Source organism: Setaria viridis, chromosome 9 (genome assembly GCF_005286985.2).
Source record: "Setaria viridis chromosome 9, Setaria_viridis_v4.0, whole genome shotgun sequence".
NCBI lineage: Eukaryota > Viridiplantae > Streptophyta > Magnoliopsida > Poales > Poaceae > Setaria > Setaria viridis.
Genome location: NC_048271.2, coordinates 18,357,071 through 18,427,923, shown reverse-complemented (window position 1 = coordinate 18,427,923; position 70,853 = coordinate 18,357,071). Strand labels below are relative to the sequence as shown.

General features: G+C 44.0%; 6 protein-coding genes and 1 pseudogene across 8 annotated transcripts; 3 read left to right on the top strand and 4 right to left on the bottom strand.

The window, feature by feature from the left end:
- Positions 1-6,950: 6,950 nt before the first annotated feature.
- LOC140221128 (uncharacterized) lies at positions 6,951-8,859 on the bottom strand. Its single transcript, XM_072290450.1, has 3 exons — positions 8,848-8,859; positions 7,507-8,655; positions 6,951-6,965 (listed from the first exon to the last, which is right to left on the bottom strand). The coding sequence occupies exons 1-3, from the start codon at positions 8,857-8,859 to the stop codon at positions 6,951-6,953; spliced, it is 1,176 nt and encodes a 391-aa protein (XP_072146551.1).
- Positions 8,860-17,421: 8,562 nt separating this feature from the next.
- Positions 17,422-21,333, top strand: LOC117837151 (uncharacterized). The gene is made up of 8 exons (XM_034716736.2): positions 17,422-17,699; positions 17,829-17,997; positions 19,032-19,128; positions 20,038-20,084; positions 20,216-20,272; positions 20,588-20,779; positions 20,872-20,904; positions 20,991-21,333. The coding sequence occupies exons 2-8, from the start codon at positions 17,848-17,850 to the stop codon at positions 21,093-21,095; spliced, it is 681 nt and encodes a 226-aa protein (XP_034572627.1). The 5' UTR covers positions 17,422-17,699; positions 17,829-17,847; the 3' UTR covers positions 21,096-21,333.
- A 9,057-nt stretch (positions 21,334-30,390) lies between these two features.
- LOC117840113 (uncharacterized) lies at positions 30,391-35,559 on the top strand. The gene is made up of 14 exons (XM_034720572.2): positions 30,391-30,887; positions 30,989-31,066; positions 31,186-31,241; positions 31,707-31,826; positions 31,962-32,032; positions 32,281-32,374; positions 32,450-32,659; positions 33,087-33,338; positions 33,475-33,583; positions 34,560-34,627; positions 34,727-34,796; positions 34,872-34,946; positions 35,031-35,122; positions 35,208-35,559. Exons 1-14 carry the CDS (start codon positions 30,534-30,536, stop codon positions 35,290-35,292), a joined length of 1,734 nt encoding a protein of 577 aa, XP_034576463.1. The 5' UTR covers positions 30,391-30,533; the 3' UTR covers positions 35,293-35,559.
- A 2,248-nt stretch (positions 35,560-37,807) lies between these two features.
- LOC117836515 (probable inorganic phosphate transporter 1-3) lies at positions 37,808-41,153 on the top strand. 3 transcript variants are annotated; one of them, XM_034715964.2, is made up of 2 exons: positions 37,808-38,580; positions 39,195-41,153. In XM_034715964.2, exon 2 carries the CDS (start codon positions 39,267-39,269, stop codon positions 40,845-40,847), a length of 1,581 nt encoding a protein of 526 aa, XP_034571855.1. In that variant the 5' UTR covers positions 37,808-38,580; positions 39,195-39,266; the 3' UTR covers positions 40,848-41,153. The 3 variants fall into 3 exon arrangements, with proteins under 3 accessions (XP_034571855.1, XP_034571854.1, XP_034571853.1); XM_034715963.2 differs by having other exon boundaries at positions 37,813-38,580; positions 39,072-41,153; XM_034715962.2 differs by having other exon boundaries at positions 37,813-38,580; positions 38,861-41,153.
- A 2,416-nt stretch (positions 41,154-43,569) lies between these two features.
- LOC140221127 (uncharacterized) lies at positions 43,570-45,913 on the bottom strand (annotated as a pseudogene).
- On the bottom strand, positions 45,908-47,059 carry LOC117840072 (uncharacterized). The gene has a single exon (XM_072290783.1). The coding sequence runs from the start codon at positions 46,806-46,808 to the stop codon at positions 46,227-46,229; it is 582 nt and encodes a 193-aa protein (XP_072146884.1). The 5' UTR covers positions 46,809-47,059; the 3' UTR covers positions 45,908-46,226.
- A 2,587-nt stretch (positions 47,060-49,646) lies between these two features.
- On the bottom strand, positions 49,647-51,577 carry LOC117840071 (probable inorganic phosphate transporter 1-8). The gene has a single exon (XM_034720523.2). It carries the CDS (start codon positions 51,433-51,435, stop codon positions 49,810-49,812), a length of 1,626 nt encoding a protein of 541 aa, XP_034576414.1. The 5' UTR covers positions 51,436-51,577; the 3' UTR covers positions 49,647-49,809.
- Positions 51,578-70,853: the final 19,276 nt, after the last annotated feature.

The window sequence follows — 70,853 nt, the reverse complement described above, 5'->3', positions numbered from 1 at the left end:
AATCTAAACAACTTGTAAAAGAAACACAATCTATTAAAACCATTAAACCCAATTCAATTAGCAGGACTACTACTTCCTCCATCCCAAAATAAATATATCTTTAATTAAAGGTGTTTGATACTTGAACCTTTACATTTCCTATAAACAATTAATAAATATCAATCACCTTGAGAAAAAACAACCAATAAAACTAGCGCATGGCACCTAGAAGGGGCAATGAAATGAATGGATTACCTAGTAAACGACGTGCACGGATACATATGCACTTAATTAGATGATCTGAAATTTAAATGTACATTTTTTGATAAATTTTGAATCCTAAAAGTACTCTTATTTTAGGATGGAGTGGTACGTCTTAAAATAAATACATTTAATTACCTTTTTTTTCTTCCCAAGGTGCATGCACATTTAATTACCTTTTTTTCCTTTCCAAGGTGCATACACATTTAACCACTTGATATTTTCCTTCCCAAAGAATGGTTTATTAATGTGTATGTGAAAAGTAACAACAATAATTAAAGGTGCATAGGTCATTTCTCATGATTACTCGCTCTGTCCCGAATTAAATCAATCTCTCTAGAAAAAAAATTTGTCCCAAATTAAACCAATTTCTACATCTAGCCTCCTCTTTTACTACTTGAATTCACACGCACCAGTTAACATGCATCATTAAGGTAAAACAGCACTTAATTTGCTATCCGATCAACCAACACTGCCGGAAAAACTGAGCATTGGTCCTAGCCCTTAATACCGGTTGTGAAAAAATCTATGATGTCAACTAGAGAGGGGGTGGATAGTCGAACCTAAATTTTTTTCACAACTTCGAACAAGTTTATCAGCGACTTCCGAACTTTCCGGAGATTGTTCTAGAAATTCCGCAACTTACAGAATTTTTGGAGAAATAAGATTTCTAACTACGACCTTATGCAAGCTTTGCTCAAATGTAAATCGCAGAATATAGATTAATTAACAGGATATTCTAAGATTTTGACACAGATAGAATAGCTGGAAACTTGCTAGAAAAGTAGAACGAGCACAAACCCTAGAAATATGTTCTATGCTTCAATATGAACAAAATTAATAACAACAAGCACAAGAGACATAAGGTTTTGTTTACCGGAATTCAGCTTCACACCTTGAAGCCTACGTCTACGTTGAGAACCCACGAAGGGTGGGTTTTCACACCTAAGCCACTTTCCTCACTCTAGGGATCACAAAGATCAAGCTAGAGTCACTTACTCAATCATCGGGGTAATACAAACTTACCGTAGGCAGCCACAAGTTTGGATGCTCCACGGGCAACGCCTAGCCGGCTAGGAGCTTGAAGCTCCAAGAGTAACAAACACAAAATCACGGCTTAACAAAGAACAAGGTGCTCAAGTGATGGGAAATCAGCTTACTAGCACTTTCTCTCGCTCTCCCTTGAATCCCTCCTTAAATCCCCCACCAAATCTTCACCTAAAGGCTAAGAGGGGAGTAAAGAGGGGCTTTGAATATTTCTGAACAGCTTAGGTCAATGTTAGGTCGAGAGGGAGACTGTGGGAGGAGGTGAGGGGGTATTGATACCCCTTCACCCTGAAATTAGTCGTTGGGGGTTCAATTCCAGAGTTTTTCGAAACTTTTTCTGGAAACTTCGGAACCCACGGATTCTTCCGAAACAACTTTCGAAAATATCTAGACCTCCAAAATTTTCCGAAATACTTTCTGAAAACTCTGTAAACTGCGGAATATTCTAGAGGAATCTCTGGAGAAATCTGGAGCTCTCAAGTTAGCACCATTTTGAGTATCCCCCATGTGATGTGAAGGTGCAAAGGTGTCTCTCATATGTCTCTTAGGTCATCTTGATCACCTTTTTCAACGTAAAGACCAAAGATTACGCATCCCTCTTAATAGTGCAGTATTCCTATACTCAAATTCAAACCAAAAATAAATTTAGCCTGTATGCCCTTTATCTATCATTTCCTTTTTGAGGGGTCAATCACAAGTGCTCCACATCCATCATTCCTTTTAAATCTGCTTATGCACTTCAAAGTTCATTAGACACTTAAGCTTGCGTCATTAATCCACCAAAACCCACTTAGGGGGTCAAGATACTCTTCAAGTTGGTTTTTGACCCAGTACTAATATGAGCATTAGTACCAGGTCTAACGGATAGTTCCCCAGGAGTCCCTCGCGATCCCCTTTTGTACCGGTTGGGGGCTTCATCCGGTATTAAAGGTCACCCATTAGTACTGGGTGGAGCCTCCACCCGGTACTAAAGGCCCTAAGGCACATTAGTACCGGGTGAAGCCTCCACCCGGTACGAATAGGTGACCTTTAGTCCTGGGTAGAGCTCCCACCCGGTACTAAAGGAGCTCCCATCCACCTTATCCATCCTCCCTCCCCCCCCCCCCCCCGCTACCCGCTCCCGTCTCTCTCCACCTTCCCCCTATCTTCCTCTATCTCTCTCTCCTCTCTCTCTCTCTCTCTTAACACCCCTTTCCTCTCCTGCCATCGGCACCTCCCTCCCCTCCCCCCCCTCTGCTCGCCCCTCACCGGCAATGAGGAGCAGCGGCGGGGCGAGGTGAGGCGGCGGCAAGCGACAACGGGCGGGGTGAGATGAGGCGGCGACGGGAGGGCGGCGGCAACAGGGTCGGAGGGAGGGGGGCGGCAGGGCGGGGGCCGGGGAGGGTAGGGGTGGCGGGGCGGGGGCTGGGGAGGGCGGGGGCTGCGGGGGCCAGCGACGGGATTTCATTTTTTTATTTTTTTTAATACCCCTTTAGTACCGGTTATTTGATCCGGTACTAAAGGCCCCCCCTTTAGTACCGAAGTAGCAATACCGGTTGCACAACTGCTACTAAAGGGGGGTTAGGAATCAGTACTAAAGGGATTTTCCCCAGTAGTGCAATGGTCATTCTAGTTGTTAGATAGGGTAATTAAAGACAACCGTTTGATGAAGAGAGACTAGGTCTTTTCTCCTTCCAAGGCTATTCCCAATGCAGGGTTTCATTACATGGTTTTCAAAACTGTCATATCATCTACGGAGTATGTATATTTGAGTTCATGAATGAAACAAGATCTCTCAATATAGAGTTTTATTTCAAGGCACTCGGCAAAGTCTACTCGTTTGCCGAGTGTTTTTTCGCCAAATACTCGGCAAAAATCCATGGTTCGCCGAGTGCCTGCCCCGTGACACTCGGCGAAGAAGCCCCACCCGCCATTTTTAATTTATCATTTGCCGAGTGCATTTTTGCCAGACACTCGGCAAAAATCCATTGTTTGCCGAGTGCCGCGGGGCAGGCACTCGGCGAAGAAGCCCGGCCCACCATTTTTTATGACCCCTTTGCCGAGAGTTTTTCCCGAAGCACTCGGCAAAATGACCCTGTTTGCCGAGTGCCTACCCTGTGGCACTCGGCAAACAAGCACTCCCGCCAAAATGTATGACCCCTTTGCCGAGTGTTTGAAGAATACACTCGGCAAACCCGTCTACTAGTACCAGAAATGGCCTCTTTGCCGAGTGTTAACACTCGGCAAAGTATCCTAATACCCACTACAAAATAGAAATGTTAGGTATAAAGGACCCCTCTCAAAAAACAACCACAGAAGCACAGGCATATTAATTGCAGCACAAGCATATAAATTGCACCACAGGATTCACAAGCACACAAATAGCATTCATAAGTTCTCGTCTAAAGAAGTAATTCACAAGTTTTGCATCACAAACACAGAAATGACAAGTCACTGAGGAGGATGAGGAGGACGTGCAGGTGGCCACTGCCCCCAGGAAGATTCTGCATTGGACGCCGCCGATTGATTCTGCACAAATTTAGGTAAAGAGATTTCATAGTCTAAACAAGTAATTCTAGTGGAAGTTTAAGTCTAGATTAATTGTAAGGTTGAGATTGACTCACAGGAGTAGCTGCAGGAGGTGGTGGAGGTGGAGGGAAGAGGTTCGGTGGCATAGGTGGTGGAGTTTGACCTAAACTGTGGAAAACACTCTGCATGTATTGGAACATCTGCTCCGTCCTCTGCCTTTCAAGCTGCCGATCCGCCTCGATCCTCGCCTCTAGTTCCTCTCGGCGCTTTCGTTCTACCTCCACCTGGTCCTACAATATTTCATCCCAACCACTTATTGTCAAGCAAAAGGTAAGTACAAAATGAATGAAAAATTTAAGAAACAGAAATAACCTGCAGAGCCTGCATCTGTAGCTGTGCAGCGGTAGGCCGTGGCCGTATCGCGGGGCTCGAGTCCGTGCTCCTTGCTCGGATCTGGGAGAGAGTGGGAGTACTGGCAGTGTCGATCACGCTATATCCAATCCAATACCTGCCATGCTTCTTCCCTCCTTCTACCCTCATCACTATTTCAGCATCGATATCCTGAGAGCTCGGATCGAACTCTGGCCCGTGAACCTCCCTCGCCATGGCTGTGTACGCGGTGACGCGGCTGTGGATGCTGGGATGGCTGTACGCCTCGGGCGGGTCCTCCGGGTTGAAGTCGATGTCTGCCGTGGCCTTGCCCTTTTTGGACATAACCCATGCCTTGAACCGGGAGCACTCCTGACCATCATGTGATGAAGTCTGCGGAAAAAATGTAAAATGATTACAAAATATGCAGTATTATGTCTAAGAAAACAGAAATGAATTCACGTACCCATTTTTCCTTGTACTCATCAAGGCTCAGGCTGCCTTGATGGTGTGATGCATATGGCATCTGTAGACGCCGCTCCCGGCAGGAATTGTGGTTCTCCAACCACCCAGGCTGCAACCACACGTCCACCATTTGTTCCCAGCACCGGGTAAAGGATCGGCACCACCACGGAGGCACCTATATGAAGTGTGTGACATATAAATAACGGAATTAAGCGTAATTAATCTCTCAAATAGTAAATATAGTCTTTATGTACGTACCGCCATGAATTCTTCCTTGGTCAGGTTCATTGTCCTGGCCTCTTCTTTTTTGATCCTCATCCTTTTGTATTCAGCATAAAAGTCGATGATGGCCTGAACGCGCGCCTTGTAGTGCATGTCCTTAACGAGCTTCTTAGCGGCTTGTTCAATCACGGAGGCCGCCCTAGCCTCGAAGCCCTCCTGGCATCTATAAAAGTCCTACGTATAGACGGCAAGCATACAATTATTATATCAAGAATGTATTAAGCAATGTAGTGCTGCGAAGACTTACCCACAGCTCGGCCTTCACCCGCTCCGCCTTGTTCGCAAACTGCCTGTGGTCACGATCACCGACGTCGGCGGCAGCGACGTAGTGGTCCCACGTGTAGGCCGGCTCCTCCTGTCCGGCGAAAACCACTAGACCGGGGAAGTGTAGCCTACACAAAAGACCGACGATGCCGTTGACCTTGCGGTTGTGGGCACCCCCACTGAGCTTAGTCCAACTCCTGCACAAGTGATTAATATAAATTATTATTTTCTAGTGTAAGTTTGAACACTTCAAAAGTACAGAAAATATGTGAAGGAACTTACTTTGCCCCAGCGGGTTGAATCAGTGGGCGTAAATGAACAGGGATGGGTCGCCTCGGGAGGGACGAGGGACCTCGCAACCAGATCTTGGACTGCTCCTCCCCTGCCTCCTCCCCCTCCTCCCTCTCCTGCTCCTGCTCCTCCTGTACCTCCGCCTCGTCACTAGAGGCGTGCGCGGAGGGTACCTCCTCCTCCGACGACGACGACGAAGGCACAAGCGACGGGGCCCTCACCCCTTTACCCTTTCCTCGACCCCTGCCCCGACCCCTGCCTCTAGCCAAGACCTGTGCCCCCACCGATTCCTCCACGTGTGCGTCACCCCTGCCTCCACCCCTCCCTCGACGCCTTCCTCGACCTCTCGATGCGTCTAACCGTGTACCTGACCCGGAAGCTGCAGCTTTTAATTTTTCGTAAAGCGCTGCGATCTTCCTCGTACCGCCCACCATTGTTTAATCACCTGCATTTGCCAAGAGTAAACCAATCAGCACATATATAAATAAAACATAATTTCAAAAATAACATGGTATGACAAATAATAAATAAATTATTACGATCCATACATGTCTTAGAAATAATCGTCATGATCGGGATTAGCTGGATCATAAGTCTCATCGTCACTGTCACGCGTGTCAAACAAATCATTCCCGTGCTCCGAAGTTTCAGCGTCATCATCAATGTCCTGTCCTAACTGTAACCGCTGAAGTCTACTTCCATTCCGAAAGTGTCGGTTAAATCAATCTCAAAAATCCCTTCGAGCCCATCTTCTTGGAAAAAATCTCCGTCATATGTGTTGGGGTTAATGTTGTAATCTTCATTATTTGGTACAGGTAGTTTACCGTGTGGCGATACCTTGTACACAACATCCCAACCCTTCAGACGGTCGTCAGTTTGGCACGGGTATGACAAATAATAAACTTGCGTGGCCTGTTGAGCCACAATATAGACATCGTCTCCTTGTAAGACGGATGATTGCCGAATTTCGACTAACCCAAGATTAGGTGCCCGTCTCACGACTGATGGATCAAACCAATGGCATTTGAATATGACTGGATTAAGAACTTTGCAACCATGAAAAGTTAGTTCGTATATTTCTTCAATTCTTCCGTAGTACTCGACACCATCAGAGCCTAGCGTAAAAAGTCCCGTATTTGTCGTTCTTCGATTGGGCCGACTCTTCTCATGGCTTGTTGTGTGAAAACGATAACCATTTACGTCATAACCGGTAAAAGATCTGACCCTGTAGGCACAGCCATCGGCAACCTGTCTCACCTCAACATTCATAGACGAATCGGTTTGAGCCTGCAAGTTGAAGTAGGGTGGTTCGTTATATTATTCGCATGTACGGCCAACTTGGAACGTGGATCTACGTACGAGCGAAATTGGATTGTACCTTATGTTTGAACCAAGAAATAAAATCGGGCATTCCATTACCCGCACCCTTTTGAAGAAGGGTCTCGGCTTCGTGCGGGGTAGGTTCCTTTGAATTACGCCAGAATTTACGATGAAATTCCCTATACCAACGAGAAACATGAGAGTTGATCCCAGAATAGTGATTAATTGAGAACAAACTAGTTTGTTGACAACTTACAGTATGTACGGCTCCACCTCGGCAAGGTTGGTCAATACATACAGCATGATAGTGCGTCACTCTTTATGTTTCAATTTCTTCTGTGTCGCACCACTTGCACTTCCAAGTTGTCCTCGAAAAAGGCTAAGGCTCGATTCAACTTCTGAGTCATTATAACGAGCGGGTGGATTGTGCACGCTAGGAAGGTTGTCAGCATAGTATTTGGTTGTGAAGTTTGACACCTCCTCCAGAATGTATGCCTCTGCAATGGATGCTTCAATTTTGCATTTATTTTTACATTTAGTTCGAAGGACCTTTTGACATCTCTCAATTGAATAGCACCAACGATCCTGCACAGGCCCCCCCATTCGTGCTTCATACGGGAGGTGCAAAATCATATGCTGCATCGGATTGAAGAAGCCAGGAGGAAAGATCTTCTCCAACTTACAGAGCAACACAGGCGCCATTCTTTCCATTTCTGCAACCACGGTCCGAGATAATTCCTTAGCACAAAGCTGACGGAAGAAATTGCTCAACTCCGCTAGCACTTGCCAGACATGATCAGGGACATAGCCTCGAACCATCACCGGGAGTAGGCGCTCAAGCCATACGTGGTAATCATGACTTTTGAGCCCGTTGATTCGCATAGTAGCTAGGTTCACTCCCCTCTTCAAATTCGCTGCATACCCATCAGGGAACATTAACGTTTGGAACCATTCTAATACCTCCCTCTTTTGGGCCCTCGTCAGGACAAAATCGGCCTTAGGCTTTCTCCACGACTTGCCGGCTCTAGGAGGCGTCATGTCTAGCTTTGGTCTGTTGCATAACCTTGCTTGATCCACTCTAGCCTTAACATTATCCTTTGTCTTGTCAGGAATGTCCATGATTGTACCAAAAATTGCCTCGGCGATGTTCTTTTCAGTGTGCATAACATCAATGTTATGTGGGAGCAGAAGATCGTCAAAATAGGGGAGATTCCACAAGCAAGACTTCTGAGTCCAAGCATGTTGCTCGCCATATCCCACAAACCCACCTTCATGATTATTGACCTCAAGAGCGTCTATCTGAGCACGAACCAAGGCTAAGGTCAACATCTGCGGTGGGGGCTCATTAACTACGACATCTTTCGTAAAGTTTCTAATATCTGTTCTGAAAGGATGGTCAGGAGGAAGGAATTGTCGATGTTTGTCGAATGAAGAATACTTGCCACCCTTCGTCAACCAAATGAACTTCACTGAAGCCTTGCATACTGGGCAGGGGAACTTCCCGTGAACACACCAACCACAGAAAATACCATATGCCGGCAAGTCATGCAGGGAGTAGTGGTACCAAATATGCATCTTGAAGTTTGTCCGTGTAGCCCGGTCGTATGTCCATACCCCTTCCTCCCATGCACGGACCAAATCATCTATCAGAGGCTCCATGTACACACTCATATTATTCCCTGGGTGTTCTGGAATTATCAACGATAAAAATATGTTTTGTCGCTGAAAGATGACACCAGGGGGGAGATTCAGGGGGATAACAAACATAGGCCAACATGTGTACAGGGCAGCCGCCATTCCATATGGATTGAACCTATCTGTTGCGAGCGCAACACGTACATACGGAAATAGATGTGTAGGATGACTCACCTTGCTATCGTTCAAAGTGACGACTCGAGGACGGTAACGTAGCCTCTCCTGCAAAAAAAAACATACAACTGTCAACTAAAATTTTCGGCAGCACCTCCCCTGCACGTGGAGGTTTCCATAACCTGCATCAAATGAAACGGCACGATGGCCGACAACCACATGTACAGAAGAAGGAATGGCACGATGGCTCACTTCCACAAACATTCTTATAGCTTAAATTCCCAAGCCAACCATCATTTTCTAATTTCAACAACTAAAGCCCTACAATTTCCTAATTTCAACAACTAAAGCCCTACAATTTCCTAATTTCAACAACTAAAGCCCTACAATTTCCTAATTTCAACAACTAAAGCCCTACAATTTCCTAATTTCAACAACTAAAGCCCTACAATTTCCTAATTTCAACAACTAAAGCCCTACAATTTCTCATTTCTAATATCTAATTTCTAATTTTAACCTACTTTCTAATTCAGATTTCCTAAATTCAAAAAGAAAAATTCATTACCGGGCCGGGACGCAGGGGCAGGGGGCGCCGGGGCCGGAACGGGGGCGGCCGGTGGGCCGGGGCCGCCAGGCAGGGGGCGGCTGGGGCGGTCGGTGGGCCGGGGCCGCCGGGGCAAGGGGCGCCGGGCCCGGGCAAGGGGCGCCGGGGGCGGCCGGTGGGCCGGGGCCGCCGGGCAAGGGGCGGCCGGTGTGCCGGGGCCGCCGGCCAAGGGGCGCCGGGGGCGGGGCGTGGCCGGCCGGCGAGGCAAGAGGGCGCGCCGGTGGTGAGGAGCCGGGGCCGGGGCGTCGGCGGGCGGTCGGGCGGCGCCGGTGGCGGGGAGCCGGGGCCGGGGCGTCGGCGGGCGGTCGGGCGGCGCGCCGGGCCCGGAGCGCAGGCGCCGGGGGAGACGGGCGGTAGGGGGCGCGGGCGGTAGGGGGCGCGGGCGGGGACGTGGCGGGTGGGGCGGTTGCCGCCGGGGGGGGCAGTGGCGGTGGCCGCCGGGGGGGGGGCAGTGGCGGTGGGCGCCGGCGGGGCGGTGGCGGTGGGCGCCGGCGGGGCGGTGGCGGCCGGCGGGGCGGGACACAGGCGGGCGGGGTGGGACACAGGCGGGCGCGGAAATGATTCGACGAAACGCTAAGTGTGGACATAACTTCGAATCTTTGCCGAGTGCCTGCGATCTGGCACTCGGCAAAGGGCCGAAACCGAATCTTTGCCGAGTGCCCACGATCTGGCACTCGGCAAAGGTCCGAAACCGCGCAAGGCAAGGCTTTGCCGAGTGCCAGATCGGGGGCACTCGGCAAAGCCTTAGTGTTTGCCGAGTGCTCAGATCTACGGCACTCGGCAAAGTTAAGTCGGGATTTTTTATTTGAAGCGAGGCCGAAGGGAGTGGGCCCGTGCAACTAGTTTGCCGAGTGTTTTCTGGGTGCACTCGGCAAACGTTACATGAAATAACGTATTTCAGTGACCTTTTTCTAATATACTTGTTCAAAATCGTGTCAAAATCACTCAAAAATTGTTAAATTAGTTTTCTACCGATATTATTCCATTACTTCATGCAGTTATAGCTCAAATTCCATTTATATCTAATAAAAATCTATAATTGCATTTAATCAATAAAAAATATCAAACGCATCCGAAAAATTTCCAAATTTTGACATGAACCAATCTGTGTTGTATGTTGCCTATACAAAAAGATTTGAAGGCACTCCTTAATTCAAGTGTCACTTGGACACCAAATCTTATTGGCTCCTTTCTAACTTCTATGAATCCTTCCACGAGATTAGTCGGTTTCTAAGCATCATATGTCAGAAATTGGGCGAAACGTTCCCAATTTTTTACCACAGCCTACACACATAATATAATGACATCTTGACAAATCTTGTGATTTTCATATTTCGTTTGGTTTTTTTACAATTTAACAACCATTGAACCACAGGTTCGTGGTCCTGTTTTTTAAAAATAATGTTCAAAATTTCTTTTCATTTTCTGGTTGAGACCTCAATCCGGTCTCCATAATATGAATATGATTTTTTCACTGATTTCAATCCATTATTTCAAGTACTTGCAGTTAAAATTTGACTTCAATCAAAAAATTCCTATTAATGCAAACAAAGCATTAAAAATCCCAAACAGACCCGAAAATAGACCAACTTTTAATATGTAGAACCAAATGTCCTACGTGGGGAGTAGAAAAAGTGTGGAAGCTATTGGAGGGAATTTTTTTTTTTGCCGAGTGCCGACAAAAACACTCGGCGAAGTGTTGGGTTTGCCGAGTGTCTCTGGGACGGCACTCGGCAATGTGTTCAGTTTGCCGAGTGTCCGGACGAGGCACTCGGCGACCTTTTGAGTGTGCCGAGTGTGTGCGGTTGGCACTCGGCGAATCACACTTTGCCGAGTGTCGAACGGCAAGCACTCGGCAAAGGTCTAACGGCCGGCCCAACCTGGTAACGGACGACGCACGTGCGACGCACGCGCTGTTGATTTACCGAGTGTGTCTTCTTTGCCGAGTGTCGAGGAGTTGTTTGCCGAGTGCCTGTTTTTTGGCACTCGGCAAACCTCCTTTTTGCCGAGTGCTATATGTTCGCCGAGTGCCTCATTGTATACACTCGGCAAAGACGGTGTTTGCCGAGTGCCCGAAAAAATGCACTCGGCACACGTTTTACACTTGGCGAATTTACTGTTTCCGGTAGTGATTTAATTATTGGACACATCAGCAATTCACTGAACAATGAGAGGAGAGAAAGGAAGAGTGTCATCACCGTGAAATGCCCAAGGCCCCGTTGCCAAGTCAATGTAAACCGGATGAAACGCGCACTGAGAGCATCATCGTTTCATCGCCGGATCCCGTCGGAATTCACCTGCAGATGCAGCACCGCTGCTGGCGCCAACGCAGCGGGGCTCGTCGTCCTCGGAATCTCTAGCAACAGCAGGTTTGTGGCCTGGATCTAGAGAAAGCAGCGGCCCAAGTCATTCCCCACATGGAAATCTATCCGCAAATCCATGGTAAGTTTTCCGAATTGATTTTGTATGAGTAGGAACTCTGTTGACTATGCGATCTGAACTCTGTTGACTATATGTGATCTGAACTCTGTTCGTGGTGATGGATTGGCGTGCCGTTCAAACTTGTTTTCGTATACAACTTCAATTTCTCCTGGTGCTGTACGGTGCATATGCATTCAGTGTTGATTGATTGTTGAACTAAGCCACTGCATTGTGCATTCAGTGTTGTAGACCATTACTAATTTGTGCTTTGTGCATCGATCAAGTAGCCACATAGTGATCTGCAAAGAATGGTGCATCTGTATATAGTGCTGGACGTTTTTGATGTATTGGGTCATATTAGTTTGTTACCTGTTCAGTGAATCGAGTAGAAACTACTCATGTGCTGCTGGATATCAGTTTTGCATGAAACTGCTCATGTGCTGCAGCTAGATAATTCACTGCTCGCTGTCTCATGGCCAAGGTCAAGTTTTCGGACTACAATATATTCACTGCAATTCAGTAGCTACTTGCAAAATAATTAGTAGCTACTTGACAGTAGCTACCTGGTCACCTAGCAGCTGCAGCTTCAATTGTTCAGTTAGCTTCAGTTCAATTTTTTAGCTCAGTTTTTTAAGGCTTACAATATTTTGATGGTCTGTTATCAGTGGATAAGTGGCAGGAAATAGGAAGGACTTGGTGGATCACATTTGGAACAAGCTCGGCCGCAATCGAAATATATATACAGTTTGAGATATACTATATGTAATCATTTTCATATATACGAATATTTAATATAGTATGAATGTTGACGTTAAACGACACATTTTTGTGGAAAGCAATGTTTATTTACCTAAATAAATTTTTAATACGAGAGATGGCCACATATAACCATGTTTGTTTAGTAACATCACTATGTTCTACTATACAAAAGGCTATATAGTTTCAATGGCATATTTGATCACAACACAATGCGAATCTTAAGTTGCACTATGTCTATGAAACTGTACAGTAAAATTATGCACGAAGAGTGACAGGTTCGTTCTATTGAAAAATTGATGTGGCAGTCTCGATTACAGGCTCGTGAAACTAACCTTAGTATTCGACGGGATTACCGAATGCTATAGCTCGACCAACAACAACAACAGTGATACTATAAGAGAAATAGATGCGGGAGCTCGGTAAATTTGCGATAGCGAGATATTTCATCTACATGTTGTCACAAGTCTACATACACACACCTTTGGTGAGATTTCGCCAAAGTTGTGTCGTCTGACTTCGGGTGAAAAAAAGGCGAAATATGCACCCATATTTGGGGTGTTTGGATAGTAGGTGCTAAACTTTAGCAGTGTCACATCGGATGTTCGAATACTAATGAGAAGGACTAAACATGAGTTAATTACAAAACTAATTGCAGAACCCCTATGCTAATTCGCGAGACGAATCTATTAAGCCTAATTAATCCATCATTAGCAAATGGTTACTGTAGCACCACATTGTCAAATCATGGACTAATTAGGCTTAATAGATTCGTCTTGCGAATTAGACTCCATCTGTGTAATTAGTTTTGTAATTAGTCTATGTTTAATACTCCTAATTAGCATCCAAACATCCGATGTGATAGGTGCTAAACTTTAGCACGGGGTATCCAAACACCCCCTTACAAAGGGGTGGGAGAAGTGCCAGATTTCACTAATGTTGCCGGAATGCGGCACCCGGGGACGGTGCAGTCTACGGTGCCGTGAGTACGGCAAAATGATGTGCTCCAACAAAACAGTTAAGGGGGTGTTTGGATAGCAGGGGCTAAAGTTTAGCCCTATCACATCGGATGTTCGGATGCTAATTAGGAGGATTAAACATGAGCTAACTATAAAACTAATGGCAGAACCCCTAGGCTAAATCGCAAGACGAATCTATTAAGCCTAATTAATCCATCATTAGCGAATGATTATTGTAGCATCACATTGTCAAATCATGGACTAATTAGGCTTAATAGATTCGTCTCGCGATTTAGCCTAGAGGTTGTGTAATTAATTTTATAATTAGCTTATGTTTAATACTCATAATTAGTGTTCAAATATCCAATTACAATCAAAATAATTAGGACGGCGTGCCATGCGCGCGGTGCTGTGGATTGGACGTGCACACCTGTACTATGCACAAGTACATGTACGGGCGGCGCTGCACCTTGGAAATTGTTTGCCCCCGGGCACGCGGGCTGCGGTTCACTGTTCACCGCACGCACGTACCCAGTGTTAACTGTTGACGCGTCCTAGATTTTGTAGGCCAGCAGGTTCATGATGAAAGCCTATCTATGAAAATGATTTGTGTTTCTAATGTCTTGTTTAGTTCCTAAATTAGGAGTGGCAAAGTTTGCATTTTGCTATAAATGCGCAATTGTAGCATTTTGTTTGTATTTGTGAATTATTGTCCAAACATTGACTAATTAGGCTCAAAAGATTCGTCTCGCAAAGTACAACAAAACTGTACAATTAATTTTTAATTTCGTCTACATTTAGTACCCCATGCATGTACCGCAAGTTTGATGTGATGGGGAATCTTCTTTTTGCATAGTGCTAAAGTTGGGATTTTGGGGGAACTAAACAGGCCCTACGTAAGAGGAGCATAAGCGCTCGTTTGGTGCCACTCGGCTCCGGCTCCAGCTCCAGCACTGTGTGTGTGGTAGGAGTGTCAGAGGGCTGGAGCCGGTGGAGCCAAAATTTGTGGCTCCACCGGCTCCTTACCGGTCTGTGAGGGGGAGGAGGAGAGAGAAAACCGGTTCCCGTGAACAGTGTAGCTATAGTACATGAATAGTGACGTGTCAGGTGGAGCCGGAGCCAGAGCCAGAGCCGGTAGGAGCTCCACCAAACTGACCCTAAGAGCAATCCCAACCCAAGCTCCACATCATCTAAAAACTGGTACTAGACACTACTCTTCCAATGCAAACACCACTATTCCATACTTGAATTTAATACTACTCATCTCTCATTATATCTTGGATGGTGTGTAGAAATTAGGTTTCATGCAAGACTTGGGGGTTGTTCATTTGTGCTACTTTGCAGCGGCTGAAGCTGCAGCTGCAAGCCCAAGTAGCTGAGCTGCTGCTTACTAGCTTCAGCTGCAAAACAGCCACAGCTTGCAGTGGCTTAAAAGAAGCACAACCGAACAGGCCTTTGGTTTGCTTCTCTTCATTTACTCCCTTGCTACTACATCTTTTATTCTAGGTGGCAGCTCATTTAATTATATGAACACCATCCTAGTCATTAGGTTGGGACTGCCCAGTACACAACAGCTCGGTGAAAAAAAAGATACAGTTTGTGCCTTGCGTGTGTTAGCCAATTAAACAATGCGTGTTTGTGAATCTCCAGGTCAAAGAGATCGAGGAAGAGAGAATAACTAGTCAAGACTTCCCATTAAGCCATTCGTAATGGGCATTTCGTATTTGTGTTTCCAAAAATACCACATAAGCAAGATGGCATGTAATTTATAGTTGAAATAGCTGCACACAATGCAAAGATTTATTGGTTGTCGTTTTCAAAGTTACATGCAAGACCTAAAGTATATTGGAAACAATGCATACATGGTTTCATGGTGATGAGACTCATTTCACCTCTCTCTTCATCAATTCATTGTAACATCATCAAACACGCTGATGTGTCATTGCGTTTAATGAGAATGAAATGTTATAATAAATATTCAATGTTGTTATGAATCTTCAGCAGACTAATCCCTGAACAATTAACGTACATCTTTTCCAGTTCTTTCTTTTTGATCTACATCTTTCTTTGCTTGAAGCTGAAGCTAATAATGGAGGATTTGCCGGAAGAGTGCAGCGGGAAAAAAAACAAATCCGTGTCATTTGTAGCTATGATTAGCTTTAGAGCATACGATGATTGGGCGAATAGATTATCTCAGTTCGGTCTCATTCTAACACGTAATCACGCCGACCCATACCGGTTGACAGGGAGCTAGGATAGGTCTATCAGTACACAGTGCCAAACTGTCCACCTACCTCTGGTGATCTGCATGCTGATAGGAAACCTAGCTATAGCTACCTTCTCCATCAGCTGTGTATTTCTTTGGCATGTTTCTTTGGGTCACAACTCACAAGCACGAACAACTCGATAACGCTAATGCACGCATGATGTCGATCGACGTGTCAGTGTATCTACCTGCGCCAGTGGCTTTTGCTTCAGAGAGGATGCATATATTCTCCGTCCACTTTGGGATCACATCAAAAGAAAACAAAAAGAGGGTTGGAGAAGGATCACTGGTCGTCGTGGCTGACGCAATAATGAATCGAGCCTGTGTGCATGGGCTCTGTGTTACTGTAGAAGAAAGCGCCATGCTCGTTAAGCATGATTTTGCTCGCTGTTCAAATTCAAGGTGTGTTTGTGTGTGTTTTGCTGACCTAAGCTATAAGCTAGCCACGCGCACATCGTTTGAACTACAAGTTTGTTTTTAAGCAAGAAAAGGTGCAACAGTTACCGTACTAACAAAAAAAATCTACTAATTTGATTATATGAGGGCCATTCTCAACTGTAGTTATTTCATTATTCATAGATGACGGGCCACGTTGATGATAAGAAATTGGAGTATAACTTTGTACCGTGTGTAGTGTGTTATACTTGTCATAATGCCATGCCTCACCAGCATCGTTGTCTTTGTTATTATACCGTGCATATGAACCATTTCAATGCTTCGTGCTCCCTTCATTTTTATTTATAAGGCACACACGCTTATCAATTTAAACTTTACTATCTTTGACCAATAATTTGACTATTAATTTTTTATTTTTAAATATAAACTTTATACGGTTGGATTTTTAATCAAATATACTCTACCATGATTATAATTTTATAACCATAAATAATATAATATAAGATAAATATTATTTGAAAAATCACGCCAAATCGTACCATACCTCGTAAACGGGAGTATATCCAATTGAGAAACCATCTCATTCACTATCCCTCCAAAGCCTTTATTACTCTTAGTTCATTCTCTAGCCCTTCCTCTATGATTAGTCACATCAACTTCTAAACTCCTTCTTTTTATAAAATGAGACATCTACTGAGTCGTCACTCGTAGATATATCATCACTCTTAAATTCATTCCACTTTCTAATGGATTAGACATATGTTAGTATAATTAATTAAACAACCTCTGAAGCTTATCTTTTGTGTACAATTGGATCAGCAAGCCATCTTTTTGCTCTTATTGTGTAGTACTGCACAACATATTTCAGCGCCCAAGAACCCAAGCGCTGCAAACCGGTTCCTGATTTACAGTACGACAGAGGCTCCCACAAGAACTGCTGGGCCAACTTAGCTACCAAGATCCAAATACATATGTAACTGGTACAACTTCTACTTTGAATTGTTCTTTTCTTTCTTCTTTCTGCAACATGTCTATCCAGAAGCTTATATTAACCATACCAGCCACGTCATTTTTATTTACTCCCACCATAAACACTACCTGCAACTACACCGTCTTTCCGCCATATCCACAATCCGTCACTACTATCGGTCTAGCAAGTTCCAAGACAATCCTTTTAATCTCAGCACCATCGAACCCTTCTAGAACAATAACCTCCACTAATGAACTATTTCTTGTTCTTCTCTATTTAATTTACCCGTGATTGTAAACTTTTACATTTTAAGCATATGATAACTTTTTTATTTTCAAGCATATGATTGTTAGGAGGCACGCCCAACAAATAGCCAAATGCATTCTTCAAAACATTTTCTTAAAATAGCAGATCATTATGTTTTACTCAAAAGTTAGATTCTCTTTTTACCGTAATAAATTCATTTACATATCAAAATTATTTGAAAACATCTTAAAAAATAGAGAGTGACATCCGGATGTCACCCCCAGCCTATACTGGAGCTCAATTCCGCCCTCCCAACCCCCTCGTATATTAGCATATGGTTTCCTCCGTCCCATAGGCCGCAGCCGCCTTTGCTCTCGTCTGCCTCCGCCCTCATCCGCGCCTTCCTCTCGCCTCCGAGGCGGCTGGGCCTGCTCGGCAGCTCTTCGTTCCTCTCGTCTCCTCACCACCGCCCTCGTCGGGCCGCCGGTAATCGACGCACAGCTGCAGTAGGATCGATCCATCAACCCATCGATTCCTCTGCTTTCTTGCGCTCCCTTTGTCCTCTCCGTGTTGCTACTTTTGGCAAATTTTGATTTATCCACGGTTTCTTCACAGAGCATTTCCCTTGGCGCCGATGGAGCAGCCGGAGATTAGCTTTTGCTCGCCGGAGATGGAGCAGACGGGGCTGTTTTGGTTGCCGGTGGAGGAAGCGGAGCAGGGACTGGACGGCCTCCTCGGCGATCTGCAGCTCAGCCTCGCGAGCAGCACCGCCTGCGGACTCCAGGTAACGAGGATCGCCGCGGCGATTTCACTTTCCCAATGCTCGCCACGGTCACCAGCTGAATCTGGATGAAAAAGGTTGGATTTTTATGTTGTTGCTGGATGAATGCAACCAAACATCTCTCCTTCCCGTATCAAAGGCGCCCCCTTTCTACAAATTTCTGTCTGCATTCGTGCTTCTTGGGTCACCTGTGGTTGGAAAAGCTCGCGTTTTTGTTAAACTGAAGTGGTGCACGGGCGGCCACCGCCACACCGTCTGGTGAAGCCGGCGAGGGCGCTTGTGTGTTGCAAGGGTGGGTTCTGGGATGCGGTGAGGCCGACGAGGGCGAGGCCGGGGTTCAGGGCGGCGACGTGCGCCGCCGGAGCCATCAGGTGGCAGCGCGCGCGGGTGTGAGCGTTGCTTGTGCGGCCAGCGCGCGACGCGGCGACCCTGTCTTGCGCGGGGACAAACTCGAGGTTATCCTGCTTAATTTATTTCTTCTTGGCCTTTTTCTGCGTTTAATTTTCAGCTTGTCTCCCCAATCTGGTTTCTCTACGGCCACGGGGAACGAGTGAATTTTGTTTCTCGAATTGGAAGAGTGGAAATTAGTTTTAGTAAATCAACTTTTGGGAGAAAATTGTAGTTTTTTTTAACTTGCCGAATGACAGATCTCTGATTTTTCTTTCCCGAATCATAGGAATCTCCCAGATTCCTTTTTGTTTAAGACAACTTCTCTTCCACTGGGTTCCACCATTTATTGAACTACTAGTTGGGCAGAAATTTAACAGAGTTTGACTTCTTGGTAGGTCAACCTCCAATTCTTGAGAGCAGCTATCATCTCCAGATTACCGGCACATGTTCCACTGTTTATTTGCAAATGCGCATTCTACAGCCTATAAAGAGTTAAAACTGGAGATCCCACAGTGAAATTTCCTGGATAGTGTCGTCCTCATCGTTTGTTAAAGAAACAGATTCATGAGCCTCTAATCAATATGGTGTCAAATGCTGTCAAGCAAATGAACAGGGCAATCAATATTGATGTTATGTTTTTTTAACAGATGGAGAATTATCGAGCACGAGATGATGATGCCGTGTTGATCCTAAAACTTCTGGAAGAACCCAGAGATGAGGCAGACCTGGATGAATGGTTATCAGGTACACTGTTTAGTTATTACTGTCAATTCCCACTGTTTCTTACACATTTTTAGATTACGGAAGAATATTCCAACCTCAACACTCACAAGTGAGTGCCTGCAACCGTTAGGGAACATAAACAAAACGCGCTACTTAGACCACCTTATGCTTCCAAAGCGATGATTACAAGACTTTGAAAATGACAGACAAAACATGAAAAGACCCTAAGCCTTGATTGTGTTGCTGAATTTCCATCCGAAATTACTGAAAAGTTCCATGACGGGGACCTCCAATGTGCGGCCTCCCTTCTTTAGATTTAACCTCTCTTCCTCTTTAAAGAGCAGCGACCAACACGCGACCAACACCTGATCCAGTACGTCCCCTGAAGCTCTTAAATACTATATCATTTCTACTCAACCAAATAGCCCAAACAAGAGCCGCTGCACCTATTAAAACCTGATTTAACAAGGGCCGTTGCACCTATTAAAACCTGATTTCTAAGCTTCAAAGGAAACCTTTTAGGCCAAGAACCAAAAAGATCTGTTGTACAGGATGATGGTGAATGCCAAAAGAGATGTACACGGTATTCCAATGGAAATGTGCCAGATGACACTCAAAAAATAGATATTGGATAGTCTCTTCGGAGTCACAGAAACAACATTTAGTACACCCCTGCCACTTTCTTTTAGCAAGGTTATCTTTTGTTAACACAACCCCTTTTTTAAATACCATTAAAAACACTTTAATCTTAAGAGGAACTTTTAATTATCAAGCTATACACTTCGATGGTATGCCTTCACTTTGCATTAGGTCTGTATACAGAGAGCTCACTGTAAAGGTTCTGCTTTATTCAAATTCCAACAAAACTGTTTCTTGAAACAGTTATACTATTTATGGCTTGGAATAACATTTATAGAGACTCTATTGCAGGTGGTTTACATGAATCTCCTTTACAGGACACAGTTAGCCATCATCAGGTATGATTATGGAATTTATCAAATAGATATTGATGTGTTTCACCAATCACTAAATCTTGGTACAAGTAGACTTTTAACCTGATAAAAACATGGATGGGACAAGGTATTGACAATCAGTTTCCTCATGACAGATGGAATGTAGGAGAAGTGGTCGAAGAGGAACGCGCAAGAGAAGGACATCTCCATGGGTACGCACAAGTTAATTTGCCAAGAGAATCCCTTTAATTCAACTAACAAAATAAGAAACGATTAGAAGATAAAAAAAACTTTGCTTCTGTGTACTGTTTCTTGAGGAAATTTATTGTTCTTCAAGATCAGAGAGAAAATAGACTAGTATAATTATTTCAGGAAGGAAACCAACTATTTATTTTTGTTCTAATAGCGTGTTTTACACATTTATTCTAATGTTTTCTATTGCACCCTCTTTGAGGTCAGATTCTTTTTTTAGTCTATCATCTATCAGGCTGAAAAAATTTCCATGACTATCTTTGGTTGTTTGACAGGACACGTTGTTCTTCGGAGGAATACCTTTAAGAAGGGCCGGGAAATACATAACTAGAAAAAACAATAGCCATTGGACAGCTAAAGAAGTGAAGTTACTGGTACATGGTGTATCTAAATTTGGTGTAGGACGATGGAGCAAGCTGAAGAAGAAGTATTTCAAGACATCAGTTAGGACAGCAGTCAACCTTAAGGTGCAGTAGATTAGTGATACATTGCACCATATAGTAAATTCATTCACATGCTACTGGCTAATATCATACTCTTGTATTGTTTCATGGTTCAGGATAAGTGGCGAAATCTGTTGAGAGCATACCAGGTCAGGGTTTCATCTAATAAATAGGTAATCTTCTATCTTAAATTTCTAATACTAACCGCTAATTACATTTCTTTAACTCAATTCAGAAAAACATACAAAAATATACACTGCTGGACCTGGAGCCACCATTGGTTGAACAAATCAGGAAGCTAGCTGTGAAACATCCGTATCCGAAACGAAGGCACAGTTAAGAACAACAGCTCTGTCATTGTATAGTTCCTGGCATGGAGTTAGCGGCATCTAAAAGGGAAGGTAACAGTAGAAACTAGATTAGTAATTAAATGGAGGGAGGGTTTTTTAAGTAAACAGGCTCAATCTTTACTTTTGCCAAGTCTAAGGACCAAAATACCTCTCTGTAAAATTGTCCAGCTGTCCTAGACAAATTGCTTGACATTAGTTTTTTCGGAGGCCTAAGATCCATTTCAGTTCTTCCTTGCTCCTTGGTGCTTAAACACAGCAGGTGCACTGATCTGTGATCCTGTCAATCTCTGAATTTACACTTCTGTGAAAAAGTTTACATGCTCTTTATCTGGTTGCCATGACTTTCCATAGTCCATTACATGGTGCTGGAAAATCCAGTTGAGTTCCCAGCTCAACTTTTGGTTTGGTTAGGGTTGACAAAAAGCAAGAAAGTTACTGCTTCCAAAGAACTACTGGTTGCTGGAGTAGCACTGTTGGCCATGTCAGTAATAGATAGAAGTTTGCTGACCATATTTTTTCTAAGTTTCGGTTTGAATGCTGTTTGCTGTAAAAAAAATAGGAATCAAATGGTGTGCAAGGTTCTATTCACGAAATTTTGGAAGAACTAGCAGAAATGCTCGTGCGTTACTATGGGTCCTTACTTGCTCTCACGTTATTATTCGCTTCTTCCTAATATGTTGGCTTCGCTTCACAATATGTTGGTGCATTGTCCCTAGTAGTCATCTCTTTGCAAGTATAGTAGTAGAAGATATTTATGGATGGTTTGATGCCATCTGATTATTACGTGGGACCCACACATGGAAATAAAAAAAATTCACCACTTAACCTCCGCTCTATCCATTCATTCGATTTCAGCTGTACTCATCGTCATCCAGCCAGTCGCTACCTCATCGTCCATTGGCGCCACCTGCATCTTGCCCCATCCTTGCTGCCGCTCAAGCGCTGCGCATCTTGCCGCCCTTGCTGTTGCCTAGGCAAGTGCTCATCCTCCCCGTGTCTAGCCTCATTCACACTTCGAGCGCTAGGCCACAGTGCCTCTGGCCACCACGAGCAGGAGTGTGTTCTCCTCTTCTTGTTTCCATCCACCTCCCTTCTATAATCCACTCCAAATCGTTCCAATCAAGTGCAAAATCGAGCCCCAAATTGCTAGACGTGGATGCCTTAGTTCCGGATCTGAAGGGGATGGACATCATTGAGAGGGGAGTGTGAGGTCCTGGCATCCGTCCCTATTTTGCGTTGCTTGCCAACTGCCGCTGCCCCACCTCCCCCCCCCCCCCGGCGCCATGCCCTCGCTGGCACATGGCTCTACTTAGTTGACTGCAAGGAGGCACTCGGCTCCTTATTTCCTTTCCCCTTCCTCCTCTCTCCTTCACCCTTAGGTCTAGGTGGCAGGTAGGGCGTGCAGCCTGAGGGAGCAGCTGCTCGCCAGGGTGAGCGACAGTAGTGCATGGTGAGCGTGGGGAGGGTTGGCCACGCGAGCGACAAAGCGGTGGCGCGCGTCCCGCGCTGCCGCCAGCAAGCCCGCTGTGTGGGCGGGATAAAAGAACAGGAGCAAAGGCTGGACCTCGGGTCAATTGCAGTAAAGTTTGGGGACCTTTTTGCAATATTGTCAAAACATATTCCAAGGACTGCGGGTTGGTTACGAAAAAGTTAAGGGACTTTTTGCAAAACAACCACGACGGTTGGAAAAAACACCCGCACTTTAATATTAGGTGGAGATTAACCAACCACTATGAAAATAAAATGCTTCATGGTAATTTTCACAGTTGCAGATTGGCACCTTAGAAATTAAAGTACAGTAAAATCCATCTTTTGAAAGATATCCTGAATCGTCCACCAATTTTACAATTTGGAGAGCAATCCTACAGCAGGGCATGAATCTTGAAAGGATGAACTTTGTTTTCCTTCCTTTTTAGTTTTTTTATTCTACTTGATACCTTTTGGAAGGGTTGCAATCATTTTGTATTTTATATAGTACTCCGTATACAACACTGCCTTCTTCTCCAAGAGTTATCCTGCAACAGAAGTAATTTGAACTCTGAAGTGTTCTCTCTGTGCTGCATTGTTTTTACAGTTTAGGTCCACGTGTGCACTGTGCACGAAAGTTATACTCTGATAAAGTTTGTCCAGCCTCTGCCCCTTGTGCCTCAAATGTTCATGTTGATGCTACTTTTCACGCTCATTTTGCATGGATGTTGCTCAGTCCTCTCCTCAAGAGATTTGAAATCTCAAGTTTCTCCATGAAGCAGCACATGAAACAGAAAATTCTGAATGCTGAACTGTGTGACAGACAAATGCAGCTTTTTGCGCTGGTTCGTCCTGAACAATTGAATATGAACATATCAAGCACGAGTGGTCCACTGTCGTTTACAAATTCCGTGCACATTTGATAACTGGAGATGCTCTGAAGTCTGAACATATGGATTCAGGCTTACAAGGTCAAACAAAAATCTGAACAGAACAATACCACCGCGCAAAACAGGTATTTTTGGATCCACGCCAACAGCAGGTCAGCAGCTCTGCCCTCCGTTGATTTGCGTAATAGCGCAGGCAGTACACCACTGAGCAATCTGAAACCTGGGAGCTATCCTGACAACAACATACCTGAAGACTCTGGATTCTGGAACATTGAACAACTTCGGCCTGAAACAATCCTGACACCGCTGCTGAACTCCCATCAACTGAACACACGAGTTACCGCTGTCCACTGCACCATTGATGAAGTAGCAACACGGGGCGTTTGGTTCCCTTTGCTTATTTTTAAGCAAGTGTCACATCAATGTTTAGATACTAATTAGAAGTATTAAACGTAGGCTATTTACAAAACCCATTACATAAGTGGAGGCTAAACAGCGAGACGAACCTATTAAGCCTAATTAATCCATCATTAGAAAATGTTTACTGTAGCAACACATTGTCAAATCATGGACTAATTAGGCTTAATAGATTCGTCTCGCCGTTTAGCCTCCACTTATGTAATCGGTTTTGTAAATAGTCTACGTTTAATACTCCTAATTAGTATCTAAACATTCGATGTGACGGGTGCTTTAAAAATAAGCAAAAGAACCAATCCAGGCCTGATTTCAGGTTCGCACACAGAGGAAGCAATCTTGAACAGTACACACTTCGGCAGGTACAGCTCTGGCTCTGGCCAGTACGGATACAACCCTGATCGATCTGATGGAGGGGCGCGCGTGATCGATCTGATGGAGGGGCGCGCGCGCGCACGGACGCGAGCGCGGGCATTCTCGCAGATGCAAAAATGGCCAATTCCACCCAGGCAAGTGCTGCAATTCGGCGTCAAGACCCCGGAGCCTCAGTAGCAGGTAAGGAATTCTTCAGGACCCCTCTTCCTCACTGCCAGTGCACGGCGACTCGGCGAGCAAGGAGGTAGGGGACGGCGAGACGCCCGGAGGCGCGGGCTCGGCAAGTCCCAGAAACCAGCGCGGCGGCGAGGAGGGTGGGCATGCCTCGCCTTCGGACCTGCGCCGCAGCCATTGCCGGGCATAGTACCGTTGGCACTTTGCTGCTGCCGCCTCGTCCCTCCTCGCTAGTTGAGATCGGTCGATCGATCGATCTCGATCGGGGGCGGCTTGGTTGCCGTCGCCGCCGCGGCCGTCGCCCTCCGCCCCACCCCCACGATGGTACCGTCGTCAATGCCTAGCGCCCACCGTCGGCCGCCCTTTCTTGGATGACCCTTTTCTCCTGTGGGCCGCAGCAGGCCGCAGTGTTCGAGTCGGACTGGGCCTCTTCCGGTCCGTCAGCCTAGTATTTTGTTGGGCTCTTTGGTTACTTCCGAGTTTGGGCTGGGGGTCCATTTGCAGGCGTTCTGTCTGAGAGCCGCTGCTGAGTGTGAGAGTAAGGGGACAGCCTGATTCACTATTGGGCCAGGCCGAAAGCATTCCAGGCTTGGGCTTTTTCCTGGAGCCGCCTGGATTCACCGTGTCGTCTACTGCCATTGATTTTCGTATCTATCTTCCCTGGGAAAACCAGCTTAGGCCTTGTTTAGTTGGTGAAATTGGGAGGTGCCAAATTACTGTGCTGGCACTGTAGCACACTGTAGCGTTTCGTTTGTATTTGTGAATTATTGTCCAAACATTGACTAATTAGGCTCAAAAGATTCGTCTCGCAAAGTACAACAAAACTGTGCAATTAATTTTTAATTTCATCTACATTTAGTACTCCATGCATGTATCGCAAGTTTGATGTGATGGGGAATCTTCTTTTTGCATAGTGCCAAAGTTGGGAGTTGGGGGTGAACTAAACATGGCCTTAACAATGTTCACGGTTCGTGCAAGCTGAGATGACACGAGCGGTTAAGGAAGCAAAGTTGGCATACGGGCGTAGTTACTTAGATTTAGTTGGGTCACATGTCCCCCGCGTGACAGATTGCGCGAAAGAAAATCGGAATGAAATATGAAATCAATTTCCCCAAATCGTGAAACGTCTTTTGATATCCGTTTGAACTTCAAGATTTTAATTGTACTACCTCAAAAAAATTTAAAAAACAATGCTCACTCAACATTTCACACGTAGTACTAACTCAACGTTTTCACATGTGATGTTAAAAGTAGATTTTGAAAATGTTGAACTATGTATTGGAGTATTGCACAGTTGAACAGAGTATTCAAAATGTTGAATGCATGGATACAAACATAAAATAGTAAAAAAAATTCTACTAATAAATGTTGAACAGCGTATGGGGGCTTGATTGTCTGGGTCTTCATGGTCTCTATTGCCATTCTGCTTAAAAACATGTAGATGGGATTCAGTATATTGTGCTTAGATAGGTTGATCGAAGATGATCGTGCTCATCCTCTCGAAAAGAAACGACAGACAGACATGCTAAATCCTTCGGTCGTTGAGCCATCTCATCTCTCCAACAGTCGAACTGCCTGCATTGGACTGCGACGCCCAGGCATGGTCATGATCAAGCAACACATGCGTTGCTCTCGCTTGCCTTTGCTTTGCTCAACATGTCGCCCAGCTCAGAGAGAGAGATGAGCTGATCCCCCGTCAACAAACTGTTGGCCAGATTCGATCCAAAGAATTACGGACACGGATCCCGCGGGCGCCTAGGCCCATCCCGTCTCGGACTCGCTTGCTTGTCCTCTCGTGGGCTCGATCCGGCCCGAGCCGAACTTCCCTTCCTATTCAATCATCTCCCACCAGAAGGGGCCCACACGTCGTGGTCCACGGGGCCGGATCCACCACGCGACGCGACGACCCAGGTGTACAAACACGCGTGCTCGTAGGAGGATTTTTTTTATTTTAACCTTTTTTTAATCTAAAATTTTATAAATAACCCCTCCTGATAAAATAGCTATTTTGGTCACGCAAAAACTCTATGACATGACTAATAATTGAGTCACACACCACATGCAATGACATGACCAATATACCATTATAGTATAAATAAAAATTGAGTATAGTATGGAGCTGGGTTGGCTAAAAGCACAGGGCGTGACCAGCTCTTTGAGCTGCTAGCTGCCTGCGTGCTCCTAAGTGCATAAAAATACATATCACTTTGCCTATTTGATTCCTCCATTTTAATTAGCTAATGGCTTTCTAAATTCGCTAAACTTGACAAGTATGTTCTATAGAGTGCATACGTTCCATTTTAAGTGTTTGCACTCCAAAACATGGTGTGGAAATTTAGAAATACGTTCCAATAAGCTAAAATAAGCCGTAGCCGGCTGTTCAGCCGGTTTTTTTTACTTCTCTCTGTAAACTGTTCAAACAGTAAAAAAAAGTCGGATATGGCTTATTTGTAGCCCAGCCGAACACAGCTTACTTGTGAATCGTAATTAAGTAAATTGTGATTTGGTAGTGTGAACTATGTGTGTATTTGAACGGTTGTTGCTGGTTCGTACTGGGAAACAAAATTGATGTGGTCGAACTGGACCGAACCAAGCCAAACTAGCTTTTTTGCTCGTTTCGTTAACAAGCCGCATCGAGTTGAGCCGTTGAAGAGTATCTTGGCCCCCTTAAGTAGGTTTTAGTGAATTAATGACACAAGCTTAAGTATCTAATAAAGTTTCAAGTGCCTAAGCAGGTTTAAAAGGATTATTGGACATGGAGCACTTATGATTGATCCCTCAAAAGGAAATGAATAGATAAACGGCATACTTTGAAGACTAAATTTATTTTCGGTTTGAACTTGAGTTTAGTAATGCCGCACTATTAAGAGGGATGCGTAATCTCTGGTCTTTACGTTGGAAAAAGATGCTCAAGATGACCTAACAAACCTATGAGAGGTACCTTTGCATCTGCATATCACATGGGGATACTTAGATTGGTGCTAACTTGAGAGTCCCGAATTTTTCCAAAAAATCTTCCGGAATATTCCGGAGTTTGCAGAGTTTCCGTACCGGAGGTCCGGAAAACATAGATTGGTGCTAACTTGAGAGTTCCGGATTTTTCCAAAAAATCTTCCAGAATATTCCGGAGTTTGCAGAGTTTCCGTAGGAGTTCCAGAGGTCCGGAAAACATAGATTGATCCTAACTTGAGAGTTTCGGATTTTTCCCAAAAATCTTCCAGAATATTCCGAAGTTTGCACAGTTTCTGTAGGAGTTCTGGAGGTCCAGAGTTTTCCAGAAGAATCTGAAGGTTCCAGAAGTTTCTGAAAAAAGTTCCGGAACTTAACCCCCAATGGCTAGTTTCGGGATGAAGGGGTATAAATACCCCCTCCCACAGTCTCTCTCTCAACCTCACACTGACCTGAGCTGTTTAGAAACATTCAAAGCCCCTCTTTACTCCCCTCTTGGCCTTTAGTTGAATATTTGGTGGGGGATTTAAGGAGGGATTCAAGGGAGAGCAAGGGAGAATGCTAGTGAGCTGATTTCCAATCTCTTGAGCACCTTGTTCTTTGTCAAGCCAATGGTTCCGCATTTATTACTCTTAGAGCTTCAAGCTCCTAGCCAGCTAGGCATTGCCCGTGGAGCATCCAAGGAGTGTGGCTACCCACCGGAAGTTTGTATTACCCCGATGATTGAGTATGTGACTCTAGCTTGATATTTGTGGTCGCTACAGGGAGGAAAGTGGCTTAGTAGTGAAAAACCCACCCTTTGTGGGTCCTTAATGGAGACGTAGGCTTCAAGGTGTGAAGCTGAACTCCGGGAAATAAATCCTTATGTCTCTTGTGCTTGTTGTTCTTAAATTTGTTCATTTTCAAGCATATAACATATTTCTAGAGTTTGTACTCGATCTACATTTCTAGCAAGTTTCCAGCTGTTCTATCTTGTGCCAAAGGCCTAAAATAACCTGTTGCTTAACCTATATTTGGCGATTTATATTTCGGCAAGTATTTCATAAGTTTGCACTTTAAATCTTCTAATCTTCGGAAAATCCTTGGAAAATCTGAAGATTTCTCCGAACATTCTGTAAGTTGCGATTCCGGAAGTCGCTGATAAAATTATTCAAAGTTTTAAATATTTTCAGGCTCTATTCGACATCCGAGATCCTTTCAGCTGAGTCTGCTCGTTAACCAACCGCATGTCCAGACGCATGCCGCACATACACGTATGTCAAGCAAACATCGTCCAAGCTCTCGCTATCTATCTCAGGTGACAGCTACAACTTAGGCAGCAGATTGGATTCCTTGAGCCCGAGTGCGTGAGAGGTTTACAACGGGGTGCTTGTAAGCGTGCATGGTTGTGTTGTGTTGTGTGTGTGTGTCCGTGGCGGCTATCCCGTTCATCAACCCCTGTTGCAGGGGAAAGGGCGTGCGACATGCACCCCTTCACGCACAAGAGTTGGCATGCAACCGCTCGATCAACGGCCGCTGCCATGCGGTTGGAGCTGCGCTTCCCGACCTTCCACCAAGAGGTCGAGTAGCCTTCTCTGGCTGGTGCTTGTACCAGGACCCATGTGGCCCACTTCCTAGACGTGGGCTGGTGTTGTGGCGGGCAAGACTGTACCGCCCAACCCTTGACGCGGACGCGTCGATGGGCAGGTGCGCTAGGGTCACGCTCCTAGTGCGTCGTACCGGTCATGATGGCTCCCTTCCTCGAGGTCACGTGGGATCGGTCCTTTGGGTGAGGCGTCAGAGGGAGGTCCACCTAGGAAGGTCGGAGGGGTGCCACATGTCCCATCCATCCCTGAGGTCAGAGAGCGGGCTGTCAGGAGTCGCTCCCCTGGGGTACTTATGGCACAGGTACCCATCACAATGACATGTGGGTCCTACCTCCATTATTTATGGAAGATGTAGGTTAAATTCTTGCGTGAGCACTAAGATATCAAGACCCCTTCTGGAAATCTTCGTAATTACGTGTGTTAGTTTCTCTGAATAGCAGTTCTCTGAATCACCAGCTATAAAAATATTAACTCGAAATAATATCAAAGCAATAATTTACTATGACATGATGATGATGCTATCGTCATGAGGTTTCCGCAATAAAGCCACCAATAACTCATATGTTCCACCCACATTATATCCACGCTAGCTCCATATTGTATATGGATGATAACAACCAACACAACTTAATTGGAGGGTATGTGCCAATCTTATTTCTTATCTTCTTTTGTTTTCACGAAGTAAGCTCATGATTAAAATCTTCAGTATCGATAAACTCCTTCCTAAGACCCCTCAATTTTAGTCAGAACTAGAGTTCATCTGTAGGGACAATCAATAACACCTAGCCTATTCTGAAAATTAGATTCTTCATTTTCTACACCATATTTTAAAGTGAAAACATGCACACTATATGTTTTACTTGCCAAGTTTAATTGCCAAGTTTAAGTTTGAAGAATTTAAAAGATCATTAACTAGTTAAAACAGAGAATCGAGCCAGCAACCTAGCTGTTGCTTTTCACGCCAGAATGCATGGCGTGACTCCTTTGTGAGTCACGCCAAGGTGGCGCCACCTCACTTGGACATGTCCGCGTCACGTGGAAATCAATTTTGTGTTACACCAACATGGCATTTTAGTTACACCATTGTATGTGGCGCGACCCAAACATTAGTCACGACATAGAGCTTGGCGTGATAAAAGGTTACTTCTGGACACGTAGATCGGGAGGGGCTAGTTATAAAATTTTAGATTAAAGGGTTAAAATTAAAAAAAAATTCCCGTAGTAGGGGTGTACGAAGCCAGCACGGCTTCGACTCGCACACCGAACGGCGCCACGCCGGTCGCCCAGCTACGCGTACGCGCGCAGCGACCCCCCAGAAGAGGAGCCCATCCCTGACACGGTGGGCCCGTGACGCTTCATGGACCCACGTGCCAGCCTCAAGCAAACATAAACCCGTCCTCCTCGCCCCGTTCGTGCCCATCTCCATCTCTGGCACACCTGACACACACACCTCCTCGCGTCGCGTCCACCGCTGGCTTAACGGCCTGCCTGACCACTCCTCCTCCTCCCCGCCGCCGCTTCCGCCTCCACGCCTACCCGCTACTGATCGCGTGTCCACCCCGCCTCCGTCCCCATGCTGCCGCGCTCGCCGCCGTCCGCCGCGGCGGGCCCCATGGTGCCCGGCGTTGGCGGCGTCGAGCCGGCCGTGACGCTGGACCGGGTGCCGCGCTGGAGCGACCCCGACCAGCGCATCTTCCCCTCGGCCTCCGACGAAACCTCCTCCGCGGAGGGCGGCGGATCCGAGCCGCCCGTCGCGTCCGGCTTCCTCTCCTTCTCCGACCCGCTCACCGGCGACGGCGCCGGCGGCGGTGGCCGCGGCGGCGCCTCGCGGTTCCCCGTCGACCAGGAGATCAACTCCAGGATCTACCTGTGGCGAGGGCACCCCTGGAACCTCGAGGTCGACGCCGTCGTCAATTCCACCAACGAGGTTCGCGATTCCTGACCCCCATCCTCTTAGCAGTGCTGGGAATTGAGCTGAATTACGGTGCTGAAGCTCCTTTTTTTTTGTTGCTCTGGGTTTTCGTGCAGAGCTTGGACGAGGCGCACAGTAGTCCTGGCCTGCACGCTGCAGCAGGGTCAGGGCTCGCGGAGGAATGCGCCACCTTGGTACTGTTTCGAATTCTTCTTATTCCACTTCACAAGTTTAGGCGACAAGTTTGCTCAAGCTTAATTGTGCTGGTAGAGACTTTAAGTATCATCTGTCCATTGGTCTACCTTTTTTGCAGGGCGGGTGCCGGACAGGGATGGCAAAGATGACTAATGCCTATGATCTTCCTGCAAGGTACAAGTTGACAACATCAATTTATTCTGTGCTTTCACACCATGAGAACTGTGGCCCTTAAGCTAGACGAGTGAGTGCTACTGCCTAGTTTGATTAGAAGTTCCCAACTTGATTTTCTGCAAATCTCAGACCATGAGGGACAGCACAGGCATTTTTTTCTTATGGAATCACATAGGATCCTGATAAAAAGACAACTTCTTTTTTGTCCTGTGTTGTATCGCCCATTTGCATGGCCCCTACTCTGGAGATTCATATCTCTTTCTACTTTGTTATATTACAAGCATTGTTGTTGAACCATAATTCAAACTGGCACAATAGTTTCTTCGAAAATTCGCTAATAAGTTAAAGTTTAGTAAAAGTTAGTTGTGCTGAAGCTAGTTGTTGAATACTCACATTCATTATACTGTTCTTTGGTTTTTTGCATTTTCAGTTATGCTAAGATGCATGTTTCAATTGATTATACAGGAAGGTTATCCATACTGTGGGCCCCAAATATGCTGTCAAGTATCACACAGCTGCCGAGAATGCACTTAGTCACTGTTACCGGTCCTGTTTGGAACTGCTTATTGAGAATGGTCTTGAAAGGTACATGTCAAATCATGATTCTTGGATCATATTATTAATTTTAATTTAACTGATGTTAAATTGTTGCTTTTCACGTTTTAAACTTTCCGGATTTTAATTTTATTAATAATTTTGTTTCATTTCTTATTTCATTAGCATCGCAATGGGTTGCATATACACAGAAGCTAAAAACTACCCTCGTGAACCAGCTGCTCATGTGGCAATAAGTGAGTTCTTTTAATATTTGTTTACTCTCTCTTTACTTGTGCTATGAAATATTTCTTATGTGTCAATGGGAATATTCGATCTGTAAATTTGGAGGCTCCCTTTGATACTAACGACTTCCAGTCAAAAGGGAAACTTTTGACATCCCTCACACTTCTTACTCCTATGTAGAGGATGAAGCAGTGAGTGGTAGAAAGTGGAAAGTATAAAAAAAAGTTTCATGTTTACTGAATTCATTTTTGCCCTGCAGGAACTGTTAGACGTTTTCTGGAGAAGCAAAAAGGCAATATAGCTGGTGTTGTGTTTTGTACTACATCTTCATCTGACACAGAGATATACAAACGGTACTTAAACTGAAACCTAGAAGTTGCATTATATTTTGTTCATATGCGCTGATTATAAGCAGTTAAGCACTGCAGATTGCTCCCTCTATATTTCCCTCGGGACAAGCAGGAGGAAGAAATTGCGGTATCAAAACTCCCAGCTGATGTCGGGGATGAGAATGGTGAAACAGTAATTGATGAAAGGAAAATAAGAATAAGACCTTTGCCTGCTGGTGTGGTAGACAGAACAGTGACTGCAGCACCTATAGATCTTCCTCTTTCTGATTCTGGATCGGCATTGAAGAGGTAAACTTTCAAAAGTTTTTACTTCAGTTTATAAAAATTCAAATATGTTTTTATTTTGTGATAGCGATATACAGTTTATACAATATAATCTCAAGACAGTAATATGCTATAGTCACGGTACCTGATCCTGATCTCAGTATATCCTTTTTCTCTCTCTCTTAGTAGGTTACTCCATTGCGCAGATCAATTTATCTAAGTCTCTATTATTGTTGTTTATAGGGGGAAAAAATCCTTTTATACTTGCTGAGACAATTGTGCCTTTTCTAGTAGATCCTTTCCCCATCTAAATAATTTGTTCCAGTTTCTTTGTCTCATTCTTTGCTCTACAAGACTCCTTGTATCAATTACTATTGTAAATATTTGATCTTCAAATAGTTGGTGTTTATGTGTGATGTTCGTCAACTCATTTTTACTTGGTTTGAAACAGGGCTTCTTTCAAATTGGATTCATATTTGGATCCTTCGTTTATGTCAATAATTAAAGATCCAGATCTGCGGCGCAGGGAGCAGTGGGAAAAGTCTGCTCAAGCTCAAAAGGGGTTTAATTATGCTAGGTTACTTGGATATGGCGATCTTGGTTGTCCTTCATTATCTGCAGCAGAGGAATATTCACTTCATTCACGATACCTTGCTAAAGCGAATTCTCTGAATCTTTCAGAGATTGCTGAAATGAAAATAATGTATGTAGGTTTCCCAAGTTATGGTTTTATACTTCTATTTCATTGTGCTTAATAATGTTTGTATCTCTGCATGGTTTATTGACATGCATTCTAGTGTCTTCACTGCCATTAATCTGATGTTCTCAATGAACTGCAGCTATCGTGGTGGAGTTGATATTGAAGGACGCCCGGTTCTGGTGGTTGTTGGTGCGCACTTTCTTCTTCGTTGCCTTGATCTTGAACGGTTTGTTCTGCATGTGGTGAAGGTAATTGATATAATACATCTCTGGCAAAAGTTATGCTACTATAGCGCATGTTTTTTGCGCCGACTGTAATGTATCTTAATGTAGATGCCCAGAAGTCTTGGGATGGAACTTTCTATAGGACAATTCCTTATTTCCCATTGAAGAAAATTGCAATCCCTTAGGTTTTTTGTTATCACTGAGCAATGAGCATTATGGCATCGCTTAAATTAGGAATTCTTGTTTTTTCTCAAACAAATTAGGAATTCTTGTCTCCAGTCTATTTTGTTCTTGGCAAGTCTAGTGTACCATGCTGTCCATACACATGTAGCTCAATCTCAAAGTGGGAATGAAATTATCGGCTGTGTCTGAGTTTAAAAAAAAGACTAAATCAGCTTTGACATATTTCTCACTGGACATTGTGTAGTTTAGTGATATAGGTCAAAAAAATTGGTTCACACGGGTACCTATTTTCACTCTGTTTTTTTCTTGGCATGTCTAGAATACTGTCCACATTGGCGTGGATTGAGAATAAAATAATTACTCTGTTGGTGCTAGGACATGTAACCTTTCATTTAAACTCAATTTTTTTTAAATGGTCTGAACCCAAGTAATACAGGCATTTTATATGAAACCACTCCTGTCAAAATTATATGAATTTGAGGAATGATCTTTTACAGCAGAAACCAAAGAAGTGGAGATGGCCTCTGGATATTTCAGGGCATTTAGTTATTTATAGGGAGTACTCATTGCAAATGTGAAACTGAAAGTTTCTTGCTCTTTGCTTTTTAATAATTTTAACGACTTCCACTATCCCCGTTAGAGCATGCATATATATTGCTTATCTTGCTCTTTGCTTTTGATAATTTGAATAACTCCCACTATCCCAATTAGGGCATGTATATATATGTATTGCTTAACTCTCTTGTACATCTTGTTTTGTTTTTTTTTTCCACTAAGTTAATTCTGAAAAGTTGTGTTATTATCTTTCTCTTCATAGGAGTTTGAACCTTTGATTCAGAAGCCATATACAATTGTATACTTGCACTCTGCAGCATCATTACAACCGTAAGAGTGAAGTGTCTGATAAATATGTTCTGAAGAAATTGCTTATTATTTGCTTTAAACTCAAAATGTAAAAAAGGGAACATCTTGTTGAATTTCCAGGCAACCAGATTTAGGATTCATGAAGCGATTACAACAAATACTTGGACGGAAACATCAGCGCAACCTTCATGTTAGTATCTTGTTTTTGTATCAAATTCATCCTATAAACAGGTTCATTCTTCTAACAGTGTTCAACTGCAAACAGGCGATTTATGTTCTCCACCCAACATTGGGATTGAGAACAGCTGTTTTGGCAATGCAGATGTTTGTAGATGGAGAGGTAACTCCTAGTTCAGACTAATGACTTTTCTAGTGCTTCTTTTAACTGTGCAGCATGAGATCTTAGAATCCTGTTGTCCCCTAGGTCTGGAAGAAAGTTGTATATGTGGATAGGCTTGTTCAGCTGTTCAGATACGTACCACGCGAGCAACTTACAATTCCCGATTTTGTCTTTCAGTAAGTAGCCTTGCTCAATACCTTCAGGTCTTGGCACATTCGCATACAAACTGGAAAAGGATGCGGTACTTACTTATTCCTGCAGGCATGATCTGGAGGTGAATGGTGGGAAGGGCCTAATCGTTGACCCAAGAACTAAGCACATTTATCAGAGGGCGTCCAGTTCATGATGGTAACAGTTCTGAGGACCAAAGTTCATTAGTTCTTGCACTGTACCATTCTGATGTTTGCTTCTTGTAACTTTATTCCATGTTGATGTTTCTTTCTGTATCTAGTTAAGTTGGTCTATTCCATTCGTTCGTTCTTCTGCCTTCCCATCTGTATATGTTGATTTGTATAACTGAATAAAAGTGGTCTCTAGTCTAGATGATGTTCAATTTTCACTCAGCCTGTACAAAATTTGGCCACCTGAAATAGAAGTTTATTTCAATGCTTCACCATTTATATTTCATTTCTGCACATAAGTACTGATTCGTCAAATTTTAAAAAGTGATTCGACTGGAGGCACTCTTGTTGGTGCTAGTATGAAGATAGACTTCTGGTCCCTAACAGGCATTCACTAATTGCCTTGTTTAGTGCTTACGCTACAGATTACAAAGCCATTGAAATCAGCCTTCTCAATCTTTTGAATAGATAAATCCCCAAACATGAACTACTTGTCAGTGAAGGTTAATTTTCTTCATCTGCATCGAGGGTATGTTGTTGCTTGTTGGAGACTAAGCATGGCATAGTAGGCAGATTAAACAGAGCACCGGATTTAGCATCGTGGCTGAACACCAAGCAAGCATCCTAGTTGTGCCATAATTCCTTAGGCTGGTGTTTGTGTCACCGGCGCAATTCTAGCCTGCTACTTTTCTTACCCCTCACGATCATAGATACATTTGCTTTATCTGCCTTTGCCACAACTACGATATCCATTTTCTCCGTAACACTTTGGCTAATTTTTCAGTATAAGCACCTCTTCTTGTAGATGACTTGGTAGTTCCGCAAATTATGATCGCGTAAGCCACCTGGAACTGGAAGCATATACAGTATCAGCATCTTTTCAAGCATCTCCATTGTGCATCCCAAACCAGGGATAAATATAATAAAACAATATAGGCCCTGCAACTCGCTTATCTGGTGAGCTGGCTTATCTGATAACCTTGCTATCTGGAGAATCTGCTGTTTGAATAAGCTGGGTGTTTGGCAATCTTGATTATTATGTGTTGATTGACTGTCCTGACCGATAAAATGACCTAAATACCCCTGAGGCTGATAATAACTCATTTTTGTTGTAAATACGAGGAGAAGATAATTCTAATGTCATCCACTTATTTTAGGCTGATAATAAGTGTCATCCACTTATTTTTTTCTTTTCCTTTATTTTTTTGTTTATCTTCTTCCTACTTGTTCGCAAACAAGCGGCATGGGATGGTTGCAGAGGGCCTACCGGGGCTACGGGACCTGCCAGCTGCGGAGAGGGCTGGCGGGAGCGGCGGCGGCGTGGCCGGTCTTCTTGGGGAAGATGGCCGACGGGTGGCCGGTGGAGTACAGAGCTGCCCATCGGAGGGAAGGGAGCCGGTGAAGAGCGGCGGGCGGCGGATGGGGCCGGCAGCAGACGAGGCTGGCAGGCGGCGGACGGGGCAGCGGATGGAGCGGGTGGCGGACGGGGAAGCGGATGGAGCGGGTGGCGGACGGGGCAACAGATGGAGCGGGCGGCGGGCAAAGCCGGCGGCGGACGGGGCCGGTGATGGAGCGGGCGGCGGACGGGGCCGGCGGGCGGCGGGGGGGGTGCCAGCAGTAGACGGGCGGCGGACGGGGCAGCGGATGGAGCGAGCAGTGGATGGGGCCGGCGGGCGGCGGGCGAAGTCGACGGCGGACGGGGTATCGAGATGGCGCGGGGGTGAGGAATATGTGGGAAAATCAGCTCGCTTGCACAAGAAGCGCCTCCGAGGCTGTGTAGGAGAAAAGCGAAGGGCTAGTTGTATTCTGGATTACGGGAGAAGCGGCTTGTGTGGTAAGCGGAAAATAAGCAAGGCGTTTGGGTAGGCTTATCGCTTATTTCCACCGATAAGCGAGAAATAAGCGGATACAAACAGGGCCTACAACTAGCCCTTCGCTTTTCTCCTACACGGCCTCGGAGGCGCTTCTTGTGCAAGCGAGTTGATTTCCCACATAACCCTCACTCCCGTGCCATCTCGATACCGCATCCGCTACCGGCTCTGCCCGCCGGCCCCACCCACCACCCGCTCCATCCGCTGCCCCATCCGCCACCTGCTCCATCCTCTGCCCCGTCCGCCACCCGCTCCATCCGCTGCCCCGTCCACCACCTGCCGGCCTCGTCCGCTGCCGGCCCCATCCACTGCCTGCCGCTCTTCACCGGCTCCCTTCCCTCCGACGGGCAGCTCTATACTCCACCGGCCATCCGCCGACCATCTTCCCCAAGAAGATCGGCCACGCCGCCGCCGCTCCCGCCGACCCTCTCCGCAGCTGGCAGGTCCCGCAGCCCCGGCAGGCCCTCTGCGACCATCCCATGCTGCCTGTTTGCGAATAAGTAGGAAGAAGATAAACCAAAAAAATAAAGGAAAAGAAAAAAAATAAGTGGATGACATTAGAATTCACTTATTATCAGCCTAAAATAAGTGGATGACATTAGAATTATCTTCTCCTCGTATTTAGAACAAAAATGAGTTATTATCAGCCTCAGGGGTATTTAGGTCATTTTATCGGTCAGGACAGACAATCTACACATAATAATCAGTATTGCCAAACACCCTGCTTATTCAGATAGCAAAGATAAGCCTGCTCACCAGATAAGCGAGTTGCAGAAAAGTGTATACAAACAGGGCCGTATTCTGGATTACGGGAGAAACGGCTTGTGTGGTAAGCGGAAAATAAGCAAGGCGTTTGGGTGGGTTTATCGCTTATTTCCACCAATAAGCGAGAAATAAGCGGATACAAACAGGTCATAATCCACAAACCACAAACCAGGCTGTCAGTTAGCACATAGAGTAATCTAAGAATTTGACTTGCAATTGACAGATACCGATGAATGGTAAGCATTTGTTTCGTTTACTTGAGTGCTGCTGATGAGCAGGCAAGTCAAGTAGGCAAAGCATATTCGAACATTAACAGACACTTAGGCCCAACTGAGAGTGCACAATTACGATCAGACGGTTCACACAACACGAAGCTGGAAACGGAATCCTTCTCTTGTGCAATAATAAATGGCGTTTGATGTGTGTTCAAGTTCGTGCTGAGAGGTGTTAACTTGTTATGATACATGCAACACGGCATTGGCATAGTTGACTAGGATTATACAAAGCCCAGATGATTCTAGTTAGCAAGAGCATCAGGTATATTCCTAGGATAAACCTTGCCTATTTAGTTACGTGAATACAACAGCATTGTTCAATATTTTTGCATCGTTGTTCAACATCTGGACGTCATATCTTCCCCAATTTCCCTCTCAAAAGGTGAGCAATGCTGATTTCTTTCATCACTATGTTTTGATCAGATGATCACATCAGTTCTGAGAAATGCAGGGTTGTTTGTATTACTGAAATTTCGCTGAAAAATGCATAGTAACTTGGTAGAGAACTTCTGATGCAGCAGTACTTCTCTAGTGATTCCATTCAGTTCGCCTTTTTCTTCAGAAAAGATACACTTTTTGCAGTTTGATTTGCTCAATAAAGTACAGGTGATCTGTACTCCCTTTCTATGATCTTGACATGATGAGTTTCACCTGCTGCGCAGTCACATGTAAATAACTAGCTAAAGGAGCATCTTTCCTTACCTGCTGCAACATTTGATTGGTGTATGAACGTGCGTGCAAGTGCTCACTAATTCTATCCATCAAATTACCATTGATGACGACGGGATCATAATAAATATCCTTCTCAAGCAGCAATTTTAATTCGACCTTTCGCTTTTGTCGACTAAGATTTTTCTTCAATGCTTACTGTAGTACGGTATGTCCCTAGAAAAGGCAACAACCTAAGACTCCTAGTTTTGCAAGAAACTTCAGCTTAGGCTCACCGCTGACCAACTCTGAGGAGCAAGCGAGAGCTCACTCTGAGGAGCATTGCAGATAAAGCTAGATAGCCGCGAAGTGCACACACCGTGCGGCGGAGCAAGTGAAGAGGCGGCAGCTTCAGCAACCATGGCGGGCAAGCAGCTCAACGTTCTGACGACGCTGGACCATGCGAAGACGCAGTGGTACCACTTCATGGCCATCGTGATCGCCGGCATGGGCTTCTTCACGGACGCCTACGACCTCTTCTGCATCTCCCTCGTCTCCAAGCTGCTGGGCCGCCTCTACTACACCGAGCCCAACAGCCCCAACCCCGGCAGCCTGCCGCCCAACGTGTCGGCGGCCGTGAACGGCGTCGCGCTGTGCGGCACACTGGCCGGCCAGCTCTTCTTCGGCTGGCTCGGCGACAAGCTCGGCCGCAAGAGCGTCTACGGCTTCACGCTCATCCTCATGGTGCTCTGCTCCATCGCGTCGGGCCTCTCCTTTGGCCGCACGCCCAAGGGCGTCATCGCCACGCTCTGCTTCTTCCGCTTCTGGCTGGGCTTCGGCATCGGCGGCGACTACCCGCTCTCCGCCACCATCATGTCCGAGTACGCCAACAAGCGCACCCGCGGCGCCTTCATCGCCGCCGTGTTCGCCATGCAAGGGTTCGGCATCCTCTTCGGCGCCATCGTGGCGCTCGTGGTGTCCGCCGGCTTCCGGAACTCGTACCCGGCGCCGTCGTACCAGGACAACCCCACGGCGTCGCTCGTCGTCCCCGAGGCCGACTACGTGTGGCGCATCATCCTCATGTTCGGCACCATCCCGGCGGCGCTCACCTACTACTGGCGGATGAAGATGCCGGAGACGGCGCGCTACACGGCGCTCATCGCGCGCAACGCCAAGCAGGCCGCGGCGGACATGTCCAAGGTGCTGAACGCGGAGATCGTCGAGGACGACGCGGACCGCGCCGGGCGCGAGGCCGCCGGCGCCGGCAGCAACAAGTGGGGGCTCTTCTCGGCGCAGTTCGTGCGCCGGCACGGGCTCCACCTCGTGGCCACCACCAGCACGTGGTTCCTGCTCGACATCGCCTTCTACAGCCAGAACCTGTTCCAGAAGGACATCTTCTCCAAGGTGGGGTGGATCCCGCCGGCGAGGACCATGAACGCCGTCGAGGAGGTGTTCCGCATCGCGCGCGCGCAGGCCCTCATCGCGCTCTGCGGCACCATCCCGGGCTACTGGTTCACCGTCGCCTTCATCGACATCATCGGCCGCTTCGCCATCCAGCTCATGGGCTTCTTCATGATGACCGTCTTCATGCTCGGCCTCGCCGTGCCGTACCACCACTGGACGACGCCGGGCAACCACATCGGCTTCGTCGTCATGTACGCCTTCACCTTCTTCTTCGCCAACTTCGGCCCCAACAGCACCACCTTCATCGTGCCCGCCGAGATCTTCCCGGCGAGGCTGCGGTCCACGTGCCACGGCATCTCGGCCGCCGCCGGCAAGGCCGGCGCCATCATCGGCGCGTTCGGGTTCCTCTACGCCGCGCAGGACCCGCACAAGCCGGAGGACGGGTACTCGCCCGGCATCGGCATCCGCAACGCGCTGTTCGTGCTCGCCGGCACCAACTTCCTGGGGATGATCATGACGCTGCTGGTGCCGGAGTCTAAGGGCTTGTCGCTTGAGGAGATATCCAAGGAGGCCGTCGACGACGAGGCGGCGGCTTGATCAGCTAAGAACACAGTGTATGCATACAACCTTTGGTTAGGTGTTTTGTACTTTGGTCGTTGGTACATTGTACTTGTTGCACGGGTATGTGGTAGATTGTGCTTTGCTGTGTTTATGACACTTGTCAATTTGTGAGCTTGTCACATAGTGATGCTAAATGTAAATTTGATTTTGATCTGGCATTACATTATCAGATTTGTATTATCGAAAACTTTGTTCAGAAGAAACAGTATAAACTGCTTGTACATGTGACCGTTTGTAGTATTCTTACTATTGGAATGAATTTAAGATTTGTATTTGAGTGAACCCTGTTCCATTCCACGCATGATAAAGCATTGGCACAAATCAATGGCAGTACGAACACTGGGATTTCACGAGTGTAGGGGTGAGAATCCCCGAACAGGGGCCGACTAGCTGGGAACTTTCACTCTACCAAAAAAACCCAAGAAGAGTTTAAGAAAAGAGTGGCTTCACTAGTTCGTCTGGCTGTGCTATTTATAAGTCGTAGTAGCCTAAGGGAGTAGTTTGTTAGGTATTTGCTGAAGGTATTGGTTTGTCTGGCCTGTGCTATTTATAAGTCGTAGTAGCCTAAGGAAGTAGTTTGTTAGGAATTTGCTGAAGGTATTGGTTTGTCTGGCCTGTGCTTTCGTGTACTTTGCTTCTTTGAATCTTTGGCAGGTGAGACACCAATTTGTCGGCCTCTTCCAGGCTCTACGCTGGTGTCGTTCTACGAAAATGGCCGGACGCCAAATGTAGTGCTGCCGCGTGCCGGGCATTCCGGCGGGTAACCTAATCACGCGTAGGCAAAATAATCTAGAGAATCGAAGATTACGACACTTAATCACCCTTCTCGTCTGCAGTGAATAGTCTCAGACGTCTTGGACACTCTGGGTACCATTTTCGCCGCAACAAGTTGGAAGGTTTCACCTTATCGGAGGGCAAGGATGAAAACATGATTTTCTTGATGCTTTGTCACAACAATGTTTGAATGAAACACAAGTCCATCAGCCTGTACGAGTGTACGAACTTGTGAAATACCCAAATTTGATTCAGAGACGACTAATGCGTACCAGAAATTCATGAAGTGAATTTTAGTCAAATTCTGTCAGCCAATGAGTTTCCTCAATCGAAATATGTGTAGGCCTTAACAAATCTTAACTGTATATTTTCGTTGAACTCTAGAATAGATGGATCAGATCTTCTCTTTTTCTAAGACAAATGTGAGAATTTTCACATTTTATTCATCTGTTCTGAAAATCTTTGGTCTTTGTATTATGTTCTTTTGGATAATTAATAAATACATCAAGACCCATGTTTTGTAATAACTTAATTTCATAATAGTGATTCTGTCAAATGAATGTTTTAAAGATATGGATGAAAAATATGAGATCTCCACTCCTCATCCCGTCACTACCTTCTCCCCTTGGTCTGTCTTTGCTATTATATCATTTGTAGATCTCCTAATGTATCTCAAGATATATATAGTCTAGTGCCTTAGAAGAATTTGAGTATGCCACAGCGCAATCATATCCAGACTTTTGTAGGATCGATATACTATTCTGATGAATTGTATAAATAAAATACTTGTTAAGTCTTTTTAGTTGTAAAAATTGGAAAATTTTGCCTTCTCTATTCCCATACGATTTGCATCAATAATACTGTGTTCCAAAAATTGGATATGATATTTAGCATTGCTCTTATTATTTTTATTTATTTTGATAGGCTGTGAAACTTTGATAAAATTCAGGATCACTACACATGACAATCTGGGTAGCTATGTGTTTGATTTTATAATTGGGTCTTTTTTTCATTAATAGATCGGCTTTCACAAATGACTACACTCTACCAGACTTTGTTGTAAAAACCCAAAACCCCATGCGCACATGCTTAACAAATTCAATCAATTTCATTAATTTGGAGCCTCCATCACCTTTATTGAACATAGAAACTTTTAAGAATACGATCTCTATACTTTTGGGTGTTCCACCAAAAGAACAATTGATTAGGCTTAAGTGATGTTACACCAAGTTTTACTATTTGCGGAAAAAAATCACTGCAACATATAAATAAGACCAATGCAAGCACTTGAATAAGCTTAAGTTGGCTAGCTTCCTTTTGCGGCTCTATATCGGCGAAAATATTGGTTAAGCATTTGGGCATTGGGGTGTTTTTTTACAACAACATGGAGTGGAGGGTGGGATGTGGGAATTTTGAACAAACGACTTATGACGGTAATCTCAAACTTTCTGTGGCATACTTTTTCTTCTTGCATTTTTCCTAGATCCTAATGTTATTGAATGGACTCCCCTGTCTAGGCAACTATCACAGTCCTTCGCTCAGACATCGTGTTCTGTTTGCTGTTAGGTCCCAGCCACTGCCACACCATCGAGTATTACAAGTAACCATATTACTTTAGAAGAGCATGGTATAAGTACTATGTGTTGAATATTGACTACCTTACATGGAGATTCAACCTTACTTGGACATTCTCTAACATTATGTGAGTTAATTATAGCAAAAAGGCTTTCTAATTAAACTAATTGGTATCGTAATTTAAGGATAAGAAGGATCACCATGGATTACTTGGAAATTGATCCGTCAATTGATTCGGGAGTTCCAAATTTCGGATTTGATTGATCAGGCTTTCCAAATTAGCATCGTAATTTTGGTATGGAAAGAATGAGCAGTGAAGGGATTACAAATTGATCGGGCTTTCCAAATTAATGGGTCAATTAATTGGATGCTTTCCTATTAACTCGAGGTGCCTTTTTGAGGAAACTAACCTGAGGTGCTTGATAGTTGATGTAGGCGGGTGGATGAATCAGATCGTTTGAGAGTGCATTATATGTTCACCAATGTGTTTGTGTTCTTGACATTTCCTCTTTTATACTTTATATAGATATATAAAGAAATAACTGATGCACATGCACCACGACTACGTACTACTATAGCAAAATACCAGCTTTGACTTACATGGGAAATGAAACACAAGCGAGCCAGCTTAGGCCTCGTTGGGCAGGTCAGGTTTGGAAAGAGGCATGTTTTCATTCCTGGGATGGATCAAGTAGATCCTGGTGGTTCACTGAAACCTGGTTACCAATGGATCTGGCCCAGGAATCAAACCTGGTGTTTTCAGAGCCGTTTGTTTTGATCAGGAATGAAAACACTTGTTTGACAGGTAGCAAACAAAAAATAGCAACATCCTTTTCAAGCCTGAAATGAGGAAGAAGTAACAAAGAAGTAGCAAACAAAAATAGAGTCTTGATCAAGAAAAAATAGCAACATCCTTTCAATCTTTCTATCTAGATAAGATAAAATAGAGCTTGGTGAGGCCGGCTAGGAGCCCAGGAACTGTGCAGGTAGGAGTCTGCGCTTCTTCTTGGTGCCGATGACTCCATTTTGATCTCCCTAGTGACTACTTCCAATCCACCATCCAGGAACAAAATGAAAGAAAGAAAAGATATCAAACTTTTCAGTACGAATATGAGGAAAAAATAAAAACTTGTGCATGCTAAAATAAGAGAATTGACATACGAACACTACAAGTTTTTAATGCAGATATTACATGATAATTGGCTCTGCTTGTGCTCACACTAACAACATGCAGAACATTTCTTCTCTTTCTCAAGATTAAACAGAACATATAAATGTAGGAATTGTAAATCATTGATACAAATCTGCACTATGTTCAACAAGAGTATGCATGTGTTTAGATTACTTTAATGATCTATTTGCACATAAAATTTAGAACTACAGAACTATTTTGAGGCACATATGAACTACTTTACAGATCTATTTGCACATCAGTATGGTAAGTCAATATGCAAAGTCAATACCAGCAGCATAAACTAAGTAGACAACAATTTTCTGTTGTCACAATGAAGCCAAGGAATGCACCAACAACAATTTAAATCTTTAAGCCAAGGAAGATTACCAAGGAAAAGTGCAAAATAAACTAAGTAGACAACGACTTTATCTGCTAAGTCATCTCATTCCTGAGCCAAATCAAAGCAGATTCTTGATTTGCCTCATAGGCATATATGAAAGCCTCTCTATTTTCTTTGCTCTTACTGAAGACTGCATATGCTTTTGCCTTTTTCTTGTTTGGTCACTTTCATTGTGTTGACAACTGATATGCACCTTTTGATGGAAAAATCATCACCTTGAGCAGCGTCCTTTTCTCTTGCTAGGTGTGCAGCTTCATCTTCTGCTTGCTTGGTCCTCATTTCAAGGTATCTCTCCATCATGCCTTCAATTTTTCACTCTTCATAGGCCTCTGTTCTTCGCTGTCCACTTGTTTCAACAGCTACAACCTCACTTTCTTCATCTCTTGCCTCCTTTTCTCTTTCCTCCTTTTCTTCATCTCTTACCTCCTTTTCTTCATCATCTTCATCACGTACCTCATGAATTTCCTGAAAGGGTTCTTCCTCAGCTTGTGCATCATCTTCTACACCATAAATTTGGTGAAGGGGTTCTTCCTCACATTGTGACTCAAGAGAAGTTAAATTGTAAGTTCCTTCAGCCAAATGACCTACAGAATAGAGTATTTTTAATAGCAAGCAGGTCACAAAGTTGATTTTTAACAGCAGAACTTACCATCGTGGAGCTCTCCCAAATCATCATAGAGCAGAAATCTTGCCTTGTTGTTTCAAAACTTCTTGATTTTAGGGAAAGCTTGCACATTTAAAGAAAATATTGATCAAATATGAGGTTATCCACATAATTACTTTAAGAAATCAACTTACCACTATGAGGTTATTCCACATTGCTGGTGTTCCTTCAACCATATTGCTTTTCTCATTCCATTTCAACCCACTCTGCCTCCTGGCCTCTTTGAGCATCTTGTAATCTCTCTTCAGCTAACCTTCTTTATCTTGAATCTGAGCCTTTGTGCATGAGAAAGACTTGTTCCTCAGATGGAACTCCTTCACCATCTTATTCCACCCTTCAGAGTTCCAACTGTTGTCACTTCTATAGCCACTATCTTTATACTCATGGAGAATTTCTACCAGGATTTTCTCAAGGGATGGATTCCAATCCACTCTTTGTTTTACTACATAAACAATGGACAAGCATCAATAATAGAAATTTTATAGCATCAATAATACAAAATTGACAAGAAAGCATGAAGAAACATTAAACACGATACCTCTTGGAGAACCTCCACTCCTCTTTGCCCCCACTGCATTTAGGGGAAGGCTTCTTTTTATTAGCACTTGTTGTAGGCAGGAACCTACGAAACTTTGGCGACCCCATGCCATCACATTTCAAAGAAAAAACTTATTTACCAACTTATTCTTGATACAAGCTTATTAACTCATTAAAATCATGAAAAATAACTTATTAACTAATTAACTTATTACAATTTATTCATGAAGACTAATTTATATGTTGCTGGTACTGAACCCATATTTCTTGCGCAATGGTATCTCTTAAAACGTTGCCTTGTGTAGTGCCTAGGTCATTGATTTGATCACTATTTGGTAGAGAAACAAAGTGTGTTGGATTGATATTATCCGACTGATGATGTAACCATTCCTCATCTCCATGAAGTAATTGGATTACATTGAGGAAGATGGCAGCAGCTACAAGTATCTTTACTTGATTTTCCAACGTGTGGAATGTGGCAACTTTGAGAATGGGGAAGTGCTTCTTAAGCACCCCCAAAGCTCTTTCCACATGGTTCCTCAGTAGTGCGTGGTGGTGGTTGAAGAGCTCCTTTGGGTTCTGGGATCTTCGATGTCCCGCCCCAAATTCTTTCAAATGGTATCGAACTCCTCGATATGGAGCAAGGAAGGATGGAGTATTTGCATACCCTCCATCAACCAGATAAAATTTGCCTGGAGGTACCTGTAAGCCCTTGCTCATAGTTGATCTTAGCACTTTGGATTCTGTAGCCGATGCCTCACATCCACTAGAAATGAAAGTGATGTTGAGATCGAAATCACAAGCCACCATCATGTTTATGCTTAGTGTGCCTTTCTATTTCTAAAAGGAGAATGTTCTCAAGAGATATGGAAATAGGAATATGAGTGCCATCAATGGCATCGACACAATTCTTAAAGACTGGATAGAATCTCAGATTTTCTTGGATTTTTGATGCACTTGATTAGGATTGGGAGGTTGAAGGAAACGGAGAGAGAGTGTAGGAATGACCTTCTTGAAGAACTGGTTGATGTGATGATGGAAGGTGTCATTGTTGTGCCCAAAGGTCACTTGGAGATCCTCATATGAGGTGTTGCGACTTAACATGTATAGGAAGAAACCCAACTTCTCTTCCACCGTAATCCTTGTATCAACGGCGAGCCTTTTCCTTCTAAGATAAGTTGCCACATCTTTGAAGATGTGGGGTTCCATCCTAAATGTAACTTGACAGTTCTTGACATGTCCCTCGAGGAGTCGACGAACCTTAACCTCGTCTGTTTCTTCCGACGTATGATGTTTCTTCTTTCCTCCCCGCCCAGTAGAACCCATCAGATATAAGGCAAGGAAAAGAAACATCATCATGTCATCATCTTCTTCCTTCCTCCTCTTTCTAATACGATCTTGCAATGAGTATTATTAATATAAATTTATAATCAGATAGAAGCTAAATAAAAAATAAAAGGTTGAATAGGTTAATATAATATTATTAATATAGATAGAATTCAATACCTTTTGGAGTTGGTATCAGATCCAAGAAGGGGGAGGTTCACCTTCCCCAACTCTAATTGGTGCTGGAGGGATCTACAAGTAACAAAAAAGAGTTGCAAATGTTAGAATTAGCACTTCATGATGGATACAAATTAGGACTATACAGGAAACAAGATATACTGAATAATGAAATTATACTGAACATAGAACCTAAAAATTGAACATTAAAAACTGAATGTTACAATAACTGAATGTTACAATACTAGATACTGTTTTCTAGGATATAATATGTAGCATGATGAAGTGCCACATGTACTGAAATGTGGAGCAGCAAATTCATGATAGTGTAGCCACATGTACTGAAATGTGGCAAACCCATAAGTTCATGATTGAAACTGTTACTTTATAAGAAACTAAAATCGAAGTAACTAAAACCGAAGTAGCAAAAGCATTACCATGATTACAACTTAATTGACTATGACTATAATTAATCCATGAAACACACCACTAGTAGCAAGATATAACATATGAGGAGTTTTTTCAGTTAGAAAACTCATCTCAAGTAAGCAGCTAAAATTGCAGAATAGAAACCAAATGTAAGTGGAAATGCATAATAAATAGTTTAATAAAAAAGAAATAGAGTCATAGACGCAATGCCAAGGCCAACAGAGTTAGGATCGTTGTGCTGAACTCAAGGCAACCATGTGCTAAATGCTGTTGAGATTGAAAATAGAAGACTGAAGGTCGATCTAAAACAAAAGACTGATGTTAGGTAGTATATACACACTATTTTCTCCTTAACATTCAGTTTAAGCAAGAGGTCAAATATACTTAAAATAGTACACACTACACACTGATTGTAGGATATATCAGTTCTAACTCCTAAAGATATCCATGAGAAAAGAACCTATCATTTAAATCAGAATACAATGCCTTTGAAATCATTTAAACCTCCATTTCCCAGTAGAAAAAAGAACCTATCATTCAACTGCTATTTTTTACCTCTGATATTCTTGCTTCAGTTAAGCTAAGTAACTCTGAATTTTTTTGAAAAGAAACATATATGCAGACGATCATTTGCTAAAATTCTACACTGACATCTCCTTAGATGAAAAAGCATCAACACACAGGTACCAAGCAACGAAGCAAGTAAGCAACGTGCAACATTTGCCTCAATACAGTCCATACATAACCTAGCAAGCAAGTAAATATGCGGTTGTGCATTTGTTCTACACACATGAACTAGATGAATACTACATGTTCAGAATAACCATATTATTATTGACTGCATGAGACTTCGCGAACAACCGTCCATACCATTTCAGATGAAAGCTTGAAGTCAGCTGTTTCAGATCAACGCAGATCCAATGAAATCAAGAACCCTACGCGATGGGGAACACCCTAGGCTCGGCAACCTGAAGAACAAGAGAACTGGAGGCTCTTCTTTCGGATGGAGAACCAGTTCTTATTGAACAAGAGCAAGAAGGGATGGCAGGCGGCATGCTAATTCTATTGTTGGAAATTCCTTATTATGGGAGTAATGAAACATTTATAGTAATTGGCACCGTATTTTAAGATGAGGATGGATCAACAGTGAGGAAGATTTCGAAAAGATTTGAGGGTTTGAAAATTGATTAGTTTTTTCAGGAGTTCCAAATTAAGGATTCAATTAATCAGGCTTTTCGGTAGGGGATTACAAATTGATTGTGATTTTCAAGTTAGTGGGTTCCAAATTGATTTTCGGGAGTTCCAAATTAAGGATTCAATTAATCAGGCTTTCCTATCACATTGAATGTTTAAATACTAATTAGGAGTATTAAACATAGACTATTTATAAAATCTATTACACGGATGGAGGCTAAACGACGAGATGAATCTATTAAGCTTAATTAATGCATAATTCGACAATGTGCTGCTACAGTAACCATTTGCTAATGATGGATTAATTAGGCTTAATAGATTCATCTCGCCGTTTAGCCTCTATATATGTAATTAGTTTTATAATTAATTTATATTTAGTCTTCCTAATTAACCTCCGAATATTTAATGTGACATGGACTAAACTTTAGCTTCAGGATCCAAACACCTCTGGATGTTTCCATATTAGCTTAAGGGGCTTGATAGACGGGTGGATGAATCAGTTTTGACGAGACAGAGTGCGTGGTATGTTCACCAATGTATTTGTGTACTTGATATTTTCTTTTTTATATTTTATATAGAGATAAAAATAACAGATGCCCATGTGAAACAGCAGGTTTGACTTTCTACATGGAAAACGAAAACAAGTGAACCGGCCTACACGTATCACCAATCACCACGGACGGTCATACTACACCATCTGGGTCTGGGACGGCCGCACCGCGCGGCCGCCGACGGCCTCCTCCTCGCCGTCGTCGGCCTCGCCGGACATCTCCTCGAGCGACTTCCCCTTGGACTCCGGCACGAGGAACGTGAGTATGAAGCCGAGCATGTTGACCCCTGCGAGCACGAAGAGCGAGTTGCGGACGCCGATGCCCGCGGGGTACCCGTGGTCCACCTTGCTCTTGTCCTGGTTCTGCGCCGCGTACAGGAACCCGAACGCCCCGATGATGGCGCCGGCCTTCCCCGCGGCGGCGGAGATGCCGTGGCACGTCGACCGCAGCCGCGCCGGGAAGATCTCGGCGGGCACGATAAAGGTCGTGCTGTTGGGCCCGAAGTTGGCGAAGAAGAAGGTGAAGGCGTACATGACGACGAAGCCGATGTGGTTGCCCGGCGTCGTCCAGTGGTGGTACGGCACGGCGAGGCCGAGCATGAAGACGGTCATCATGAAGAACCCCAGCAGCTGGATGGTGAAGCGTCCGACGACGTCGATGAGGGCGACGGTGAACCAGTAGCCCGGGACGGTGCCGCAGAGCGCGATGAGCGTCTGGGCGCGGGAGATCCGGAACACCTCCTCGAGCGCGCTCATGGTGCGGGCCTTGGGGATCCAGTTGATGCTGGTGAAGATGTCCTTCTGGAACAGGTTCTGGCTGTAGAAGGCGATGTCGAGCAGGAACCACGTGCTGGCGGTGCCGAGGAGGTGGAGCCCGTGGCGGCGCGCGAACTCCCTGGAGAAGAGGCCGAAGCTGTTGCCCGTGGAGGTGACCATCGTGTCGAGCTTCTCCTGCTCGTCGACGATCTCCGTCTGGAGGACCTTGGACATGTCGGCGGCGGCCTGCTTGGCGTTCTTGGCGACGAGCGCGGTGTAGCGCGCCGTCTCGGGCATCTTCATCCGCCAGTAGTAGGTGAGCAGGGCCGGCGCGGCGCCGAGCATGAGGATGATGCGCCACACGAAGTCGGCCTGCGACACGGTGGAGTCCTTGGGGCTGTCCTGGTACGCCGGGGCAGGGTACCCGGCGCGGAACGCCGCGGAGATGATGAGCGTGACGATGCCGCCGGCGAGGATGCCGAACCCCTGCATGGCGAAGACGGCCGCGATGAAGGCACCGCGGGTGCGCTTGTTGGCGTACTCGGACATGATGGTCGCCGAGAGCGGGTAGTCGCCGCCGATGCCGAAGCCGAGCCAGAATCGGAAGAAGCAGAGCGTGGCCATGACCCCCGTGGGGGTGTCGCCGAACGAGAGCCCGGACGCGATGGAGCAGAGCACCATGAGCATGAGCGTCATCCCGTAGACGCTCTTGCGGCCGAGCTTGTCGCCGAGCCAGCCGAAGAAGAGCTGGCCCGCCAGCGTGCCGCAGAACGCGACGCCGTTGACGGCGGCGGCGACGTTGGGCGGCAGCGAGCCCGGGTCGAGCTTGGTGGTGTCGGTGTAGTAGATGCGGCCGAGCAGCTTGGTGACGAGGGAGATGCAGAAGAGGTCGTAGGCGTCGGTGAAGAAGCCCATGCCGGCGACGATGATGGCCGTGAAGTGGTACCACTGCGTCTTGGCCGCGTCCAGCGCGCTCAGCACCTGCAGGTTGTCGCCCCCACGCGCCATGGCGCCCGCCGAGAACTAGCCGCCGCCGCCGCGCACTGGCAAGAGGGCCGCCGGATCGATCCGGCTCTGCTGTGTTTGGGAGGTGTGCCTTGCGCTGCCTTGGTGGTCAGTGGTGGTGTGCGGGGAATGGCGCGGCGGCCGCGGGGTATATAAGAAGGCAGCTGCTGGTCAGCCCGGTGGAGGCAGCTCAGCAGCTGGGGAATCTCAGTCGAATATTACGGCAATTACCACCCTCTCCCCTCCGCGTGGCTGCGGGTTGCGGCTGGCGCACGGCGGGTGTCTACACACTACACTAGCGACTAGGATCGGAGCAGCAGGCGCTGGCTGGCCGGCGTGACGACCGTGATGCGTCGTTATGACCGCGCCGCAAACGCGCGCACGGGCTCCTTATCTGCAATACGCGCGGGCGAGTGCTCGAGGTCACCGGCGCCGCTCATCCACCCAGAAAAGCTTTGGAGTTTTTAACGGCCATCCTTTTCCTTTTCATCATCTACCCGAAAGCTTGGAAAAAACAGAGCAGGGGACCATCGAATCGAAGCGCTCCAGTTCAGCTTCAGTCCTGCGCGGGGCATGTCCACAGCACGATTGACGTCAACCAGGCACCTTTTCCGTTTTTCTCCCCCGCCCGCCTGCGGCGCTCGTTTCGTTTCCCCCGGGGCCCGGGCCGGCCGTCGGCGTCCCGAGTCCGCGCCTTGCCGCCATTTCGGAGAAACTCGGCAGCTGACGGCGACGCAGCGACAGCGACGTTCCTATTCCCAGGTCTGAACGAACGGCTGATCGGAGAAATTCTTTAATTGCAGCGCAGGCATCGATCCGCGGCGACGACTTCCGAGTCGTCGCGTACGATCGGCGGGTGAGAGCAGAGGCTCAGCGGATTCGATGGACGTTGCAACAGGGATGATGGCAGTGGCGGATCAGCATTCAGCAAGGACGAACTCGACCTCCTCTCCTCGTCCTATTATGTCAGAAAACGATTCTCCTGATTAGTCTCCTCCTGAAATTACGACGAAGATTTCTTTCCAATGAATGAACCTATGCAGACTACCAGGCAATCACCCGTGCTCATCAATCGACGTTTCAAGCCAAAACTGAGAACTATTTTTTATTTAATTATGGGTAAGGAGCTCACTAAAGTCGAGACGGCAGAACGTACCGGTCACTGTGAAAGGACACAAGAGGCCAGAAAGACGCGTGCGTCCTGGTCACTGTCGTTTTGACCCGAAGAATTGGACTATCCAGACGCTTGATGCAGGGACGTGTGGACCGAACGCAGCGTAAATGATAGGAGACTTGACTTCTTGCGAAACGGAAAATCTTTTTTTAAAGTTTTATAAAAAAAAACTGTGCGATTTATGCGTTGCCAGAAACTAGGGGTGGAACTCTGTGGACACAAATTTGGCATCAAAATATGTCAAATCTCATACCATGGGCGACCTCCTCTTCTCTCTAGTTAGGGCCTTCTCCTTCGGCGAGCCTCTGTAGCGAAAATAGGGTTCAGTTGAAGATATTATGTTAAAAAATATATAATAAACAAATAAAAGAAAATAACACATTACACATACATAGATTAATATAGGGAGCAAGTTTAGGCCAGCAGCTATTCAGTATTCACATCTCCCTTCGTTTCAAAATTGTATGACGTTTTGACTTTTCTAGATGCATAAATTTTTTCGATACGAGGCTCACCCTATTCCCATTCATAGAACGGAAATTCCACATGTCTGTTACATGATAAGAATAAGATTGAGAACCTACCAATCTAGTCTATCTTTTCTCATTCATGTAAGATAAACTAGAGAAACTTCCCCCTAGGATTCCCAGGGAATGCTCAAACAATAGTGTTGACTCTTACAGGTTTTTGATAGGAACACCTATCAGAAAAGGTGAACATGATAATCAAAAAATTACTGGAAACTTAACCGAACGATGACACAGAAGGAGATACATCCTGCAGAAAATGCCACGCAGATGAAAGCCAACAACTCCTCTTTAGTCTTCTTCTTTCTTTCTTCCCCCCATCAGTCATTTCCCTCTTCTTCCGAATCCCCTCTTAGTGTAGGCGCCATCAATCTTGGTTGTTGTGGGGCTTGTTGCGCCATCACCTTGTGCGCGCAAGCCAGCAGCGTCTTGATTCCCTCCACGATCTTTGTCCTGGAAGTCAACGCTGTAGAGACATGTCCAATAGTTCATGAAGGCACACGCATGAATTAGGATTTCCATTGGGTTTCTAATTATCTTTTGGTCAAAAACAAGTTTTGTTTCTGCTTTTCCAAATCGCCCAGCATATAGCAGCAAAACCCAAAGTGTATACCGCTTCTCCCCCAGGCAACCCCCTCCCCCCCACAAGCTCTGTATTGTTGGGTATTCTGAGGAATGTTGTTGGCAGCTAGGCACATAGCCACAATATACCATATCACTTTAGATATTGGACACTGGAAGAACAAATGTTCCGCTATTTCAGCTTGATCACAGAAGTAGCAGGCTGGGTCTCCCCCAGTTCCTTCTAATCATATTGTATTTGGTTAGAACAACATTGTTTTCCAGTAACCACGCGAAGATCTTTATTTTGTATGGGACCTTAGCTTTCCAGATGTGATTGGAGCTTGCTCCTGAATCATCTCTTTTCATGTGTTCATACATAGATTTTGTTGTGTACTTACCATTCTTTGACCATTTCCAAATAATGATATCATCATAGTTTTCAAACTAGAAGGAGAAGGCCAAGTCCACCATCCCCACCCATTGTTCAAACAGCAAAGGAGAAAGCCATCTAGTGAAATTTAATTGTCCTTGCATATATAGGAAATCAAACACAGTAATGTTCTTTTCTTTGCATAAATCAAACAGAACAGGGAATATGATGCATAATGTTTAATTTTTAATCCAGATATCTTTCCAGAAAAGAGTTTTTTTTCCATTTTGGACCTTGATTTTTCTACCCTTTAGATATATAAGTCTAACTTTTAGTAATCTTCCCATATAGGAGAGTCATTCAGCCTGTGATTCACAGAGCCGACACCCTCCCTAATATACTTAGCTTTGACAACATCTTGCTAGATCCCCTCCTCTGTGTCCAACCTCCACTACCATTTACATAATAAGCTTACATTCATTTTTTTATATCTTTTATCCCCAAACCACCTCTCCTCTTGCTTTTGCACACAATTTCCCACCGAACCAAGTGATATTTTCTTTTTTGGCTATTTCCTCTGCAAAAACATTCTTCTTTGCTTGTCTAGGGCAGAAGAGGTAGTTTTTGGCAATAAGTACATAGATATGTGATATATAAAAGAGCTAGAGAGGTTTGAATTTATAAGAGTGGTTCTCCCCGCAATCGACATGGTACTTCCCTTCCATATCACCAGTTTCTTTTTTTTCTCTTCCAGAGGAAGCCAATCTTTCACATGCAGTCTACTAGGACTGATAGGAACACCTAAATATCTTATTGTGAAACAACCAGTTTGGCAGTTAAAGAGCTCTGCATATTGCATTTTTTTTGTTTCATCACCTTGTATTGAGATTACCTTGCTTTTATCAAAGTTGATTTTTAATCCAGACATCATTTCATACAGGTATAACAAAAGCTTCATGTTTCTAGCTACTGCAAAATCTGCATAATCGCGATGCCTTTTGAGATTAAATTGCTTCATAGACCTGTGATCAGGCCAAATGTTTGTGCTTTCCTGACCATCCTTGCTAGGCAATCATCTACAAAATTAAATAGCATAGGAGATAAAGGGTCCCCATGTCTGACCCCTTTGTGGCTCACAAAGTAAGGCCCTGTTTTATCATTGATCTTTACACTCACCGTCCCTCCTTTAACTACTTTTTCAATCCAACCCTGCCAAGTATCATTGAAACCATACAACCTTAGGCATTTAAACAGAAAATCCCAGTTGACTTTGTCGTATGCCTTTTCAAAATCTAATTTGAGAATCACACCCACTTCCCCTCTCCTTTTAGTTTCATGCGTAACCTCATGTAAGGCGAGCACCCCATCTATGATATTTCTCCCTTTGATAAAAGCAGATTGGGTCTTCAGAATTATTTTTTCTACCACAGGCTCTAATCTTATATTTAAAGTTTTTGTTGCACATTTGTATAGGCAGTTCAACAGGCATATGGGCATGTACTGTTGAATTATTTCTACATCTTGCACCTTTGGTAGCAGGGTGATAATCCCATAATTAAGCCTACTTACTTCTAGTCTCCCCTTGTGCAGGTCATTAAAAGGTTCAAGAATGTCCTGTTTGATGAACTCCCAGCAAGTTTAATAGAATTCTATAGGAATTTTGTCTTGACCAGAAACCTTATTTCTTTCCATCTGGAATAGGGCCTCTTTTATCTCTGATTTAGAGAAAGGCCTAGATAACCATGCATTGTCTACTTCACTAACTTTTCACTCTCCTCCCACATATCTGGATTAATTGGAAAATTATTTCTAGGAGCCGCGCCAAAAAGACTTTTGTAGTATTCTGTAGCATGTTTTAGCAAATTTTCATCTCCTTCTATTACATTATCTCCATCCACAAGGTTTATGATTGTATTTCTCCTCTTCCTTCCATTCTCTATTCTATGAAAGAACTCGGTATTGTTATCACTTTCATGCAACCGTCTCCCACGGACTCTTCTGAACCAGTATAATTCCTCCCCTTCCAACATTTTAAGAAGATTACCATGTATTTGCATTTTTCTGTGCATCTCTTCCAAGCTTAACAGATCCACTTCCTCTTGTTACTCCAGCTTCAATAACTCCTCTTGTAATTTAATCTTAACTTTCTTTTATTCTCCTTGTTTATTGAAACCCCACCCCATAAAGTAATGTTTGAATCTTTTCAATTTCATTTGAATTCTAGTCAATACTGAATCAGCATGACATGGCTTTTCCCAAATTTGTTTAGCTATGGGACAAATAGTTCAAATATGAAATTAAGGTTCTTCATAGATGTATTTATATTTGTAGTCAATATCAAAGGATTATGGTTAGAAACTTCCCTAGGAAATTTATAAACTAGAACTGTAGGAAAAATATCTTCCCAACTTCTGCTCATCATAATTCTTTCAAGTTTCTCCAAGGTAGGCGGCACCTGATTGTTAGACCAGGTGAATTTTCCACTTGAAAGGTGTGTGTCAATAAGTTCTTGGGAGGACATTATAGAATTAAAGATTCTAGAATATCTGTTTACACTTCCTCCTTTGTTCTTCTCAGAGGTAAATCTAATTATGTTGAAGTCACCTCGCATAATATAAGGTCTATGTTTTTATCACAAAAATGTGGCAAATCAACCAGCAATTCATCTTTATTTTCTTTCTGAGTAGCACCATACACATTTAAGAAATTCCATTTTTTTATTTTGTACTTTGTCCCACAGATTTAGCTGCAGGATATATTTTCCTTCTAAGAATGATCCAACATCAAAGGCATCCAGATTAATCCCACTCAATATACCTCCAGACTTGCCTCTAGATGGTACCCACTTCCATAAATAACATTGGTTGGGGTTAATTTGTCTAATGATTTGGTCATTGATATTAGCTTTCATGGTTTCCTGCAAGCCAATAAAATGGAAATTGTGCTCTAGAATAAGTTTTCTGATAAATGTAGAGACACCTTTTTTTATGCCTCTACAATTTCAAATTAAGCCTTTCATGATGGTAATTTCTTTTTAGATTTAGCTAGAGGGATAGGGGGAGCAGGGTTTCCCTGTCCGCTCGCCTTCCCTCCCTTTTTTGAGGAATGATTTTCCTTCCTCCCTTTTGTTTTCCTTTGTTTTTTACAAGATAGGCTAAGCCTGTTGGGCACTTTCCTATTTCTTTTTGAGGAAACTATAATGAAATCATCAATTTCAGATGATTCATCTTCCCACTCCATAAGATTCTCATTTATGTTAGTCTCAATTTCTGAGGTTTCATGATCAAGAATTTCCTGATCACCTTGATTCAAGGTGCTCAATTTTTTCTTATTTAGAGCCATTCTAGCGTTTTCTAGTTGCCTAAGCATATCCACAGATGCAAATTCATTATTCTTAATAACAACACCCATCAAAGAGGATCTATTAATTAACTCATCATCCTCAAGGATAGAAAAGGAGTTAGAATTTACTGTTTTCGTACCTTCCAAACTTCTCTTCTTGTTAATTCCTTTCAGAAGACCCGCTTCGCCCGCAACACTGGTTTCTTTTAGTCTTTCACTAGCTCTTCTCTCCACCCTCGCTTCCTGCATCTTGTCACAGGGATGCACCAATTTCTTCAGATAAAAGTCAGCGTCTGTCTTACAGCTTTCCACCACTTCATTGTTTGTGTTATTAACCCCCTCTTCCATCAATTCAGATATCGGCACAGAAGTCTTGATTTTTTCTCTATCAAGTAGGATTTGATTTGTCCTATTGCATCTTCTTCATACTCACATCTTGCCAACCACTGATTCTCTCTGTTTTTAGAGGATTCCCTTCCCAGAGTTCTATTCACTTGGGCTGCAAAATTTTCACTGCTATCGTTTTCATTACCAGAGGCAACTACTTCAAGGTCGTTGCTTGGTTCTATGTTGCTGCTGGAATTATCTCTCCTTCTTCTTGGCCTCTCATGTCTTCCAGATCACCTTGTCATTGTGGGTCTCCATTCTTTTTGCTACTGCCTCCTTGGTACTATTGATTTTTCCTGGAGCAGATTTGAGAAGTCTGCCTTGCAGATCTCCATCAGTATTAGATACATATCCTTCCCTTCACCCCCTTCCCTGACTGTCTCTAGTAGTTGCAGTCACAAAAGACTTAATATTGAAGTCTTTTGCTTGACTGAACATTGCTATCTATTCTTGTTTTTTTGGGACTGGGTTGCCCTTCAAAATCACCCAATCTGATTGCTGCTTTCCGCCCCTCTGGCCGGGTGAATTCCTATCTTTCAAGCTCAAAGAAGAAATCATAAAGGTATAGTCCCAGGGTACTTTCAGCTGACTCAGGGACTAGATTAATATCTTTGCAAACAATTTTCACTCTCACATACTCCTAATTAAATCTGATTTTTTCATCAATTGTCATGGTTTTCCCAACCAAACTACAAACTTTAGCAATTGTCCTCATGGCTCTTTGGTTAGCTGGAATCCCTCTCACTTTAAACCATGCTAGTTGAAGCTTGCCCTTAGCACCCATTGTAGAATTCCAAGGCTCAATTAACAGCTAGGCATCCACACTTCTCACCCCCAACTTGAAGTTATTGTAATCTAGCACCATCTTAGCTATAGGGAATCTCATTGTGAACTTATTCTCAGCTACCTTTCTGGCAGTCCACTTCCAAAGATTTCCATTGATAATGTTTCTGAATTCCATTTCAAGCTGGTTAGATGTTAGCTCACCACTTATCACAGTTATCACTGTAGTGCTAGCTTTCTCTCTTGCAGTTTTTGAGTCAATGTTCTCTTCTATGAAGAAATAACTCATGTTAGGCACTTGAGCTGCACACAATTCTAGTCCTACATTCCACAAAGGCTCTCCCTTGCATTCCAGTGTGACAAGACTGGAGGAATTTCTTCTGTGAATTTCAATCTCCCCCTTTTTGGTGATTGATGACAGCACAATTAAGGGTCAAAAAACTATATAACTATTTTGAATCCAATCATATATGTGAGCTCCCCCTTAATATGTGCATTTTTCAAAATAGAATCAAAATGACCATGATCATCCTATTGTAAGAGCTCCCCCTGTATCCTTGCATTCGTGGGGTGCAAAGTATAGCATGAATATCATGGTGATGCATATGATAAAATATAGCACACCAACAAAGTGGAAATAAACAATACATCAAACCATGATCATCACACAAGCATTAAGTTCTATATCTACACTAACATAGCAAAGCATAATAAAAGGATAGATAGTAGCCACCACATCCACCACATGGTCTATGGTGAGCTCACTCCCCCTTTGGCATCAAGCTCCAAAAAGGGGAGGCCCTTCCATAGCCATCACTCATCATCATCGTCGTCCTCATCATCATCTTCACCTTCATCGGTAGGAGTGTTAGCTTCGTGGACATCTTCTTCTTCTTCTTTTGACTCCTCTCGCCCACCCAAGTCTTCATCATCTCCATCATCCTCTTCTTGTGGAGCCCCAAAGATCGTGGAGGGCTGTCCTATTTCTTTCCAAGGGTTGTAGAACATCGGTGGAGGAGGATAATCCATAGGATCACAAATGGGAGAATGTGGTATATCATTATTTGCCATGAGAGCCTTTTGCCTTTCCTCAATCTTCAATAGCTGCTCATCAATATACTTCTTGTGGGCATGCATCTCATCCGAATTGTGGCGGCCCACATTTAACATGCAAATAAATCTTGAGATAAGAAATTGAAGATTCTTTTCTTCTTTGAAGCACGAGAGGGTGGAAGACCTTGAGAGCTAGAGGGTCCATGAGACGAGGAAGGTCCTTATGAAGATGAAGCCCCATGAGAAGGTCCTTGTGGAGGTGGAGGACGAATAGCATGAGAACTAATATTGCATAGACGCTCAATGTGGCCTTTCTTAGGCTTATAAATCGGATGGCCCTTGTCCATTAAGATCTCCAACTCTGTCACTTCCTTAATCATAGTAAAGATGTAGGGAGCATAGTGACAACTATTCTTGGCTGAGTAGGAACAAATGATAATTTCTTCCCAAATGAAGTCAAACACACTAAACTCACCCTTCCCTAGGGTCATTCTTGCTAGCAAAATCTTTGACATATTGGAGATGTTATCCGAATCACTATCTTTGGGACAAAGACTGTACCAAAAAAGTTGGTTGAGCAACTTGTAGTAAGGAATCAATCCCTTGGTAGTACCATGCTCAATTTGCCCATAAGCACTATCATACATAAATACCATCTCACCATCTTCAATAACATTCTCCATCTCATGAATCTTGTATCTATTGTGATCATCTTCTTCATAGCCAAGGATGCTCCCAAATTCTGCATATGTCACAGAGAGAGACTTCCCTTGAAGAGTCCAATGCATTGTCTTATTTAGATGGTCAACTAGAGATTTGCATAGAATTGAGCAACAATTTCTTCATTCCAATCACAGTTGAATTTCATGAGGGGGGCAGGATTCTTATCCCTACAAGCTTCCCAAACTTGATCAATTATCGACAGCTCAATAGCATTGAAGTATGGCCAATTAATAGATTTCATTTTAGTGGTAGGATGACTCTTGCATAGGATCACAGACTTATACCAATCAGCGTGAAAATGTAGCCAAAAGCGAATATCACCTATGAAATCCTTTTGATATTGAGAGGGCCTATCATACTGTAGAGCTCTTATGTCATGCTTGCCCTTACGATAATCAACCTATGAACTCCATTGTATCCCTCCCTCTCTTGTCGAATAGGTTTGGACATGAAGAATGACTTGTTCAAGAAAATCCAATGAGATCCTCGCATTGTCATCAAGATGAGCACCCGGAGTGGAGGCATTCTTCATGTGAGGTCTAGCACCTTGACTAGAGGCGGCAGCGGGAATAGGCTTGCCCCTGCTCTGAGCGCACTTGGGAACCTTGCGGGCGACCTTCCTTTTCCCTTTGCGTTGAGCAATAGGAACCTCTTCTTCAGAATCGGACTCGTGCGTTCAGCAATAGGAACCTCTTCTTCGGAATTGAACTCAATCTTGGGAGTTTTCTCACGCTATTTTCCTCTCTTGTCATGAGCCATCTGATAGAATTTGCAATAGGATTCGGATGTAGTCAAGAGATGGTATGAAAGAAACAAAAACAGAGCCAACAGGCACCTATCGGAACTTCCGACCAGGAGTCGGAACTTCCGACAGGGCCCGAGCTCAGCCAATGATTCATGGAACGAGAGATTTAGCCCACCAAACTTGACAAGATCATAGGCATGAGTTCTAAAGCATATCTAAAGTCTATCCCCCAAAGGAAATCACTTAACTCCAACTACATTGAGAGATCGGGCGATGGAATTTTTTTGAATCATTTATCTCGAAGATTTCCCTCACGAATCGAAGAACTTCCGATGGGGGTCGGAACCTCTGATAAGTGGGAATCCAAGGATAGCAAGAGCAACGAAATCCCATATTTGAAACTTGAGATCCCCTTGAGAGATTGAAAGTGTAAAGAGAGAGAGAGGCACCAATGGTGTAAAAAGAGAAGAGTTAGGGTTCGAAGGGGTATCCAATGGGTATATATAGTCCCTGGCAGTCTATTGGAAGTTCTAATGGCGTGTTGGAAGTTTCGACAAAAATTAAATCAAACTCCTGATCACCCTCTGTCGGAGGAAATCTGATAGTTCTGATGGTCATCGGAAGTTCCGACTAAGCATCAGAAGTTTCAGTAGCTTACTTTCCAAACTCATGAGCATCCTCTATCAGATCTTTCTTGATACTTCCGGTGGGTGTGGGAAGTTTCGGTAGGACACCGGAAGTTCCTGTAGACAGTTGACAGTCCCCAAAAAAAGTATAGATTTCGAAGTACATAAAGATCTGAGATTTTGATATTTATGTCTTATGGACATATAAGACAACTTGACACTTAGTGATCATCCAACAAGCAATATTACATAACAATGATCACTTGAGTCAAGTTTTGATCCAAAGATCAAAATCCAAGTTTTGAAAGAAACTCAACATAAAGAAAATCATTTTTTCTATCTAGTCAACAGTCAAGTATGTGCAATAAGTCAAGCCAAGTTACGAGAATACAAGATATTTAGCTCATTCCTCAAAGCACAAAACCTTTGCTCATCTAGAGGCTTAGTGAAGATATCGGCAAGTTGCCTTTCGGTGCTCACATGACGTAAAGCAATATCTCCCTTAGCCTTATGATCCCGTAAGAAATAATGTCTTATATCTATGTGCTTTGTTCGGGAGTGTTATACCGGATTGTTAGCTAGCTTGATAGCAATCTCATTATCACACAAGAGTGGGATCATGCTAAACTCACAACTGAAGTCACTCAACATTTGCTTCATCCACAAGAGTTGGGCACAACAAGCACCGGGTGCCACATATTCGGCTTCGACGGTGGATAAAGCAACCAAATTTTGCTTCTTAGAGCTCCAAGATACCAAGGATCTACTAAGGAATTGTCAAGTCCCTGTTGTACTCTTTCGGTCTACTTTGCAACTGGTATAATCCGAATTGGAATAGCCAAGTTGATCAAAAGTGGAGCCCTTGGGATACCATAAGCCAAGGTTAGGAGTGTATACTAAATATCTCAAAATTCTCTTAACAGCCATCAAATGACATTCCTTAGGATTGGCTTGAAATCTTGCACACATGCACACACTAAGCATAATATCCAGCCTAGATGCACAAAGATTAAGTAGAGAGCCAATCATGGAGCGGTATACCTTTTGATCAACAAAATTTCCTTCTTCACTGAGATCAAGATGTCCATTCAATGCCATGGGTGTCTTGATGGCTTAGCATCGGCCATGTCAAACTTCTTGAGCATATCCTTTTACGTACTTGGTTTGACATATGAAAGTTCCTTCCTTCATTTGCTTGACTTGAAATCCAAGAAAAGAACTTCAATTCACCCATCATGGATATTTCAAACCTTTTGGTCATGATCCTACTAAATTCCTCACAAAAACTTTTGATTAGTAGAACCAAATATAATGTCATCAATATATATTTGGCAAACAAAGATATCTTTATCAACTTTATGAGTAAAAAGAGTAGAACTGGCTTTGCCCATTACAAAGTCGTTCTTGAGAAGAAAATCCTTAAGGCATTCATACCATGCTCTAGGAGATTTCTTGAGCCCATAGAGTGCCTTATGGAGCTTGTACACATGGTTGAGAAAGTTAGGATCTTCAAAGCTCAGCGGTTGTTCCACATACACCAACTCGGATAGGAGGCCATTTAAGAATGCACTTTTCACATACATTTGATAAACCTTGAAATCTGGTGAGTAGCATAGGCTAATAAAATACAAATTGACTCAAGCCTAGCTACGGGTGCATAGGTCTCACCAAAATCCAAACCTTCAATTTGAGTGAAACCTTGTGCAACTAACCTTGCCTTGTTTCTTGTGACTACACCATGTTCGTCTTGTTTGTTTCAGAAAACCCACTTGGTGCCAATCAAATTTTACAACTCCCATACCTCATTTCTTGTGAAGTTGTTTAATTCTTCTTGCATAGCAATCACCCAATTCGGATCATCAAGTGCTTCATATACCTTGAAAGGTTCCAAAGAAGAAACAAATGAGTAACACCCACAAAAGATTGCTAAACATGAACGAGTAGTTACCCCTCTTTGGATACTTCCAAGGATGTTGTCAATGGGATGATCCAATCGAATGCTTTGATGACCTCTTGGATGAGGCACTAATGATTAACGTTGAATTGGTCCATCATCATCATCTTCAACTTGTGGAGCATCTTCTTGAGCTTCACCAATTTGTTCTCCCCCTTGATAAATTTCATGAGATTGGTCTCACCGTGAACTTGACTTTGATCTTGGCTTTGTTGAGAACTTGGTGGTTCAACTCTTGTTAATGATGATGCATCATTGTTGTCCTTTTCAACCGATGTTTGAGCTTCAACTTTACGCGGTCTCGCTTCACCCAAGCTCGTTCTCATGATTGATTGACTTGGTGGCTACTCATCATCTACAAGGTTTTTATCAACTTACTCTACTTGAGAGCCGTTGGATTCATCAAAAGTTACATCTATTGTGATCTCAACACAACTGGTGGTTTTGTTGAAAACACGATAGGCGTGTTCGTTAGTACCATAACCAAGTAGAAAGCCTTCATCAACCTTTGGTGCAAACTTGGAGTTTTTGGGTTTCTTGTTTAGAATAAAATATTTACTCCTAAAAACTCTAAAGTGGTGCACTTTGGGTTTGTTACCGGTGATTATCTCATAGGATGTCTTGCCCAAATACTTGTGGAGGTAGAGACGGTTGATGGCATGGCAAGCCATGTTAATTGCTTCCGCCCAAAAACTATCCGGGGTCTTATACTCATCAAACATGGTTCGTGCGGCTTCAATGAAAGTTCGGTTCTTCCTCTCCACTATGCTATTTTATTGAGGTGTGTATGGAGCGGAGAACTCAGACTTGATCCCTTCTTTATCAAGAAATTCTTCAACATTGGTGTTTCAAAACTCCGAGCCATTGTCACTCCTTATCTTCTTGATTGTCAACTCATATTCATGTTGAGCTCTTCTAATGAATTTCTTGACTATCCCTTGAGCTTCACTTTTATCATGCAAAAAGAATATCCAAGTGAAATGGGAAAAATCATCAACAATAACAAGATCATATTTGTTACCGCCAATGCTAATGTAAGCAATGGGTCCAAATAAATCCATGTGTAGAAGCTTCAATGGTCTTGAAGTAGTCATGATGTTCTTGGCGGGGTGTGAAGCACCAACTTACTTCCCGGCTTGACATGCGCTACATAATCTATTTTTCTCAAAGATAACATTTGTTAGTCCTAGGATGTGATCGCCCTTTTGAAGTTTGGCCAAGTTCCTCATTCCAACATGGGCTAGTCAGCGATGCCAAAGCCAACCCAAGTTAATTTTTGCCACTAACCAAGTCCAGGGCTCAACTTTATCCGTTGTGAAATCAACTAGATAGAGCTTGCCCTTCAGGCGACCCGTAAAAGCAATAGAGAAATCCTTCCTTTCAAAGACGGTCACACCCTCATTAGTAAAGAGACAATTATAGCCCTTCTCATAAAGTTGTGAGACGAACAACAAATTGTATCCTAAAGATTCAACCAAATAAACATTAGAGAGAGTTTTATCATTTGAGATAGCAATGTTACCCTTTCCAAATACATCCCCTTTGCTATTGTCTCCATAGACAATACTTTCTTTTGGTGTGTCATAATGCTCTAGGGATGAAAACATATCCTTCTGCCTGGTCATATGATTTGAGCATCCACTATCAAGCAACCATGCGGTGCCATCGGATGAGTAAGCCAACAAAACAAGTTAAGCTCTAAATTTAGGTACCTAAAGAGATTTGGATCCTTGTAGGTTAGAGGGATACATCTTTGGAACCCGCACACTTCTAAAGATAGCCTTCTTTGTGTAGGCCCCAACATACTTGACCACTATTTTACCATTGTAGTCCATTGTAACCATGTAGTCGGTGGTATAGCTTGGTGAGGGCTCATGTGCAACCACCTTGTCCTTTGACCTTGTCATGGATTTTTCCACAATGTTTACCTTGGTAGTTGCTTCGACCATTGGCTTGACTTGAGTTGGATTGGTCTTTGTCACTCCATGTACCATATCCATCAACTCACCAAGGTTTGCACCCTAGTTGAACATGAGGATCTCCTTACCATTTACCACCTTGCGGTCATTCAACTTGATACCCTTGTAGTGTCCAAGCCCATCCATATGGCTAGGATGCCTCCCAGCCTTGTACTTGATCTTGGGCTCGGGCTTGGCACTACCTTCATAACCTTGTGCCACTAGCATGTTCAATCTTTTGATTTGAACATCTCTTGCTTGAATTGACTCTTCTAGCTTAGGAATGTTAGCAACACAAGCATTTACATATATTTTATAACTTCTTGAGCAACCTTCACTTGTGGAGACATTGGAGTCAAGAGTTGCCTTGGAATTGGTTTTGGTGCTTTCCCAAAGATCACTATAGTTAACTTCAAGGTCCTTGTATTTGACCGTTAAACATGAGAAGCTTTCTTGAAGTTCACTATGAGTGGCCTTTAGAGAAGCTAGAGATTCATTTGCAAAGTGTGCTCCTTTGACATCCTCTCATTTGAATCATTAGCTAGAGACAAGTCGATAGCCATTTTTTCAACCTTCACCTTTTCTTCAGCAAGGGCCTTCTCTGAAGCAAGGTTTCTCTCCTTTTCAAGGATGAGCAAATCTTCTTGCCTATCGAGAGACTCCTTCTTTTTCTCCAATTTCTCCATAAGATTTTTAATCTCTTTGTAACCTTTCTTTCCAAATTCTTTTATCATGTTAGATTTATATTTTTCTTCTTCATCTTCCAAATCATTTTGCATCTTACTAGATATGGAGGAAGAGAGAGAAGAGGAGGTGGTTGTTTCTTCTACCTTGGTTCCTCTTGCCATGAGACAAAATGGAGTGCCATCATCATTGTCGGAAGTGTTGTTGAGGAGTCTTATTGGTGTAGGAGACTTGAGTATGGCTAGAGTTGCCATGCATTCCTTGTTAGAGTCTTCATCACTAGAATCCTATTCTTGACCAACATGAGCTTGACCTTGATATTTCTTCTTGTAGTCCTTGCTCTTCTCCTTATACCTCTTCTCTTTCTTGTCCTTGTTTTTCTTGTATGGACAATCAGCAATGTAATGACCCAATTTCTTGTACTCACAGCATCTTCTTTGTGATGTCTTCTTCCTATAATCATCGCCTTTCTTGAAGTTCTTCTTCTTCATGAACTTCTTGAAATTTCTCAAGACCAAAGCGGTTTCATCATCGGTGCTTCCCTCATCGCTTGAATTTTCCTTCTTTGACTTGAGAGCCTTGGGGCTTGACTCAACCATGACACTTGAGCAGAGTTGGAAGCAATACTCTTGTTCATCTTTAGACTAAGTGACTTGGCCACATCTCTCTCAACCAACTCTTGGTGTAAGATTTCACCAAGAAGTTGATTAGGTGTCTTTATTTTGAAGTTTGGATCTCTTCTAATCATAGTGGCAAGAGTAGGGTTCCTTGGTGTGAAATTTCTAAGCATCTTCTTTTTGACCTTGTAATCATCCCAATCCGTGATTCCAAGAGATCTAATGTCCGGCACAAGGAGCATTAGTCTTTGAAACATTTGCCTCACGATTTCTTCATCAAGCATGACAAAGTGCTCTAGCTCTCCATGAATCAAATCCATCTTGCCTTCTCTAACTTGATCAGTTCCCTCATGTGCCTCCTTTAGTGTGTCCCAAATCACCTTGGCAATCTCAACGGAGCGGACGTTGTTGAACTCTTGAGCACATAGAAAGCTTGTGATGAACCTTACGGTTTGTGCATTGTGGAAGTAATCTTGAGCTTGCTTGGCTGTAGGTACACCATTCTTGGGTGGAGTTACACCTACAACCATAACTTCCCAAATAGAAGGGTGAAGCCTGTGATGTATTTTCATATCAAATGACCACTTGGGATAATCCATCCTATCAAAGTAAGGAGGTTTTCCCAAGTGGACCGATTGAAATTGTGAAGGAGGATATTGAGATGACGCATTTGCATAATTATGAGAAGCTTGATGTAACCCATAGAAAGGAAACTTGTTCCTTTCTTCCTTGATCCTCTTCTTCATCAACTTCTCCACTTTCTTCTCAATCTTCGCTTTCATCTTCTCTTTTGTTCTTCTCTTTGCTCTTAAGTCCTCACCCTCAAGTTCATCACTTGAGATAGAATCGTCATCAGAGCTTGCTTCATGAATAGAGGGTGGGCGACTCCTTCGTAGCTGGCCTTGAGGATCCACGGGACCTCCTCCAAGACCTGCATTAGCAGCAACTATAGCAGCGGCTTGAGCAGCGGCTTCTTTGACAGCGGTGGCACCATCCCCAACTAGAGATATCTTGAATCCCTTAGCAGTTAAGCCTTAATCAAGAAATTAGGCTCTGATATCATTTCAAAGGATCGTGTGATGCCTAGAGGGGGGTGAATAGGCTTGATCTGAACACCTGAAAATTCTTCGCATCGAAATTAAATATGTTGGAACTTCTGACACTGTGCTGGAACTTTCAACAGGGTCGGAACTTCCGGTACAGGGGCAGAACTTCCGACAGAGTAAAAAGTACTTTACGAAATTTAAATTTAAATAGGTTTTAGCAGACTACTGCAAGTGATCTTTATGAGAGAAACTTCACAAGAATATAGATTAGCACAAATCAAGCTCTAGGTCAACAAGAACTTGAAGAACACAACAAGCACACTAGATAAAGGATTTGTTTACCAAAATTCACTCCCACAAAGGAAGCTATGTCTCCGATGAGGAGCTCAGAAAGAGCCAGGTCCTCACTAACCTTTTACCTCTCTCAATCAACCACAAAGGAGGATTGAGTCACTTACTATGAATCCTCCAAGAGGATGGGCAATACAAACTTCCCGGGTGCACCACACCAAGAGGACGCTCAAACGGGCGATGCCGAACCGTCTAGAAGCAAGCTTCGAGAGTAACAAACATGAATTGAAGACTAAAGATGCTTCAAGTGCTCTTGAGATGAACTTGGTTAACCTCACACTCCAAGCTAGAGTCACACACCTCAAATCCTTCTCTCACCCAAGCCCTAGCTCAAAACTCTCAAAGATTTAGCTCAAGGAGGGAGTAGGGAGGAGTATTGAATGCTCTTGGATGTGTTTGTCTCAGGTTAGGTTAGCAGCAAATGAAGAGGGGGGCTGACGGGGTATAAATACCTGAGCCCCAAAAACTAGCTATTGATGTACTGTTAAGTGACTATCGAAACTTCCAACACCAGGTCGGAACTTCCGATCCTGATCAAATAAATCCGCTGAGTATCCCTTGTCAGAAGTTTCTAAAAACATCCGACAGGTGTCGGAACTTCCGATACTCATAGAAACTGTGAGAAATAAAATGTGCAAGTGTGTGATTAAGGTGTCTCTTATGGGTAGTTAGCATCTCAAGTAAGCACTTTGACATCTTCAAGCAAACTAGCCGCGTCCCTCTTTATAGTACGGTGCTCCTATACTCAAATTCAAAAATAGAAAGTAACAAATCGATTTTCCTTGATGCTTGAACACGTTTCCACAAGTACTCAGGGGTCCTTTCTGACACATTTGCACTTCTATAGATTTGAACCTATCAATTTCTCGATAAAATTGTTAGTCCCTTAATTATGCATGTCTTCAACACCAAAACCCACTTAGGGGGCCAAATGCACTTTCACCCCCTTCAGAATGCCTCCACCAATTGGCTTGCTCCTCACCTAGACCGCTGTTGATGTTTAGACCCAGCAACCTACCGAGGGGGTGCCCAAGGTAGTGTTTTGGTTAGTCGGGCTCGTCAAGTTAAGGAACTCAAAGGTAAACACAAACACACGATTTAGATAGGTTTGGTCGCTACATTGCATAATACCCTATGTCTTGTGTGTTGATTGGATTGAATTGCTTTGGAGGGGGTCCCTGCCTCACCTTATATTGCTGGGGGTAGGGGTACAGGTCGGTTGTTTACAAGAATACTAGTCGAATTCGACTAAACGAGTTCCACTCCTATTGCTAAGAGTACTTTTCCTAATCCTCGACTAGTTCAAGTCTTTGCCACGTAGACTAGCGATCCTGCAACATAGTCTCCATGTCAGATACATCTCGGTATCCAGCCTCATATTTAGGACTGTCCAAACCTTCTGGTGGGCCCATAGATATATGTACAACATGCCCCCGAGTACTTTTTAGTCAAATGCAGCAGTTCTGAATACTTTTGCAGGTTTCACCGACTAGTTTTGTTGCTCTTCGAGTGCTTCATCGAATTGAGTCTTCAAAAAGTATGCGAGCACTACCATGCGGCTAGAATGTGCTTAGGCCTCATTTAACTTAGCCTTGTATCCTTCAATCTTGAATCTTTACATGGGAGTGGGATGAAAGTTGCACTCCATATGAAGTAGCCCTTGAGCTTAGGTTGAATCGAAGAATTAGGTTGAGGGTCGATCTATAATTTGCATCACTTTCCCCTTAAAAACCTAGAGAAAAAACTTTTTTATCGATGGGCACGTGGCACGCAGCCCCGGAGCCATTATCCGACTAGTGTGGTGGGTATAAGGGTCAACCTCTAGTCAACGTGACCATCTTTTAACGAAAATCTTATCTCTTCCAAAAATAGAGGTAACTGCCAATCAGGTGCCGCGAAATCTTTGAATCCGTTAAACCTGAATATTTCTTTATTCACGCTGCTGTTACTTCACCACGGTTATAAATAACAGATGAAAACATCCCTTCCGTTTTACCTTTGCCATCTGTTGTTTCAACTTCCACACTGTAGCCCTAGTGCCGCCGCTGCCCAATCTCCGAGCACTAGCGCCGCCATCCCCCACCACTCAGTCCCTGAGTGCATGCGATAGAAGAAACTCATGACGTCAAGGATGGGGAAAAAAGCTGCTGCTGTGAAACCTACCATGGAGGACAAGAAGAAGAAGTCTGACAAGAAGAAGGAGCTGCAGTTGCCAGCGCCCAAGTATGGGAAGACAGACTAGACTGCACCGCCAACACCTGGTTGTGCTTGGAAGTGGTCATCTTTGAAGGAAGAGGAGATGAAGGTACTTGTGGCTGCCAATCTGCTCCAAGATCAAGACTTTATCAACTAGAGATCCACCTATGGCAACCCATGGCTACTGGAGGAGTACCCGGATGAAATGGTAATCTTCACCCACTTCATCGAATGAGATCTTGCTTTGCTGGCATCCGATTTTTTCCGAGGTATGTTGGAATATTATAAGTTGGAGCTAGTTCATCTAAATCCCAACGACAT

Coding starts and splice junctions, on each gene's coding strand:
- LOC117837151 (XM_034716736.2), top strand. CDS start 17,848: ATGGAGCAGCCGGAGATTAGCTTTTGCTCGCCGGAGATGGAGCAGACG. Junction 17,998..19,031: donor GCACCGCCTGCGGACTCCAG/GTAACGAGGATC, acceptor TTTTTTTAACAG/ATGGAGAATTATCGAGCACG. Junction 19,129..20,037: donor CCTGGATGAATGGTTATCAG/GTACACTGTTTA, acceptor ACTCTATTGCAG/GTGGTTTACATGAATCTCCT.
- LOC117840113 (XM_034720572.2), top strand. CDS start 30,534: ATGCTGCCGCGCTCGCCGCCGTCCGCCGCGGCGGGCCCCATGGTGCCC. Junction 32,375..32,449: donor GACACAGAGATATACAAACG/GTACTTAAACTG, acceptor TAAGCACTGCAG/ATTGCTCCCTCTATATTTCC. Junction 35,123..35,207: donor ATTCCCGATTTTGTCTTTCA/GTAAGTAGCCTT, acceptor TTATTCCTGCAG/GCATGATCTGGAGGTGAATG.
- LOC117836515 (XM_034715964.2), top strand. CDS start 39,267: ATGGCGGGCAAGCAGCTCAACGTTCTGACGACGCTGGACCATGCGAAG.
- LOC117840072 (XM_072290783.1), bottom strand. CDS start 46,808: ATGATGGTGGCTTGTGATTTCGATCTCAACATCACTTTCATTTCTAGT.
- LOC117840071 (XM_034720523.2), bottom strand. CDS start 51,435: ATGGCGCGTGGGGGCGACAACCTGCAGGTGCTGAGCGCGCTGGACGCG.